Source organism: Nicotiana tabacum, chromosome 6 (assembly GCF_000715075.1).
Source record: "Nicotiana tabacum cultivar K326 chromosome 6, ASM71507v2, whole genome shotgun sequence".
NCBI classification, from domain to species: domain Eukaryota; kingdom Viridiplantae; phylum Streptophyta; class Magnoliopsida; order Solanales; family Solanaceae; genus Nicotiana; species Nicotiana tabacum.
In genome coordinates, this window is record NC_134085.1 from 205,100,860 (window position 1) to 205,172,514 (window position 71,655).

At 36.5% G+C, this 71,655-nt stretch overlaps 5 protein-coding genes across 6 annotated transcripts; 2 read left to right on the plus strand and 3 right to left on the minus strand.

The window, feature by feature from the left end:
- Positions 1–19,622: 19,622 nt before the first annotated feature.
- On the plus strand, positions 19,623–23,389 carry LOC107809632 (uncharacterized). 2 transcript variants are annotated; one of them, XM_016634291.2, is made up of 7 exons: positions 19,623–20,150; positions 20,256–20,332; positions 20,968–21,030; positions 21,114–21,215; positions 21,394–21,465; positions 22,488–22,566; positions 22,699–23,389. In XM_016634291.2, the coding sequence occupies exons 1-7, from the start codon at positions 19,754–19,756 to the stop codon at positions 23,211–23,213; spliced, it is 1,305 nt and encodes a 434-aa protein (XP_016489777.1). In that variant the 5' UTR covers positions 19,623–19,753; the 3' UTR covers positions 23,214–23,389. The 2 variants fall into 2 exon arrangements, with proteins under 2 accessions (XP_016489777.1, XP_016489779.1); XM_016634293.2 differs by having other exon boundaries at positions 19,625–20,150; positions 22,702–23,389.
- A 533-nt stretch (positions 23,390–23,922) lies between these two features.
- On the minus strand, positions 23,923–31,281 carry LOC107809634 (translocon at the outer membrane of chloroplasts 64). The gene is made up of 13 exons (XM_075256519.1): positions 30,843–31,281; positions 29,667–29,819; positions 29,304–29,428; positions 29,030–29,155; positions 28,141–28,320; positions 27,925–28,069; positions 27,343–27,511; positions 26,591–26,725; positions 26,274–26,474; positions 25,364–25,491; positions 25,232–25,283; positions 24,699–24,768; positions 23,923–24,349 (listed from the first exon to the last, which is right to left on the minus strand). The coding sequence occupies exons 1-13, from the start codon at positions 31,043–31,045 to the stop codon at positions 24,267–24,269; spliced, it is 1,770 nt and encodes a 589-aa protein (XP_075112620.1). The 5' UTR covers positions 31,046–31,281; the 3' UTR covers positions 23,923–24,266.
- A 5,183-nt stretch (positions 31,282–36,464) lies between these two features.
- On the plus strand, positions 36,465–40,667 carry LOC107761055 (zinc finger protein VAR3, chloroplastic). The gene is made up of 7 exons (XM_016579223.2): positions 36,465–36,987; positions 37,510–37,627; positions 37,832–38,175; positions 39,117–39,173; positions 39,546–39,668; positions 40,138–40,236; positions 40,312–40,667. Exons 1-7 carry the CDS (start codon positions 36,626–36,628, stop codon positions 40,427–40,429), a joined length of 1,221 nt encoding a protein of 406 aa, XP_016434709.1. The 5' UTR covers positions 36,465–36,625; the 3' UTR covers positions 40,430–40,667.
- A 295-nt stretch (positions 40,668–40,962) lies between these two features.
- On the minus strand, positions 40,963–47,403 carry LOC107761054 (ERAD-associated E3 ubiquitin-protein ligase component HRD3B). The gene is made up of 6 exons (XM_016579222.2): positions 46,489–47,403; positions 45,747–46,235; positions 45,214–45,429; positions 43,892–44,215; positions 43,430–43,672; positions 40,963–41,485 (listed from the first exon to the last, which is right to left on the minus strand). Exons 1-6 carry the CDS (start codon positions 47,026–47,028, stop codon positions 41,267–41,269), a joined length of 2,031 nt encoding a protein of 676 aa, XP_016434708.2. The 5' UTR covers positions 47,029–47,403; the 3' UTR covers positions 40,963–41,266.
- Positions 47,404–51,400: 3,997 nt separating this feature from the next.
- On the minus strand, positions 51,401–53,137 carry LOC142181540 (uncharacterized). The gene is made up of 2 exons (XM_075254457.1): positions 52,968–53,137; positions 51,401–52,527 (listed from the first exon to the last, which is right to left on the minus strand). Exon 2 carries the CDS (start codon positions 52,517–52,519, stop codon positions 51,485–51,487), a length of 1,035 nt encoding a protein of 344 aa, XP_075110558.1. The 5' UTR covers positions 52,520–52,527; positions 52,968–53,137; the 3' UTR covers positions 51,401–51,484.
- Positions 53,138–71,655: the final 18,518 nt, after the last annotated feature.

Genomic DNA, 71,655 nt, shown 5'->3' on the forward strand with positions numbered 1-71,655 from the left:
TAATAAAGCAAGTATGACCCAGTTATGTTTTTCTTTCACATTTTTTTTAAGAAAAGACCAAAAAAATGAAAATGGGAAAATCCAAAAAGATTTTGCACTTTCCCATTATTTATATTTTTTTCAAAAATATAACAAAAAAAAGGAAAAAGAAAATCCAAAAAGAGTTTACATGTCTCATCATTTTTTTAAAAAAAAAAGAGACAAAAAGAAATATTTTCTCTAAATTAGTTGTTTTTTTTAATTCTCGTCCTTATCCAATTTGCCCGAACTACGCGAACCTGATTCTCGTCTCACGGGGCGGGATACGTAGGCAACTCACATAGGGTCCGGTCTTCCTAGTGAGTCTTAGGTTTTTGACTTCGCGGGGTCTTAGCCAAATCTTGCATTTTTAGCCACATAGGTTAATTTTAGAAAAATAATCACAATCATGTCTCACATGTGTCAAACAGGAAGGGTTATTGTCTCGCATAGCGTTCTAGGCCTTTAACTTTATTTGGTCTTAATTTAATCATACAGGTGTGGGTCTACTTACCGGAGTTTGAACATGACAGACACCCCGGGAGCATCCAGTCAGGATCGCATTTAGGAGTTGCAAAAGGAGATTTTTTTTATTTTTTATGTTTTGAGTCTGTTCTTCATTTTATGTCGTCTTTTACTTTATAGTTTTGTACAGTAATATCGAGTCTTTTGTTATTATACTTTCTACTTTATATTTGAAAAGTGTGATGTAACTCAAAAATCCAAAAAAGAGGTTTCGCGTTTTATATTTCTGTTAGAGGTTTTCTTTAGAATACTAATTCTAGAAATTAAAAAAAAAATCTTTTAAGGTGGTTTTCCTTTAGTAAATTAATATCTAGAACTCAAAATTAAAATTGCTTTTATATTTCCTTTTAGTACATTAAGACTAAAAATTCAAAAAAAAAAAGGAATTTTCTTTTAGTACCTATTTAAAAGTTTTCTTTAAGCTATTAATTCCAAAAATCCAAAAAGATTTTTTTTTGAGGTTCTTCTTTGGGAAATTAATGAAAAATGAATAGAAAAAAATTCTTTTTATTTTTACTATAACTTCAGGACATTGTGCATAGAAGAAGAAAAAACATACTTTATGTTTGGTTTATCTTCAGAGTTTCTCCCTTAGGTAATCAAAACTGAAATCCAAAAATATTTTTTATCTTTTTCATTTCTTAGTTCGAAATCTTTCTTTCAAGATATCAAACGAAAATTCAAAATATTTTTCTTTGGTTCATCCTTTAGATTTCCTTCCTAAAAAAAAGAATCAAAAATATTTTTCTCTTCTAGGGGTTTTTTCTTAATAATTTCTCATCAGAGTATTCATTAAGGTAAAAGAAAAAAAGAAAAAAAATGAGAACGTTAGTGTGTTTACTTTATTCCCGATCTTCCCGAACTACGCAAAGATCTGATTCATGCGGCGTCATGATACGTAGGCAACCTACATAGGGTTCGATCGAATCATTTTTCTTTTTATTAAAAAAAGGGAAAAAGAGGTAAAATTATGGGATGTGAGAAATGAGAGGAAAGAAAAGAGCGATAAACTAGAAAAAAAAGGAAGGAAAATGAGCAAACAAAGAAGTACTAGAAAAGAAAAGAAAGGAGAAAATTGAAATGAACAAAATTGGGATGATGCCAAGTGACCTTGTGACCCTTAAAGTCATTCTAGAATCGTTAATTGTTTCTAGGTGCATTGCACGTAATGTGATATTTTTAGCTGTTAAATGCCCTAACGCTAACAGGATGTCCCCGTTTTGTTCCTTTTGCTATCTTCATTGGGCAGATTAAGGGTGGTTGGTTTGTGGTTTTTAAGTAACTCATCCATACAACACAAGGTCAAAGAGCAAGGTAGCCATGGCTAACAAAGACGGGGACACAGGGGTTGTTGTTCCATTTAAGGGAATTGTTGAATCAGAATCTGAGTTGAAAGAAGAGGTCTTAAGGTTGAAAAGACAGATGGCTGAAATATACCAAGCTTGGATTAGTAGGCATCCTCCACCATCAGTCCCCGATGCCCAACACTATGCTCCAGAACTAATTTTCAAGGTCTCGGGTCCATACTCCCACGCTCCTCATTTTGAGCCTCCCGGTGAGACTGCAAAGCTTGCTAAGACAGTGGAGCAAGATGAGATATCCAGAAAGCTGAAAGAGCTTAAGATGCCAAAGTTTAATTTGTATGATGGGCGTGGAGATCCAGTAGCCCATTTGAGAGGTTACTATAGTGAAATGAGAAGTGTTGGCGGGAAAGATGAGCTGGTGATGGCGTATTTCAGTGAGAGCCTGATTAGGGCAGCTTTGGAATGGCATACTCGTCAAGATGTCGGTAAGTGGCATAACTGGGATGACATGGCTCAAGATTTTGTGCGGCACTTTCAGTACAATATAGCATTGTCCTAGACAACTCCTCCCTATCTCAAATGGAAAAGAAACCAAGGAAAGTTTTAGGGAATTTTGGTTCATATGGAATGAACAAGTTGCTCGGGACAGTCCTCCCATTGATAGAAACGATGTTGCTGAACCCCAACGACAGGATCCAGTGGGCATTCATGCTCAATGCTTTCAGCCTCAATATCGACCCCATAGATATCCTCGTGCTCCAAATATTTCTCTCCGATGCTACTTCTCTCCATAAAATCCTCAAAGTCATACCTCACCTTCCCAGTACCCTATCCACAATGCACCACCATATGCTCTACACCCACGAGACCTACGATGGCATGCACCATTTCCGCAAATATCTTACCCGCCTCCTCAAGCATATCAACCACCTACCTGCAAAAGGTTTCAACCAAGGCCAGAGTATAAAATGAGAAGGCAACAGCAAAGAAAAAAGTCTTTCACTCCTATTGGAGAATCATATACCAGTCTGTTCCAAAGGTTGAGACAATTGGACATGTTGAAGCCGATTCAGATAAAAATGCCAAACCCTCTTCCAAAGAATTTTGATTCTTCTTGAAGGTGTGCATATTGCTCTAATGCCCCGGGGCATGACATAGAAAAGTGTTGGCATCTGAAATGAGCAGTCCAGAAGCTTATTGATGCAGGTGACATTACCGTGCAAAATCCAAATGTAGCAGATACTAGCCAAAGTCTATTGCCTGTTCATAATGATACGCATACGGTGGACATGTTTTATGTGGAAAAGGAATATGAGAACTCTTCTGAGATTCTCGAAGGGCCACTTGTCGCAAAGCTTTCAGCGCTATCACTCTTGATTCCTGAGGTTGATCCTAAGAACGAGCCGGCCAAAGAGACCCAAAAGTAATTTTCTAAGGACAATGCGATGAAAACTTGTGAAGGTTCTAGTAATGTTGATGTGAAACCCAGTGACTAGGATGTCGAGCTTGGTAATTGGAAAGACGCTCCTTTCTTGGCTAGCCAGGGAGAAGTCTTGGTGGTTTATTTTGGTGTCATTTCTGTTGTCCGGATTATTTCAGGGTTGTAATTCGGATATTGTCTTGTGACTCAAACCCTTCTATCCTTTTATTTTGCCTAGTTCCTTTGGTCGTAGTAACTCATTTAGTATTATCTAGGTTTGTTCAAGGGTTGTACCCTAGTTTATTTTGCTTGTTTTGTTGTTCAAACCCGTTCACCGTCTGTCTAATGCAATTTTCTATTTTCTATTATTTCTAGCCATTTTTGTTTAGTTCTCTTCTCCTTTTATAGTTTTTTCATGCGGGTTCTAGTGACATGACATGCACGCACAATTCTAGGCCTGGTATTAAAAGTTAGTTTAGCCACGAAGCAATGAAGAAATTTTGAAGATGATAGGGACACTTGAGGGAAATAAGTACAGATTTGGACATTTCGAGATCATTTGAAGCCTGAACCATGTGAAACTAGGGCAGAAAAGTTGGTAAGTTAACAGGGTGACAAGAATTCGTTAAATGAGAGTGCATCCCGGACAATTTGAAGCAAACAACTTTGAGTTCAAGTACATCTCAAGTTACAAGATGAAGTCAAGAAAGTTTTCTCTGAATTAATAGAGGATATCCATTGTGAAGAGGGAATCACCCAACGAGGGTTCTGTACTTGACAAGGCGCTAAGGAAAAGTGGAAGGCATATCAATGATATCAATGCCGAAGCTTCAAAAGAAATAGTATGCATGATCTTCAATTTTCATCCTCAAGTTGCATGTGTCATACTTGGTGTTCTTAGAGATTGGGAGACCCTCTTTCAACTATCCAAACACTTTATACCCTTTGGTACCCCTTTTGAGCCTGTACTGATTTCTTTGACCCCTCTCTTTTGGAATCAAGTTAAAGTCATACGGAAAAAAAAATTCCTCATAGGTTTATTTTAGAAAAGTTCGTTCCAAAAGAAAAATTCAAAAAAAAAGAAGAAAGAGAAAAATATAGATAAATAAAAAGAAAGAAAAAAGACAAGAAAAAAACAAAAAGAAAAAAAACAAAGAAAAAAGAGAAAAAAGAAAAAGAAAAAAAAAAGAAAATAGTACCAAAAAGTAGTCTTGTGAACTACGTTTGACCTGATTCTTGTCACCACAAGATACGTAGGCAGCCTTACTGTTCGGTCATACCAAATAAATATTTTCTAATCCCACGAAGTCGAAAGTGGGGCAGTCTTTCTTAGTAACTCCATCAAAAGAAAAGAAAAAAAAAAGAATCAAATTCCCTTATTTTAGAAATTGTGGCAAAGTTTTTAGAATGGGTTCCAAAAGTTGTAAATAAATTAACCCCGTTGTCTTAGTTATTTTGAGCCTTTATGATATCCTTTCTTTCTACCCCTGTCCAAAAGCCACATTACAATCCAAAAAAGACCTCCCAGATAATCTTTGAGAGTGCTGAGTTTAGACATGCCAAGAGTATATGACGTTTTACCATGGTTAATGCCATATGCAGAATCCAAGGAAATAATAAGAAAAGAACAAAATGAGAGAGTTTTATCGGTGAAAACCTTCACAGGCACCATAAGGCGATGGTGAGTTGAGAGAAAAAACAAAATGAGAGAGGCTTGATGGTGAAAACCCTCCGGGCACTACAAGTCTAATAAGGATTGTGAATCAGATTGGATAATCGGAGCATTGAAGCCCAGTTTCACGGTTTAGGGGTATAACAAGAGTTGAACATCAGACTTGCTTGACAGATTAGGCCACAGGTGCATGTCATGGTCATTAGAGTTGGTATCCACATCTGATAAGTTTCTACTTTGTAGTTTTCTTGCTAGGAATCATCTCTTTCCATTGTCCTTTACTCTATTTTTTTTACTTCCTCTTCTTGAGTCTGTTTGGTCAGAACAAGTGAGAAATGATTTCAAAATTTGCCACCAGCTTTCCAATTGCACAAAACGGGATCTGGCTAGCACATCAAAGTGGCGTAAGTCAGGAAAGAATAGCGTGCACACTGAGTTGGTAACAATCAACGTGCTTTGGGATTCATGTGAAATACAAAGTTTTGGTATATGTCAATTCATGAACAATGAAACAGATCGAGAATGTTGGGTGAACATATCAAAGGTGTTTTTTGTGATAAGGTTGACAGAGAAAGTGGTTAACCAATGACAAGCAAGGTCCTCCAAGCAAAAATCAAAGTTATCAGGGCAAGTGAAGGAGCAATAGACCTCAAGGCCAAGGCTAGTGGCATACGTTAGGGAAAAATAGTACACACACTGAGTTGGTAACAATCAACGTGCTTTGGGATTCATGTGGAATATAAAGGTTCGGTAAACGTCAATTCATGAGCAAAATGCAACAGATAGAGGATATTGGGTTTGAACAGATCAGAGATATTTTCTGTGAAAAGGGTGGCAGATAAAGTGGATAATCAATAAACAAGCAAGGTCTTTCGAGTTGAAATCAAAGTTATCATGGGAAGTGAAGGAGCAATCGCCCTCAAAGTCAAGGCCACAAACCAACTACCATATTTATAAACTCACAAGTTTTCTTTGTTTGAAACAAGGACGAAAATTGTGTCCAAATCAAAGCTTGAAAGTTTGAAGTTTTTTCAAGTGTCGTGCCCAAATTTTGTCAGCACAAAGGCGGTTTGAGAAGGGGAAAGAAAAATTTGTCCGATCTGCAGGAACCCTCCATGAGGAAAAGCATGGTTCAGGGGAAAGGAATTTATTTCATTTTGCAGAGATCCTCCAGGAAGAAAGCATGGCTCAGGCGCCCACCTAAAGAGTAAGGGAGAGCAGTTCAAGTATTGGTAATCAGGAGCCCACCTGGGGAACAAAGGGAAAGCAATGCAAGTATTGGTAATCAGGAACTCACCTGGAGAACAAAGGGAAAGCAGTTCAAGTGTTGGAAATCATGCGCCCACCTAGAGAAAAAGGGAAAGCAATTCAAGTGTTGGAAATCAAGAGCCCACCTGGAGAACAAAGGGAAAAACAATTCAAGTGTTGGTAATCAGGAGCCCACCTGGAGAACAAAGGGAGAACAAGTCAAGTGTTGGAAATCAGGAGTCCACCTGGAGAACAAAGGGAAAGAAATTCAAGTGTTGGTAATCAGGAGCCCACATGGAGAACAAAGGAAAAGCAAGTCAAGTGTTGGAAATCAGGAGCTCACCTGAAGAACAAAGGGAAAGCAGTTCAAGTGTTGGAAATCAGGTGCCCACCTGAAGAACAAAGGGAGAGCAAGTCAAGTGTTTGAAATCAGGAGCCCACCTGGAGAACAAAGGGAAAACAGTTCAAGTGTTGGAAATCAGGAGCCCACCTGGAGAACAGAGGGAAAGCAATTTAAGTGTTGGTAATCAGGAGCCCACCTGGAGAACAAAGGGAAAAGCAGTTCAAGTGTTGGAAATCAGGAGCCCACCTGGAGAACAAAGGGAAAGCAGTTCAAGTGTTGGAAATCAGGAGCCCACCTGAAGAACAAAGGGAAAGCAGTTCAAGTGTTGGAAATCAGGAGCCCATTTGCAGTTTCAGAGGAGTCAGTTCGAGTTAGAAATCAGAAGCCCACCTGGAGAACAAAGGAAAAACGAGTCAAGGGAAAAGCAGTACAAGTGTTGGAAATCAGGAGCCCACCTGGAGAACAAAGGGAAAGTAGCAACGTTCAAGGGAAGATGGTTCATGTTCAGCAATCAGGAACCTACCTGGAGAACAAAGGGAAAACGAGTCAAGGGAAAAATAGTACGAGTGTTGGAAATAAGGAGCCCACCTGGAGTACAAAGGGAAAACAGCAATGTTCAAAGGGAGACGGTTCAAGTTCAGCAATCAGGAGCCCACCTGGAGAACAAAGGGAAAATGAGTCAAGTTTCGACGGAAAAGCAGTACAATTGTTGGAAATCAGGTGCCCACCTGGAGAACAAAGGGAAGTAGTTCAATTTTTTAGGAAAAACAATTAAAGTTTTGGCAATCAGGCGCCCACCTGGAGAGCAAGGGAATACAGTTAAAGTTTTGGCAATCAGGTGCCCACCTGGAAAGCAAGGGAATACAGTTCAAGTTTTGGCAATCAGGCACCCACCTGGAGAATAAGGAAAGTAGTTCAAGTTTTAAAGGAAGATAGCACATGTTTTAAGGGAAAGCAGTTTAAGGTAACAAAGGGAGTACAATTCAAGTATTGGTAATCAGGAGCCCACCTGGAGAGCAAGGGAATACAGTTCAAATGTTGGCAATCAGGCGCCACATGGAGAATAAGAGAATTCACTTCAGAATGCAATTCAAGTCAACAACAAAAGAAGCTCGTGGCAAGAATGTGAGTCAACAGTCCAAGATGATCAACCGAAGTTAGTCACAATCCAAAGAAAAAGGAAAAAGAAGAAAAAGGGAAGTGAATCCAAATGCAGAAGCAGATGAAAGATGTGAACTGCTCAAGTCATGGTTGAAGTCACAAGCACTACATGTATGGTTTTGATCCGAAAAGCTGAAGAAGAATGAACTAGCACATGCAACTAGCAAGCGTCAAGGTTCAAATCCAAAGTCTGCATGAAGAACCATTCAAGACTTAAGATCAAGTTTCAGAAGACTTATAGATAGGAATCTTGTAACTCATAGTTGACAGGCTTAGTTAGTTTTTTTCAATTTTTGATTTTGATGTAATAACAGGACTGCGGACCAGAATCTCGATGGAATGGCACCTCGACCGGCTCTCCACCTCGGTATACTCCATCATCTCACTCACTTCTGAACTACACATGGCTTGATTCCTTTATAGCCAAGGATATGTAGGCAGCTCAAATACCAAGGCTCAGTCACATTCTCCTTCCTCTTAGTTTTTGGTCTCCTTAAATAAAGGTCGGGTCAAAAAACCTGTCTAGTCGTTCTTTGTCTGAAAACTCTTCGCGTTTCCAGTCAAAAAGGGGCAGTTGTAGACATGTGATTTTTGACCCTCCCCAAGATTTTTCATATTTTAGCACGTAAATATTTAATTTAGACCTAATATCGTTATTTCAACTAATTTTGACTCTTTTACTTTATTTTATTACAAGAAAATAAAAATTACAAAAAAATAATTTCATTAATGTTTTGTAGTCATTTTTAATCATGAAAAATACCAAAAATAATTTTGTTTTGACCGTCAGTTTTATTTTAATAGTTATTTTACTTAAGTAGGACTAATTAATAAATGAGATCGTATTTTAGTCTCGTTCGCGGGGAAAGAATAAAATTCGGGCTCAAACGACCCATTTTTAGACCTAATTTTCGGACCTAGCCCATAATTCCTATGCCCATACCCCTTAACCTAAAAAAACCTACAAATACCTAAACCCCTAGGACCTAAAATCGAACCCTGGACACATTTATAAAATCAGCCGTTTGAGACTCTAGACTAACGCCTAAGGGCTGAAGAAGACACAACCAATAATGCCTAAGACCTAAAAACCTAAGACAATGAAGAAGAAATCGTTGCCCAGCCTTCATCTCCTTCATACACATCAGATCCCTACCTAAAATCAGCCATAGTACAAAAAGGAGAACTCTCATCTCTTGAAAAGAACGAGTCCTCATCCCTAATCCTCTAATCTTATTCTTCTCCAAACAGATAGCCACAAAAGGTTACTGTGAAATAATCATATTCTCTTTGAATTTCTTTTTTTGTATAGCTATGTAAACTTACCATAGCAACATCATCTTCCCCGTTGAGCATCACTTCATTTTTTCCTTCATTATTAAAGTCATTTGCATCTCTAGAAGTTAAAAATCTCACTGCAGATTCGCTCTCCAAAAGCCACCATCTCTTTCCTTTATTCCATTAACACAACTGAGTTTTTATCATCCTGTTACCACAAGACCCAGCAGGAAACAAAAAAAAGGAAATTCTTGATCAGGGTCTGAAGTTTCGTCTGAGGTCTCAGTGCGATTCATGTGTGCCGATTTTACTTCACATCGAAGGTCCTTGTGATTTTTCCCTTTGTAAGTTGTCGAAGCTCTAATTGGAGTTGTCTTGCTGCGATTGTTGTTTGTTATGGACGAAAATTGTTGCTGAGCTTCGTGTTGCTTTTCCTTCGTTTCTTTTAAAATACAAGGTAGGTGCACTTCTAATTATCTGATTGTTGCTAGTTTCGAATGAATAAAATACTGATTTGATTTGGCTCCAGTTTTTCCATGCCATTTTGTTCAATCTGTTGGTTTGCTTTGGACAAGCAAATGAAATTTTTTATTATCATTTGAAACTATAGGAATTTGATAATTGAGAAAAGAGGACTTTAACGATTTTGATATCATTTCACGACGATTCTATTTTGATGTTAGTAGGCCTGTTCTTTTTTTTGGACTGTTATTGGCTCTTTAATGTTGTTGTGTTTCTTTTTTCACCGAGTTTCATGGAATGATGTTGCTTTACTATGTTTTATCTGTTTACCAAGTTTAATTTCCTTTAAATGAAGTAATTGAAGGTTTACTAGTAAAAATAGGTCTAATGGATAAGAATATATCCTTATGTTCTGTACGTTGTTATAGGTATATATGCAAAGTTTTTTTTTTATACATTTTGTCCCTTGGTCAAATTTGATTAGCAAGATTTGCTTGCTTTGGATGGGGCCTCTTAAATAATATGCTCAAAAGCAATTCAATCTCGATAAGGGCCCGAAGCAGTACAATAGGTCTAAACCGTCTCCTTAAATGCGAACTCGCCTTCCCCCACCTTAATTTATTTAATTTGATTCACAATAATCTCAAAGTCGTTTAGGAAATAAATCTTTGAATATCCGTAGTTTGCTTTAGGCATGCTTTTAAACTATTACAACTACGGGTACGATTCCCGTGACTTGGTTGTGATAATTAGTTTTTTTTAAGTTAGATTAAAATAGCACCTTTAGTTTGCCTTTAATATACATAAACTTTTTTAAAAAAATTGAGGTGTGCCATGCTTAAAACTCATAATACATGGCCCTCACCAATTTAGATCAAGAGCTAATCCTTTTAGAAAATAAGTCGAGGTGCGCCATACGCAAATAAAATCCATAACCTATGGCCCTCATATAAATACAAAATTAGTTTAGAAATGCCTTGAACCTTCGTAGTTTGCTTTAGGCGCGCTAATTAAATAATTGTCATAGCTACGGGTACGGTTCCCGTGACGTAGTTGTGACGCCTAATTACTAAAATCCGGGGGTACATTTATGTGACCTGACCACAATTTAATCTTTAAAAATTAAACATAGTGTAGATCGTGGGTACGGATCCCATGATATGATTCGCAATATGTAACAATATTGAATAAATGCGGTTCTTAAAAAAGAGTTTTAAAATGCACATAGGTTTCAAAGATGTTTTAAAATCAAATAAATAGGCCAATAATAACAGTTGAGTGACCGTGCTAGAATCACGGAACCCGGGAATGCCTAACACCTTCTCCCGGGTTAACAGAATTCCTTACCCGGATTTCTGTGTTCGCGGACTGTAAAACAGAGTCAATCCTTCCTCAATTCGGGATTTTAAATCGGTGACTTGGGACACCATAAATTATCCCAAGTGGCGATTTTGAATTTTAAATAAAATAATCCCGTTTCGATTGTCACTTAAATTGGAAAAAACTCTCATATGCCCCTTTTCGGGGGTAGAAAAATGAGGTGTCACAGTGCCCGACCCCACGCTTGTCATCTAGCGTGTGTGTCACCTCAATATAGCACCACGATGGGCAATCCGGGGTTTCATACCCTCAGAAAAATATTTAAATCATTACTCACCTCAATCCGGCCCAAACTCTAGCCCGCGATGCCTTTTCCCCACGATTCAGCCTCAACTCACGTCAAATCTATCCAAAATCAGAATCACGACGTTAAAATATGCTAAGAGAACGAAGCTCATGCAAAAATAATCAATTTACAACACAAATCCCAAAATTATCAAAACTCGACCTCCGGGCCCACGTCTCGGAATTCGATAAAATTCACATAAATAGATTCCTTAACTCCCCACGAGTTCATACATATCAAAAGTCCCGAAATCCTACCACAAATGGCCCCTCAAATCCTCAAGTCTAGGTCTCCAATACCAAGTCCTAGTTTCCTAATTTTAACCCTTAATTTTCATTAATTATAGTCCTAGTCTATGAAATAATACCATAGGATCGATTATTAGACTCAAAAATCTTACCTCCAGATGATATCCCTTGATTCCCTCTTCAAAATCTCCCAAAAAGCTCCAAAACCGACTTGAAATGGTGAAGAACAACTCAAACATCGCGAAGGATTTCTTTTATACCTTCTAGCCCAGGGATTCCGCACCTGCGACCAATTCCCCGCTTTTGCAGTACCACTTTTGCAGTCAATGAACCGCTTCTGCGGTTTTTCACTTAAGCCCCAGACGCCGCATCTGCGATGCACTGCCCGCACTTGCGCCATCGCAGGTGCAGCTCCTCAGCCGCTTCTACGGCTCCAGCCTTCCTAGGCCCTTTCCGCTTCTGCGACTCCTAATTCACTTTTGCAAGACCGCACCTGTGGTCCCCTAGCCACAGGTGCAGTTATGACAGCAATGGGAAAACTTCAGCTGCCACAACCCAACTCCAATCTTCTGTCAACCATCCAAAATCACCCCGAGGCCTGATAACTAGGAATTTTGATGCATTTTATACTCCTTCTTGCTTATGCTTTGATTATAAATTCAAACAACATCGAATCAACCAAAACACTTCAGATTCAAGCCTAAGTTTCCAAAATCTTCCGAATTACGCTTTTGATCAAAAAGTATACCAAACCACGTCCGAATGGCCTGAAATTTCGTACACACATCCCAAATAACACAATGGAACTACTGAAACTCCCGAAATTCTATTCTGACCCCTCTATCAAAATCTCACCTATCAACCGAAAAATGCCAAAATTTCAATTTCGCCAATTCAAGCCTAAATCTACTCTGGACCTCCAAAACACATTCTGATCACGCTCTTAAGTCTCAAATCACCCCCGAAGCTATCACAACCATCTGAACTCACACTCGAGCCCTCTAACACATAAGTCAACATCCGGTTGACTTTTCCAACTTAAGCTTCCTCAAAAGAGACTAAGTGCCTCAAACCTCACCAAAACCTCCCTGAACCCGAGCCAACCAACCCTATCACACATAGAACTGATAAACAAAGCAATAAGAAGCAGAAATTAGGAAAACGAAGTGGTAACTCATGAGACGACCGGCCGGGTCATCACAGTATGTATATAAATATTGAATGCAGTCTGAATTTTAATATTCAGTGTTTTGACTTATTATGATCTATTTAATGTTTTTATATCAACTCTACGACGACTTTATGCAATTTGTCGTATTACTTGTTACAATTTTCTTTTAGTGATAAGACATTAATTTAAAGAATGCAATATATGTACTTTTTGTTAGAAGGAATTTAATTCCGGTTTCTGGGCAAAATAAGAGATGGATATTTGTTTTATTTTTCGAATAACTCTTGAGTTATTGAGCTTGATAAATATTTTATCTCTTGTGGTACATGAATGCATGACATTGTTGTTGTATATTAATGTCTCTCCTAAACAGAACAATATTAGTCTACCTCATAAGAGAATATGTTCTTCAAAATTGAGTAAAACTTATCTGTGCACTTTTGTCTAAGTCATATTAATCTGGTTAAGATTTCAAGTTGGTCAAGGATAGACCTTAAGGTTCATTGAAAGTAGAGGCACTATCAACTTGTAGATCCCGTTTGGAAGGAAATTTGACTAAAGGTTATTTCCCTTCAAAAGGAAATAAAGCTAGTGATAAGCTAGAATGAGTCCCTTCTGATTTGTATGGTTAAATAAATATATTGGTAAGAGACAGTTTTGAGTATTTTTGTGACATTCATAAATGATTACTCAAAATATTAATGTATTTATCTGATGCACCGTAAGTCTTAATGAATTAAGTAATTCAAGATTTTAAGACTTGAAATGGAGAAGCACCAAGAAAATATATTAAGTTACTGCAATTTGATTGTAGTGGCGAGTACCTCTCTAAAGAGTTCTTTTGTTACTTATCAGAATAAAGGATTACATCTCAATTGACTACACCGTAAACTCTATAATAAAGTGGTGTAGTAGAAAGAAGAAATAAGTCTCTTTTGGACATGGATAGATTAATGACGTATTATTCAGATTTGCCTTATTTGTTTTTGGAATATTTCTTGAAAACCGCAAATTACATTCTGAATTTAGTTCATTCTAAGTTAGTACCTGGGACATCTATAGAACATTGGATTGAATGTAAGCTCAGTCTGTGGCATGTTCAGATATAGGATTGCCCCGCATATGTGCTGAAAGGAAAAGCGGATATGTAAGTTGGAACTAAGAATGGATAGGTGCATATTTATTGAATATCCAAGAAAACGATTAGAGTTTTATTTTATTGTCCTAAAGAAAATAAGGCAATTGTTAAAACAAATGCATTTTTCTAGATAAGGACTGTTTAATAAAACATGTTCCTAGAAGTAACTATTTTTACAGGAACTGAGCAAAGAAATAACTAGATGTTCAAGAACATCAAAACCCACACATCGGAATTGACGTTCCATTGCATTTAAGTAGTGGAAGAACGTTAATAGACATGATATGACTTTATCGACTGGGAGTGATGTTTGAATAGTGAACACTATAGTAAGAAGTCACTAATATTTCAATGTCGTAAGGTAATGAAGGTAATATTAATAGTACTTCGTTGTAGTGGGAGAATGCTAAAGAAAATCATAGTTCGGTGCACACTCTTGAGATAGTTTCGGTAACAGGATTCCTGAAGAATTTAATACCAAACTAGATAGTTACGACAAAGCATTACTGGACAAATATTGCATAGGATATAACTCGGCAAGATTCTTTAACAAAACCTTATTTGGTGAAGACTTTTAATAGTCATGTAAAAGAATGCCTGAGAAAGTTGTAGATGCATGGTTATGAGTCTAAGTGGGAGATTATTGGGGCATATACTATTAACCATGCATTTGGATATAGTATAGTCTAATAATTGTCATTGTTAAAAGTCTAAGTGGGAGATTGTTGGGATATATACTATTAACCATGGGTTTGGTTTAGATATAGTAGTTATTATGAAACAATTGTTTATTCAATTTTAATAAAGTTTTAAATATATCATATATTAGTTTGTGTCATTTGCTTATATAGTAGATGATTTAGTATATAGAGTTTAACTTATACACAGAAGATTAAATAATCGGTTCTTATAAGTATAAAGTTTGAGTTCACAATCTAATGATGGAATTGGACAAACCATCAGGAATGATTGTAGCACAAGATCAAATATAATTTATCTTGATTATGGGAATGGTTTAATTCCAACTTCTTGTACTAGTATATTTTGTATGTATTGAACGAACCAAGTAGAGATAAGTATTTTATACTGACTTAATAAAATAAAATCTCTAGCCATTAAATGTACTTACACTCTTAATCTTGATATAATTATTATTAGTTGTGTACATTATTATTATTTTGATTTATTAAAAGGCGAGATTCTTTCATGGGTCAATATGCCTGGTAAATTGGATAATAATAATGTACATTGGCGAAATAATAGTTAGTTGATGGAATTCATGTCTCGGTTTAGAGATTGATGATACACCTTTATGAAAGCTTATAAGTTTTCATGTGTAAACCCAGCCGGTGGATTTTGTATCCGATACATGAATTAAGTTAAGCGAAAGTCTAAAGGAAATAATCAATAAATTAAATCGTCAGTAATTTAATTTAATGATTAGTATCTGAATCTTAACATAGGGAGTTAAATAAGATTTAATGGATAAATTTCGAAATTGAATAAGGAGTGCAATTACGGATTTTTAGTGGAATAATTCGTACTTAATTATGGTGGATATTAATTTCGAAAATTAGAAATTAATTTCATAATTGGAGCCTTGTTAATTAAATTTTGTGGTCCTTATTGTGCCTAAATAATCGGAAATAAAGGAATCCTTTTTCTGGTGGAAAAGGAAACACAACAGGTTTTGAAAAAGGGTTTTAACCGTTAAAACTTATGCTATAAATACATAAAGTTTTTCACCTAGAGGAAAGAGAACAAGAGTGGCCGAATTTTTCAGCCTTTTTCCTAAAAAAATTCGCCCACACGAAATTACTATTTTCGGGTATTATTTGGGTAACACAGTAGAATACCATGGAACGTTCGGAGATTGTGATCGTGCGGGTGATGGAGATTTCATCGAATTGCTGTGGAATTGGAGTCTCACGAGATAGATGAACTTTGTTCACGCTTCAAGAGATAACCTGTGAAATCCCATTTATACTAGTTATCTAGATTACATGTAATTTGGATACTGGGATTGCTTCCGCTGCATATAATAATTCATCCATCCTTCAAGTCTAACCTTTAATTTTCAATTGTAACCATTTGAAATTATGAAAAATAGAGTTATTCAATAAATTATTATGTATGCTTATAAATATGGATCTTCCTCCCATGAGTTTTAGTTGTTGACTATAAATTTTTTATATATAATAATAAGGGTATGCATTACCTCAATTAGCCCAAATAAATATTCTAAAATAGCCTTTCGTCTAAAAATGATCTTCGTAATATTCACTTTCTTTATCTATATCGAATTTAATTAAGATATGCGAATATTTTTGTATAGTCTATTCAGTTCTCCAATTGAGTTTTTAATAATAATAAGTTTTTTCCATGATGAATGACAATTGTGTCCGCTAACATAATAACAGTACTAAGTTTCATAGGGTCCTCAATCCAAATAGATAATTATATGTCCTTCTGATCAATTTCTTGTAAGTGTAAGGTTTTTTTTTTTCAATTGGACAATTTTGTTAGTAAATATTTTATTTTTCTATCTCTAGTTAATTTTAAAAAAAATCATTTTAATTTTATTATTGTACCGCGATAAATTATAAATAGGAAGTATTACTTTTTCAAAGAGTTGATTGCGGTGCAACTGTTTGAGGAACATTCTACATCACTACTGCGAAAGCTACGATATTTCCATGCCTTCCAAAAAGAACTCCTGAAACTTCTGGAACATTCATTTCAGTTTCTCTCCCAAATACATAAATAGCAGAAAACCTCCCCGCTTCTTTCATCGTAAAACCCTACTATATCTCTTTAGCTATCAAAAGAATCTCAACAAAGTTAACAAATGGAAAGCCCATTCTATGGAAGCTATTGGTCCCAGCCGACTCGTCCTCGCTATTCCTCAAACATGAGAGGAATACCTGTGCGGCCGATACATCAAAATGCTATCGGTATTAAACCGGCAGTTCAGATTCCGGTCCATTTCGTCGGTTCGGATCCTGAGCGGTCCGTTTCAGCCTTGAAGACTCAGAAACCTAAGCCGGACCCATCCGTATTCTCCTTAAGGATTCAGACGGTATTCAGAGGCTTTTTAGTGAGAAAAAACGTGAAGAAAATCATATCAATACGAAAAGAGGTTGACGAAATTGAGCGCAAGATTTTGTGCGGCGAAATGGCGGAGTTGATTCAGAGAGACGAAAGGGAGAGGTTGCGGGTTAATGAGACGCTGATGTCTCTGCTTTTGAAATTGGATTCCGTTCGTGGGGTTGATTCCGGTGTTAGGGACTGCAGAAAGGCTGTGATTAAAAAGGTAATCTCTTTGCAAGAGAAAATTGACTTTATTGTTTCAGCATGTAATCAAATTGCAGTCAAAGAGGAGAATATATACAATGATTCCGATGAAGTCCCTAAATTGGTCAATCAGACCGAATACATCCCCCATTCCACAGGAAATCAGAACGAAAATGAAAATTCGACATATCAGAGTGAAGTTTCTGATCTATTGGAGCAGAGTGTGGAAGCAAAAAATCAAGCAGCATTGAATTGTACGAAGAAAGACGAGAAAACACAAGTAGAGGGCGAATTCGATGCAGCGCCATCAATTGAGAAGTCTGATGAGTTGCCGGAGTTAAGTGTGGAGAGAATTGAAAGAATTGATGAGGAGGAGAATGAAGCAGGGTTACACGGGGAAGATGAGAGTAGAAAAAACAGAGAGTTGATGGAGAAAATGGTGGAAAATAATGAGAAGATGATGAGAATGATGAATGAGATGTGCCAGAGAAACGAAATGCAAACGCTGATACTGAATTCGCTGGCGCAGAGGGTGGCGCAATTAGAGAAAGCTTTCCTATGTGATAGGTTGAAGGCAAAACCAAAGAAAAAGAGGCATGGTGCTTAAAAACTGCTCCAATCTTGTTTGAGAGTGTTTACAATGACTCTGTATTTCTAACGAGCAGTTAATTGTTTTTGTTTTTCTTCGTCTTCTCAGACCCATTCATATTTTAGTTATTTTAGGACGTGTACTTGCATAAAACACAGATATTGGAATGTATAGATTATTACCGCAATTCATTGTATTATGCTGGACTTTCGCCTTGTGATTCTTTGGTTTAGTTACTCGAACTAAAATGGTAATTTTCCCGTAGCACTAAAACGTCATCATCGTATGTGTCATTCTTATTCGGCTTATCCTCTTATGAGGTTAGCTACATCTCTCTTATATGTATGGGAGGCATGGAAGTTGTGACTTGAACCTCTCTTGGACCAAAAATCATATTTATTTATTTTCTTAGATTTTTGAATTTTTTTAGTAGAATATTTGTTTTGCTTTAACAAGCCCGAAAGTTATGTCTCTTCATATCAATTAATGAAAGAAATAGTAAATTTAATAGTTGTTACCATTAACAAATACAATTGTGCACTAATTATTATTTTAGTAAAGATTACACACTAGTCTGATCGAAAAATACAGGGACCGTTGTATCCATATCACGCTGTAACGGCATGCACCTCGATCACGGTCGAGGTCATGCATTTAAAACGTCTGAGAGGCGAATTAAATATTACGACATTTTAAGGGTTCAGCCCCGTAATATAGTCGAATGGCTTAAGTACTACGGTTAATGACCATTGGGTAAGGGAGAAGACCTAGTATATAAACTAAGTGAGAAGAAGAAGCAAGGGGGCGGAAAAAATCAAAAGACACACACGTTTCCTGAAAAGAAGAGAAATCTTCATCTCTCTCCACCATGAAGAAGAAAGAAGGAAGGAAGTTCAGATCCTCAATATAAATTGTTAATATAATCATATCAAATGTAAGGTGTTCTACCTTGCAAAATATCTGTGACTTTTTTACATCTTCTTAATTTGCTTGATATTATGAAAATTATCATCCTCTTCTTATACGATGGGATTCGACCAGTGTTATAGCTAAATCTTATGTGTGATATGCTTACTTACTCTCGTCTTATATCTGCGGTCTAGAGTAAATTATCGTTGATTATGATTTGCCCAAAGTCTTTTTATTTAATTAGTTTAACAAAAAGCTCAACACTTTTTGTTCAAACACAGGTTTCCAACAATGACTCTCTCTCTCTCTCTCTCTTTACAAAAGGTATGTGTGTCATATCATATGCACCCATATTATCCATTAAAAATGGGTTAGATAATAAACTTTTTAAAAATGGGTCAAATATGGATAAGAACCAAAAATCCATTTAGAAAAGAAATAATCAATGGATAACTAATGATTTTAACTTTTACATTTGTAAAGCCTTAAATTGGGGATTCCTCAAGTTTGAGAAACTAGGAATTCTCTCAAAAGTGATCATATTCAAGAAGTCATGGATAATATGGATATCTATATTATCTGTCAGTCAACTTATTTTTTATTCATATTAAATATGGTTCGGGTCGAATATTTTATCCATTTTTACATTGCCCGTTTTAACCCAATCCATATTTGACCCAACCTGCCTGTTTGTCACCCCTAGGTGCTATTTTTACTACAGGAAGAAATTCAAAAATAGCCAGAATCACAAGTGATCATTCAAAAATAGCCACAATTTCAAAAGCAATCGAAAATTAGCCACTTTTAGTGTAAAGATAAATCTGAACGAAAATACTGTTCAAAATTCGAAAAAATACTCCAGTATAATATACCGGTCCAGCGTAATATACTGGAGATTGGAGCATCGGTGCTCCAATCTCCAATATATTATACTGGAACTTTCCGCGTGTTGGAGTTCCAACATAATATGCTGGAAGTTTATACACAAGTGCACCGATCTTCAGTATATTATGCTGGAACTTTCTGTGTTGCAGCAAAATAATGACTATTTTTCGATGACTTTACAAATGCTGGCTATTTTTGAATGATCAGTCCGAAAACTGGCTAGCCCGTGCTATTTTTATTACATATCTCTATCTATAGTTTGAGTTGCAACCGTCATAGTTATTGGGCTGGCCTTCACGCGATCATAGGCCAAGTCCACGGGATAAGACTAACAGTGGGCGTGGGAGTCCAGCTCCACAAAATCCATCCCCCTTAGTCTCTGGCCTCTACTGATTTTCCCTCCAAAAGCTTGTACTGCAAGGATGGAGCCATGGGAAGCGTTGGATGTAGACGATTCCGACCTCCATTCTCTCCTCCGCCCTTGTAAGCGTCTCCACCATAACTCTAATCTCTCCACCTCCACTTCAAATTCTCCGCCGCTTCTGCCGCCGTCTTCTCAATCTTCCGAATCCTCACAATCACAAGCTTCTCAACATCAGTTACAGTCGCCGCCTCAACGCCTCATTCCCGGACCGGCAGGTTCCGTACAATATGCAATGATTCAACGAACTTACGATCGTCAATCTCATAGTCTCATGACCTCTCAAGGTGACAATCTGATACCTACGCAAGAGTACATTAGGAGAGCCGTCGAAAATTCTTCCAACTTCGACTATGATTTCAAATCCAATCTATGGCGTCGTGCCCTTAAATCTGTTGGTATGTATATTAGGGATTTGAGCTTTTGTTTATTGGTACTATTATCATTTCGTTTTTTTTTGGTAAATTTTTTCATGGATTAGGTGTACATGTATGTTTATTCAGATACGGAGAACGGAATAATTCCTCGCACGCCTTTGAGCTCTGTCAATAAATGCCTAAAAGCTTCTAGGGTTGATCAGGTATTTTAACTTTTTCCCTACTCTATTCATGGATAAAGGCATCACTAGGAAATGAAGGTAATTGTTCCATTTGACTACGATGTTAAACCATCCAATTATTGGTCTCAATTGGAGGCGGCATATGTTTAATTTTTATATTTTGAAATATATAATTTAGGAGTACTAACTTAGAAAATTTATAGTAAAAGGTAATATGAGCTGTAGTCTTCTATAACTTAAGTATTTAGAAAGATGTATAGAAATGATAGTCAAAGAAAAACTTATCTGATCCTCCAAATAATAATAGTGCCATATCACTTGAGAAAAGAGCGAGTATTAAAAAAATGAAAACAGCAAATGTCTTTTACTGAGAGAAATGGGACCATAGTTGAAGTAGTAGGTCCCGGATTGTACAATTTCTGATAGTCTTTATGAAATTTTAATTCAAGTAATTTTACTCTTCGATGCATACATATATGACCATCTACTTGTATAACATATTTTTCCTATTGCCTTTCTTAGTAGTAAGAATATATGATGAGATAAAAGCTAATATCCCCATAACGAGTGCAAAAGGCCTTTTGGCTTCTATTAGTCAGTATTGTGACCTCTGTTTTCGTGATAGCCTAATTCATAGCAATTATTGCTTTTGTTAGGTTGTGGCGGTTGTTAAGTCTTGCACACATAATGGTCTTGGCGGTCTGATGGTGACTTTGAAGGTACAGTTCTTTCGAGCACAATGCTGATAACACTGGAAGGAGTTTGCCAAAGTTGCAACTGATTTAATTAGTTCCAAATTTAGGATCCTACAGGTTCAATTGGTGCTAGCATTCATCACAAAGTACTTAGCGAGAGTCAGTATGGAAAGGACATTTGCATTGGCTCAGTTTTGATACTACAAAAGGTATATTACTCGAAGACCCAACCTCTTGGCTCCATTCAAGAGTCAAAAACTCAACCTCTTGGTTGGAGGTGTAGGCTCCACTTGTCTTCTCCATGTTAATTTAAAAAGCATATTGAACATAATGTGCGATATATCCACATTTGACTTGAAAACTGTTTACCTAATTTTGGAATTCCAGGTTGCTGTGTTTTGCCCTTCAACTTCAAGTTCATCGTATTATCTTAACATAACACTCGGGAATCTGACAGAGGTGCACATGCTTAGCCTACTATTTTGTAAAAGCAATTCTTACATCATGCATAGCTATCACTAAGACTGCAATCTTTCACGAACAAAAACATATAAATGTGAAATTTGTTTTCATTTGTTTCTTGAAGTTATATGTCTGCAATTAGCTGAACCAGCTTCCCCCCAATCATGTACTGATTTGTAGTTCCATGTCAGAAGTTGTGTTTTAGGGATGAAAAACCAGGTTCCATTGGGAATGCCTTCCATGTGTTCGTAAAGCTCAACTATAAGCACCAGCTATAAATCCTGTATGTTGACACGTAAATGATCATAGGCTTGGTTCATTTCATTTTATGAAACAAAAATTGCTAGAGAAAGTGTTATCTATGTGCTTTCATCAGGTCCTCATTTAGGCAAAATTTATTGATCGCCCTCCACCACATATTATATGGATAAGGTTTTGTGTTTCAGTTCAAGTTAAACAAAAAACGGAAACTATATCTTTTCACTGTCAATTGACCTCATTTCTTCTTAATGCAACTTGCATAGTAAATGTAAAAAGTTGGTGGAAGTCGTGCTGAGGACTATCAGATCAATGGTAGTATCACCGGTTATTTGTTCATGATCTCCATACTTCTGTGTGCCTAAATAGTCTGCATAAGCGGTTATGTTACTTTGCCCTGTGATGGACGCGGTTGCCTGAGGCATTATTCTGCCAAATATGAATATCCCCCTTCACCCCGAGTAATAACATTTTCTACTGTACTCCCCCCCCCCCCCTCCCCAAAAAAAAAAAAAATCCCTCTTCACTTGCCCTTATGACTATCAGATGAAGACTTCTGTAAGTTGGTATTCTTTCTCTTGTATTTTCTAATCTGGTATTGTATGGTGAGTACTTAGCAGTTAGCCTCTTATGCACACTCACTAGGTACCACATAAGGTTCATAATCATAATCTTGTATCATGATTGACTTATAAAAAACTTGTGTCATGATTGATAAAGCTTTGAGTACCTATTAAGAGCTTCAAGTTCCATACCTTTAGGTTTTCTGCAAGGAAAGTCCCCCTCCATCAATGCACAGCAAAGCAGCATATGAAGTCAACCATAGTGATCCTGAAATTGGTGAGGGTTGATATTTCTTTTTATTGTACTATGTCATATTAGGAGGATTTTCTTTTGACAGTAGCACTATCAATGGAATATGAGAAAGGCTTCTAGTATTTCACCTGGCTAATGATTTTCATATAAACTTAGCAGCTTCAGCCTCTGCTAGAAAAGCTTGTGCACTGCAGAATATTTCCATCCCAGATAAAGAAACAACTGAAGAAATCATAGATGATAGGACCACAGAATGCATGTCTGCAGGTGGAAGTTTGCATAAGGAGATTCAAATGGACAAGGAAAATCTAGTTCCAAGTAGCTACATTTGCAACAAAATTAGAGCCTTTGAGGAGACATCCATTGTAGACAAAGAATGTCACAATCAGATACAAAGTGCTGCCAAAGAATTTGAAGGAACAGACAGAAACAGAGGGATTCTCCACAAAAACAATAATCAGCAAATGGGAGAGAATTTTCCGGGTTCCCTCTCTCCGGGGAACAAAAGAGCTGGTTCAATAAAGAACCGCTTTGATCCAGAAATTCAGATAGTTGATGAAGTTAAGGATTACAAACAGCCAATTGTGTCGAAGGTGCCACAGCTTCAGTGGACAGATGAACAGCTTGACGAACTGTTTGCCTGCGAGGATGATGAATGTTCTTTACTCTAAATTTTTTTGTTCACTTTGGTTTAGTTTCCAGTTAACGCTGAAAGAAATCCCTTATATTCGTGTAAAGTGTGATCAAATCCTTTCTACTTTGATATCCCCATTCCTGCATCATTTTAATCACCAGTTTTCAAGCTTTCTGGAATGTTTAATAAAGTCCTTTATACTATTTTGACGTCCATATATCATCAGTCTCCATCATAATCATTACTAGTATTATTTCGGTGGTAAATCCGGTCTCAAAGATATTCGACGAAACATTGAATCTAGTAGTGATTTAACTGCTGGGGGAGCTTCAGTGATACAAAAAAGAACCGGCTGCCCAGAATTAGTAAGCTACGGGGTCGTCAATGTTGGTGGTTCACTGTCCTTTATAATAGTGATTAGTTAGCCTACATCAAGCCTTATATAGTGCCAGTCACAAATGCACATCCACACGTTTCTGCAGAGCTTCACAACGGTAAGCATGAAATAAAGCGTGTTTTTCTTTAAGCTGAATAAATGTAGCCTAGAGAGCTCAGCAAGGCTCACGTCCTATAACCATTCATTTTGCAACACCCGACTGAACACTTTTATTTTCTGAAGACCTCGTTCTTCTATCCAAAATCCCAAAAGGTGGATTTTTTCCGGCACATTAAACACAATATATGAACTAGAAGTTCTTCGAATGAGAGGATAACTTATGCTTCCCATGCATAACCCCAGGAGTACCTTTATTAGGACTTCCGCCCTTCAGAATAATATTCATTTCAATAATATAATTTGGTTATGTCAAAAAGATAGCTCGAGAGGTACAATTTGAATGCAAAATAATCTAAACAAAATTGCACTAGACTCGCAATCGCTAGTATATTATAAACTAAAGCCACCAAACTATGCCGAGATCAAGGGGTTGCTCCTCATCTTCAAATTACTCAGTAAAAGAAAGAATTTCATCGCAAGCCTTCAATTCCTCGTATTTTCAATCTTTCAATTCTTCATATTCCTGCTGAGATCACCCGCTTTGACACAAAGGGTTCAGCAACAAGCAGCTAAAGCCGTTTACCTTCTAAAGACCTATGGAAACAATTTCTTCAGTCTGTCAGCAGACTGAGATGCTCTTTTGTTGGTTGGCTCAAGAACCAGTGCGTATCTGAAATCTGCACAAGGAAACTAGAGAATGTAAGAGAACAATGCAAAGTATATTTCAAAAGTTTTAGGATGGACAGGTCATTTATGAGTTCCGGTCATCAGTTACGCAAGCACCTCGATCTCCAAAGATTGGGTACAATTTCTATCAAACCAACTAAATCTTTTAGCACATGTTTTTCTTCTTCAGTTTCCAACTAAAGTGCATCAAGTATATAGTCCAAGTTGAAGTGGCAGTTGACAGTCCATCTTAGAGTACTTCTCTTCACAGCATTCTAAATGTGGAAGCATGTGGCTCAGGTGATTCAACCGTAAAGTTTACTTATGAAGGAATTAACAGCTTAAGTTATTGAGACTCACCTTCAAGTGCCTCTTTACAGTAGCCCAGCATTTCCCGTGCTGTGCCCCTTCTTAAGTAAGCTTTCACATTCTGTGGGGAAAGAAAGAGAAAGAATGCTCTCCTCAGAAAAGCATAAGAAACGTGATCACGATATAAAGCAAATGGAATCACAAGCTTAAAAAGGGAGATATATTTATATGGTACTACCAGCTTTAGCTAGTTGACCCTTTCCTATAAAATGCACACACACAAGTCCACTAATAAACCTCTCAATGCAGTACCCAAACTCTTCCTCTGAAATCCCCCAAAAACCCACAATACATAAGCCAAAAAGCCAACCAGTTATTAACTTTGTCTCTACCTCACAACATCCTGTTCCAGGATCACTAAAGCAACAGAATTTCTAAAAAGAATTATAACACTCAATCACATGATATGCTGAAGAAATAAAGGCCACATAAGAAAACAAATAGAGGTTTACTAGGTTAAAATGGATTAGACTGAAACATATACTAGCTAAACACGCAGGAGTTGGTGAGGTAGGAAAGCGCACCTTCTTATCAAGATCAATAGCTTTACTACAATCTGCTTCAGCCTGGATGAAACTGGATGGAGATTTGAATTAGAGAATAAGCATTTGACAAGCACGGGTATAGAAAAAGGGGGAAATGGATAAAAGAATTACTTTCGCATCTCCAAATAAGCTGCAGCCCTGTTGCTAAAGTATGTGGCAGTATTATCATTGAGTTTGATAGCCTCTGTGTAGAAGCCAATGGCTTTCTGCCACTGTTTATCTTTGTAGGCTTGATTACCCTGTGAAAAAGCCATATAGTATAAGGACCAAATCTTATATTAAGGGAGCTCCCAAATAACCAACAAAATGACAGAACAAAGCAATACTGAAGGTGCATTAGCAGAATAGCCAGCTTGTCACTTTCACTAAACAACTATAACTTTCTCGCTCCTGAGCTCTAGTGCTTTTCCAAATTTTGTCAATCAAGCTCTGACTGCTGGGCTCGGAATTGTTCCAGCTTATATCACAGAACTCTCACTATTAGGCTTATGACTCCATATTATAATTTTTCAAAGCCTGCCAGGGCTGAAGAAACTTGGTCACATCACCTTATTCCTTTCAAGAAGTCTGTTAGATAGGATACATAGCACTACTTTGCTAATGTTCCTCTAGTTGAGGTTGGCAATTAAGTGGTAGGATGAACCATGTAACTGACATAGGGTGCTAATGGGACTTTTGATCCGCCTAGAAATGTTTGTCCTGGCGAACAGTTTCAGTTCTGAAATTGAAAGAAAAAAATCTATGGGCATCATGCAAATGCAAATCACTTTCTATAAGTATCAAGCATATTGTACACCATAAAAGGCCTGATGTCTAAAAAGTGGGAGGGTTCAGGACAAATGCAAGAAGCGACAAGCTCCAATAAAAACGTCATACAAAGAACAAGAGAATTGATCCCTGGCACATTTAGTAAGTAGAGCAGATAAAGCCAACCAATGGTTATAGCTAACGACCACTCTACATTTAATAAATTGACAGCAATGTCCCTCTAAAGATCCACAGCAGGTTATCCTTCGTTTACCTTTTCTTTAGCCATTTCAGCAGATGCTTCCTTACTGATGGCATTACCAGATGTTGATGATTTTGTGGCCACTTCTGCCTGTTCCTGGAGTGGCGCATACATGCTCTGAATAGTGTCGAGCAAAAATCGGTCACCCCCCTGCCTCGCCACGAAAGACACAGAAGTTGGGCATTTATCATGAAATCCCATTGGTACGCAGACCTACGGCAGGGAAGCACATAGCATTAGATAAGTCTGATTCAACACTCAACTGTACCCAAGGCCAATTTAAATTTGTGGGTTTGGGGTACAGAAGCACAAGAGAGAAAGCCATTCACCTGACAGCCACCTGACATGCTAGCTATGCTTGAAAATGAGCATGACCTAATCTGGTAGTCCTCAGACTGAATCTCCTTTGCACCAATCTTCGGAGGAGGTTCAGAAACTGTGGGGATAACCAAAATTCCATCATCCTATTGAAACAATGAATTTCAGCAAGAGTGAGATGACAGCATGAGACAGGAGATATCAAGATATTATTTACGGCAAGATTACTTCAACATAACGTTAGTAGAGAAATAAAAGCAGCAAGATCTGAGAACTTTATCCAATGAGCTGAGGTTGAGCATTAGACAGGTAAATGACAGACTCTACCATATAAAACATGTATTTAAGACATGCAATGTTCAATCTTTTATTCTCAAGTAAAATTTCATCAAACAAAAAACCACATGAAGCAGTAACAGCATATATGTATTTACCATGAAATCCCTTATGCAAAGGAAACAAGCAACATTAGAAATTTTAACCAATCAATGGCCACAAGGGGGTCTTAATTGTTATCAAACTTTAACAGTTTCATGTGATAAAGTACTAGCTGAAATTCATAATCCACATGGACAAGCAATTTTCAAAGGTTTGGTCCTCCAAATAAAGGGGTAGGCTGAGAAAAAATCAGGCAATCCCATTATAAGAACTAACTTTAACTAAACAAATACTAATAATACTTACTCAAGGGGTGGGTTGGAAAGAATCCAGGCAACCCATTATAAGAAGCAAAATTAACTAAATGAAAACCAATACTACTTACTTTCAATAGATCATTTAGAGCTGAACGCAATTCGTTCCTAACTGCATGACAGTTTTCAATATTTGTATCTGTGATCTCCGGTCCTCCTTGAATTTGTGTGGAAATAACAGGGTCCAGATTGGGCTTTGCAGCATTGATCCACTCCAGATGATTTTGTTTGAACTCGTGTCTGCACAAACCATAAAAACCAATTTTAGAAAGGCATTGCAAAAAAACATCATTATCACCATAATACGCAACGAATTACCCCATTCAAAGAACATCAGGTAGGATCATTTATGTGTAAGCGTAACATGTGAATGCTTTAAAAATAGTTGAGGAATAGTAGGACAGAACATTAGAATTTTCTTCTCATCACAGATCAGAGTGTGTACTGGAACCCATACACCACCCTCTTCAAGCAAGTCATCAAAAGAGCAGGTGACCCAAATATATATGCTTTAATAACATAGCAAAAACTAGCACAAAATAGATTAGAAAGGTTCAACTACTTTTGCAAGCTTCCATCAGATAATGTGCCCCAAATTTCGGACCAGTAATAAGTGCATCTAGTGATCTCTGCTGCATCAAGCTAAATCTCACCTCTTAAGTATATGCATAAAATATGCTAGCAAGTTTGTTGATGAAGATTTTCTTTCAGTATTGGACTTTTTGCTAGCAAACTGTTTTAAGCTTGGAATTTTTGAGTTTAGATAGGCTTCCAGATTCTCATGCCTTATGATTTGTCCTGCAAGAGGTGATTCTCAGAAGGTGTGTGAAAAAGTTTATCATAAGAAAGCACAAACTACAAACACATACTTCCAAACAGCTTTTCCACAGCTTTGATCACCGCTTGACTGACACGACCACCAGAATTTACTGACTGAAAGCAATCATCTGCTATCACAACATTCCTTGGATTACGCTGACTAGCAAATGGAACCTGCAACAGGACATGCCCGACACGGCGCAATATGCTGGGATCTCTAGCGAACCATCCTGCAGTTGGTCCAAATTCACTATAGCTAAACACAGAATACCAGACACAGCCTTGACATTCAACTTAGTTATTTTGTAAATTCATATATACCTAAATTAAAATCAAGACTTCAACGATAGCAAATATAAAACATGACCATAAAGAGCAATTTTGACATGGTAAGCTACATCTATCCCACCCTAGTTTCCCAAAAAAAATATCCCACCCTCAACCCTCTTCCCCAGGAGTCAACAGTGGCCCTTCCCATACTACTCTTTTGGTGTCTTGAACCCCCAACCTCAAGGCTGGAGGTGGGGCTGCTTTTTACTCGAGCTAAAGAGCAACTTATGGTAAGAAAAGTATAAGACCAAGTTGCTGGAAATCTTTGTCTGCATTCTCACTCAATTTTTTTCCTTTAAAAGGTCTTTGCCTGCATTGTCATTCAAATTCAATTATCTTCAGCTAAGAAAATCAGCTACGGTGTCCCTTGGGTATGAAAAAATCCACAATTGAGTACATGATGTGCTGAGTCATCTTAAGTTGGAATAAAATAAGTTCCGTGGTGAAAAGGCTAAAACTCTTGGTATCAGCTCTGCAATACCAAGATGTCATGCTCACAAGACTTTCTCGGGGGAAAAAGTGAAGTTGAAAGACGTGAAAATGAATAGAAGATGCCATTCACTGAAGCATTTATAGCACATCTCAAGTGATTATATCGACAACACATACCAACAGTGTCAAGACTAGCTGAAACTGGAATTATGCCAGTGTGAGCAACAGTTCCATGAGATGGCCGAAACCCTAAAACTCCACAGTATGCAGCAGGTACTCTCACACCTCCAACAGCATCGGTTCCTGGATAACAAATTGTACTGTACTCAGACGAGCCTACCAGTAATTAGTCTATATTCATTTCCTATAAACATGACGTGTTATGATGCACGCTCAATCAAACAAACAAAATGGCAACAGATTGACATAGTTTGAGATATAAAAGACGCACCCAAGGAAAAATCAACAAATTTTGCAGCCACAGCAACAGCAGCCCCACTAGATGATCCTCCCGGAATCCGTGCAGGAGCAGCAGGATTTGTTGGAGTATCGTAATGTATATGTTCTCCACTAATACTGCACAGTAAATATGACAGAATAATCAACAACACGAGAAGGACTATAAAGTGCAGCAGAAATATGTGTGACACAAAACAAATTGGAAACGTAACACTAACCAAGAAAATAACAAATAACTAGCACTTATGCTCATACTTACAAATTTCAAATTTCAAATTCAGGATCCAACATACTGTGCCTGCTAATCTTAGAAAAAAGAGGCAAACTTTAACAAGTGAAAAGTTCAGGAACAAACCCAAATGCCATGTCATCTACAACAGTTCTTCCGGTGCATGTGGCTCCTCCTTCAACAAGTGCAGAAACAACTGGAGACGTCTGACTAGCAGGTTCGTGAGTCCTTGACCACTCTGGGTTTCCAAACCCTGTCACAAATCCATTGATATCGAATCTGGGCAATCAAAAAATATGACTTCAGTAGTTCCAATATATATGAATTCAGGAGATTGGAAAGAACTGTTTCCCAAAAATAAACAAATCAACTTCAAATAGAAGTCCAACGGGAATTTGACAAGTAAAAAACAAGTGGGACCAAAAAGTGCAGCAAGAAAGAGAATCCTACAGCATGTGTGGCAAACTCTCCCGATAGAATGTAGCATTATAGAAACCTATCCCTAAATTCGACAAAGCCTCTATGAAGCTCTCCATCCCAATATATAGAAGTTCGCTTCAGTCATCAAGGGCACCTACGCAAACCTAATACTCAAGCAAGACTCTTGATACAGTTGCAAAATCAAACAACAACTGCCTTTGGTGCTTATGGACAGAAAGGAATCAAAGATGCTTTGATGGCATCTCAACTGCTAGATACCTACTCAAGGCTAGATGTTTGGTCACTCTTTTTAGTTGGGTTAAACTCTCCCCTATGTATAACTCTGACCAATTTATGGAATTTATCAGTTCTCTAGTCTTATGATAGATTTTTTGTTGCTCTCTTCTTAGGAGCTGATATCTTCTTTTATTTTGTAATATGTGCATCCACTCGATGCTTTTGTCAATAATACACCACTTACTTCATCAAAAAAAAAAAAAAAATCAAACAACAACTGCGTCTCACTCTCAAATTATGAAATAGTTGAATTCTGGCTTTTTAAATCCTCTTTATTCATTCTGACATATTTGAACACACTTGGAACAGACAAAATGGATCATTTATTATGACGCCGGAGTCTGAGCCAGCTTGCTGTTGCACCTCGACTATTCCACCGGTCAGCTGCTACCTCACACTAGATAAAAAAATAAATCTTTTTTTTTTTGGGGGGGGAGGGGATGTGGGGGTGGGGGTGGGGGTGGGGGTGGGGGTCGCGTTTTACAACAACTTCAATAAGAAAAAAGAAACAGTAACAAGAACAAAAAACTTATGTTCCCAAATCTTTCTCAGAGCATATATATGGGTAAGATTAAAGGAGCTTACACATCGGAGATGGCGAAAGAGAGGCCAGTGAGTGGATGAGGAGCTTTAGGAGGAGGTGGCTGAGGCGGTGGCAGAAGCTGAAGCCGTTCAACAAAGGCTCCAAAGTCAGCTTTAACAGCTTTCTTAAGCTTTCTGGTCATTATGAGTATTCCAGCTAATCCTAATCCCAACAATACCCACAAATTTGCTGCCTGCGACGCCATTTTATTCACCGCGAAAACTCAACTGTTGTATTTGCTCCAAAGATTGATTTTCTATAGCGACGCAATCCCGTAAAATGATAATACCAGTTTGTGTGTGAGTTTGGGGTTTGTTTTTTAATACTTTCTTGGATTGTTTTCCTTTTTTGGGGGGGTGGGGTGGGGGTGGGGGTTGAGGATAGAACAGTGGAAACCTAGATAGAAGGTTACAGCATTCTGAGCTGGGAATTCAAGTAGTTGAATTGGGATGTGAATCTTATTTGGTAAAAGGTAGGAATTTTCCGCCAATTTTGCAAGACGCCCCCGTAATATTTTGACTGTTTTAAATAAGCCTCGCATCTTTGGAATTACTAAACTATTTCAGGAAATTGTTTAGACATTCTAATTGTGGCTCTATCCAAATTAGTCAGACCTTTTATTTATGTCATTAGTAACCATATTTATAATACTAATATTTATTAATAATAATAATATTTATTTACATGAAGGAACAATAAAATTTAATTAATAAGAAAATTTATTTACAATACTATAACAATCATCTAAATGTCGAAAAATATTATTATATTAGCATAATACGTGATTCAAAATGAAAAGATATCATAAGAACTTACATAAATGGTCAATTTTAGTCATGTTAAGTAATTAATTATGTATTGTAGTTTGTATCTAATGTGATGGTATCTTACCGAACACTTCTTTATATATGGTATTTTTTTGTATATGTTTCCTTCTAATACTTTGGTTACTCTGCCATAACCAGAACTATTGTTGTCGATGTTGATATCTTTCTTGAAAGTGCAACATATAGTTATTTGTGTAAGAAAACATATTGTGGTAAAAATAGTTCAATATTTAGGATGTTTGTCCTTGTGCTTTATTTATTATAACTACAAAACATAAACATACTGCAAATTTATTTTCACGTAAATTTAAAAGGATATTCTTTAATTTCAAAAAATAAAAGTTGAATTCGGGGATAAACACATACTTAGAAGCACATTGACCAATATCATAAGTTCTGCATGTATGACGTTATATTGTCAAAACTTCTATATACCATATGTGTACTATTACATAAGCTATTCAGCGAATCTAAGTTTTCAGTAGCATAACGGGCATAGTTTTCTTCAAAACTAATATATATGCAATGGAAGATCAATTTTAACTTAGTCTAACACATATGTGGTGACACTAACATACATAAAAAATAATAAAGTTGATGACATACATATACAATAGAAGGTCATTTGGTATTAAAGTATTTAAGTATTTTTTTTTGGTAGTAACTGTTGGTATCATCTTTTATTGAGTCAAAACTAAAAAATATTTTGTTTTTACCATAAAACTTAGCAATCAACATTTTATTTAGTTGATCAACATATTCGATTCTACTAGCTAAGATAACTCATTGATTTCTATCATGTAATTTGCACAAATTGTGTTTTAATCTAATGATGAAAATATTTTCCTTATTAAATACACTACTATTACCATGAGGTTGATAACCAAGTGCTCTAGAAGAACCGAATCATCTTTTATTGTATGCTCTTCTTCGTTTCTAACACGAAGCAAGAAGTCACTGAATGTTGGATCTATTCTTATTTTTATATTTTCTGTCATTTGAATATTTTTTATTTGAGGTCATAAGTATAATTTTGGCATGCTACCTTTTATAGTTTTTGCTTTGATCAATTTTGGAACTACTGATCGTACTCGACAGTACTCATCTCCCAAACTATTACTTTTCCACCAAATGGTTCATTGATATATAATATATCTCTAAAACTCTTGGCGATTATTTTGATCATTTGACGCTTAGCCAAAAGAGCTTCATCCCATATTATCACTTTTGTTTTTTCTTATAAATCTAGCACCATTGCTCTGATTTGATATACCTGTGATGGTTATTTCAGTTATTTGAAGAGCTATATCAAATGTAAAGTGAGTTGTATGACCTCGTAATAAAATCGTTGATGGTACACCACTTGTTCTTATTACTAATAGTATCATGCCTCTTGACTTGACATTTGCAAGTAATGAATAACATATGAATATTATTTCAATTCTGTCGGAGGTATCTACAAAAATCTCGCTATGCCAAAGTCGATTTTTATAATACAGCTTGAAAGTTTATTCTTGTTCAGGATTTAGTTTTGACTATACTTCCTCAAACACTTGTATGGCCTTATTAATATTATACTAATCTTTTTTCCTTGTGATCTATTTTTTTTATAATCTCTAACACTCTTTTTATGGAATAAATTTATATACCCTAATTTATTTATTTTTAACTTGAAAAATAATTTTACTCATATGATAAATTTAAAAAATAATTTATTTGGATTCTCTTGCTAAATAATTAATTGAAAGATTTGATTATTTAGTTTTAACTTAAAATATAATTTATTTTTTGTTGATTTAGATTCTTAATATTAGTTCATCTCATCTTTGAATATTTAACCGTGATTATAATTTTATCCACCATAAATTTTATTTCTAAAGAGTAAACATATCGATGACATTCTACTTTTAGATCTTTATGTTTACAAAATCATTAGTGGCATTGGCTCTTACCAATCATTTTCTTTCTTTTCTCACACATTTATATTCTTAAAAATTTTCTTAGTTGTTCTTTATCAATTTTGTATATTTTTCTATATTACATGAAAAGCTAATAATAAAAAATATTACTTGAGTAGGAAAACAATTCAAATATAATATAATAATATATTATCGTGAGAATTATTTCTCAATTTCAACGCTTTATGCGGTCCGTTTAGCATTTTTTTTTTTTTGGTATTGAATATTATAAAGTGGTAATGTATTACCAACATGGAGGATTCTTATGAAATTGATTTTTATTAAACCTTCATACGTATTTTTAATAAGAATTCAATTTACAAGATTGTATTAATTTTAAAAGTTTAAATATTAAAAAAAATTAACGCACAGTTATATCATTTCCTTATAAGTACTTCTGTTTAATATTTTAGGGCTATTTTGATCTATCAATATTATATTTGTGCTTTTATAATAATATAGGCTCTCCTATTTCTAAATGGATTTGGACAATATAATACGTTTTCAAATTAAATTAGTAATAGAAAATTTTTAAGAAGTATATCCTAAAAATAATAGGATTACAAGGCTAATATCTATGCCCAAAAAAAATTATACTAATAGGGTTCCTAAAGGTAATCATGTAGGATTCCTAATTATGTCCTAAAACTAATACGATTACAATGTTAATGTCTAGAATTTGCTTAATATTAAAAGGTTATTTTGTAATCCAGTATTTTATTCATATTTTTATAATAATATAGATTTCAAAAAACTATTCAAACAAAATTGTTTTTTCACTTAGGGCATTACTATCAAAAAATAACAAGAAAAATAAGTGCATTATTAATTAATTATTATATTAACTTTATATAAAAATTTATGATGATATTTTAGTTATTAGTATTTATTTCAGTCACTACTTTGAATGAAATATGCTACACCTCATGAATTTAATCAATTTTGGTAAAATAATTAAATATTTTTATTAAAGTTAAATTTTTGAGGATAAATGGATAATTTACACAAAGTACTCGCAGGAAACCCCCAAAAAATTGTTTATACGTTTACTTATGAAACTTTCTTAATATAATAAACTTTTACAATATTACTTGGTACGATGACGAAAGTTATTTTTCGATAAACTCTTTTCAATGAGAAAATTATTTTCTAAGGTAAAAGTGACTTCCATTACTCCGGAATGTATTTTCTTACAACTATCTTAACTTTTAATTTGGTATTACTTGCTCCAACTAACATCCAAACACTATTATTAATCTTTAATACTTCAAATTTTATCAAATATTGTTTGATTTGCTAATTATTAGTAGTCTTCAATATTTTTTGAAAATAGTTTCACACACTAGTTAAAAATCCAAAAATAGTGAAAAAAGCCTTTTTGGACGTTTGGACATAAGAATTGTAAAATTTTGAAGAAAAAAAATTAAGTAAAAATGATATTTGAAAATTAGAGTTGTGTTTGGACAAGAATATAATTTTGGATTGTTTTGAATTTTTGTGGGTGATTTGAGTGAAAATTTTAAAAATAATCTTTTGGAGTTTTTAAAATTTTTGAAAAATTCCAAAATTCATCTTCAACTAAAAATTAAAAATTTTATGGCCAAATACTGTTTTCGAAAAAAGCAAATTTTTTTCAAAAATGCGATATTTTTATGGTCAATCGGTTTTCTTTTTTACTTAATAAAAATAAGAGGGACGAAGGTGGTTATCCAATGAATTTTCTCGGACTGCATATGTAAATGATTTTTTTTTGTTTTTTCATTCCCTTAATTTTTCTCATGGAAAAAGGTCAAATATATCCTTGTACTATTGAAAATAGTTCACATGTATCTTCCGTGATACTTTACGTTTAAATCTATCCCTGTCGTTAGCAAAGTAAACAAAAATACCTCTCACTAACAATTGTCCATAGTGGCACGGGACCCATCAATTGTCAAGTCTAGGTGTACTCCATGTCATTATTTTTTACAATATTTTTTAAAACAAATGACTTAACATACCCCTTCATTAATTAAAGTCTTCTTCTCCTTTAAAGACTGCCACTGCCAGCATTATTCTTTAGATTTCAGCCTACTTTTAGAGGAGTTTCGAAACTAAACCAAACTCTATTTTTGCAAACGCGTCTGTTTTCAAAAACCCGGATTATGTAATAGGTGAGTCTCGTAGGTGGACGTATCGAACCGAAATAAGATCTCAGATTGTCTCACAAATGTATTTATCTCTAATGGGGATCTCATCGCCAAGCTTGCCCCCAAAGAAAAAAAACCCAAAAAGAACTTCAAATTTTTTCTTTGGCGCATTTAAATTCTGATCTTCATCAATTTTCACACAATCTTGGCAGGCTGAAAACGGTGAAAACCAACAATTTGTTTGCCCATTCACTTTTTGGGTTTTTTTCTTTGGGGGCAAGCTTGGCGATGAGATCTCCATCAGGGATAGACACATTTGTGGGATGTAGATTGCACATTTCGAGTTTTTAAAGAAAAGACGCGTTTGCAAAATGGAGTTTGGTTTCGTTTCGAAACTCCTTTAAGAATAGGCTGAAATCTAAAGAATAATGCTAGCAATGGTAGACTTTAGAGGAAGAAGATTTTAATTAAGGAAGAGGTAGGTTTAGTTATTTGTTTTAAAATATATCATAAAAAAAATAATGACATGGACTCCACCTAGGCTTAAAAGTTGGTGAATGTTGTGCCACTATGGACAACTATTAGTAATAGGGGTATTTGTGTTTACTTTACTAACGACGGGGGTAGATTTGAACGGAAATTATTAGGGAGGGTAAATGTTAACCATTTTTAATAGTACAAGGGTATTTTGCCCCTTTTTCCATTTTCTCATTTACTGGTAATGCCGGCAACGAAAATTATCAACAAAAAAAAAAAAGGTGATCTTTGAACATCAAAACCCTATCAAAAACCCTGCACTTTCTTCAACCTCAGCTTCCATGGTTTTCTAACGAAACCTAAATCTCAAACAGTGCATTTTTATACTGTAAAAATGTCAGCTTCTAGATTGTTCTTTCTACTCGGTGCCTCTATTGTCCGAAACCATAATAAGCCTACAAACACCTTTACTCCATTCAGCCCAATTCGCTTCATAAAGCCATTGGCTTCGCCTGTTGTACGGTTCCGCAGGTACAATTGTACCTCAGCTACACTTGAGACCAATACAATCGAACCAGTGGTCAATACTAGAAATCATCCGTGGCCTGAATGGGTAGCTTTCGTGGACCGTTTGAAAAGCAAAGGATACGTCACTGAAAGTAAGAGTGAAGATGGTGATGCGAGTATTTATACGGATATGACTCTGTTAAAAGATGCTTGTCTTAACTTCTCTCGCGACCGTTCCGACATTTTTAAGTAAGAAAGTTCTGCTTTTTACAGTTTAGCTGTTGCAGTGCACATTGCTTGTCAATGAAATTAAGTAAAATGGGAAAGAAAGAGCTGGTGTTACAGTCTTAAAACGTTTCCGTTTGCAATTTAAGACACTCATTGGCTCAAAGATTGAAACTTTCCTCAAGGATAAAATGATGTAGTTTTTTTGATAAGTTAAATTGATAATCTACTTAATGTCTGTTATACTTTAGATTTGTGGCCGTTGGAATAATAATGGGAATCCTTTTTATGCATCCTTGGTTTCAATTTTCAAATTTAGAAGAGGCTAAAACAAAACACAAAAAGGATAATGATGATAATATTAATAATAAAGTAAAGTAAATGAAATTAACACATTTGACTTGGAAATTGTCTGTATTGGTTGTCAGAAACTTTCTAAATGTTTGCATCTCGAGGAAAGACAGAGACTACAATATCTGACTGAGATTGTGTATTGCAATTCCCACCTCAACTGAAATTTGAAAGCATATGTGTATTACTTTGCAGAAAGTTGTCCAACCAAGATATGCAGACAGTTGTGGAAAAGGGCTGCCCAAATCTATTCAGGAAGGTCGTTAACTCGGGGAAAAGGCTAAGGCTGCATCTAAACCTTGATGAAGGAGAGGTGAGTTGCCTTTCAAATTTTTAAAATTCATTGTTTCTTAATTTCTCCGGACCCCACTTGTCGGATTACACTTGGTTTGTTGTTGTTGTTGTAGTATTGTTTCTTAGTTTCTATTCAGGACGAGTTATATTGATTGCAGTTCAAGTGTCATCTTCTTTCAGTGAGCTTGTTCTTTGAGGGTTTATGTAAGGAACTTACTTGCAGGTATGCGGTGCTTGCATTCTCCGTGGATCATGTGATAGGGCTTACTTGATATTGAAGGATGATGAGGGTGTTGCACGTACAGTAGATATTGTGCGAGTCTTGCTTATCTATGCCTTAGATCCTGCCGTTATCTCAAGCGGAGCAATGTCTCCTGGTAGAGAGCTTATTGAAGTATCTTCAAGAAAATTGCTCTCAGAGTTGGTTGAATTAAGCGAGACGCCTTTTGATCCTGAGCATCCAAGACCTGCTCCCAAGGACTCTCCACAAAAAAAACAGTCTCTTCGTTCAAGAAAGGATGGTCGGGAAGATGTTCAAATGAAAAGAAGAGATTCAATTGGTCTTGAGTAAGTCTTCTTGAAGGTTATTATGATTTTTTCCTTAAAAGGAAAATACTGTAGTTCTTGCAGAGTAAAATGGAATACTGTAACTTATGTGCCTTGATATCAATACCGTTCAAGTTCCATTGATATAACATAACTTGTACGTCCTTTATCCTGGACTACAAAAGTCTAAGCAGGAAAACATTAATTCTATTTAAACTTGATTAACCATTCACACATTGTTGAAATTTTGCACTAATATGTATTAAAAGACTAATTATTAACTTATGGTGGTTAGCTTTTTATATGATAATTATACCCGAAGGAAAAACCTAACCCTCCAGTAGAACTTCTTAATGCTTTTACCATTAACTTCTCCTCAATCCATAAGCTCCAATCTTATCAAGTTTTTTAGAAAATGTATTGGCCATTATGTTCTACTATATCTATATCAAACTTCGGATGTTCGTGGTTTAACTGTTAACTAATAAACTCTAAGCTAACTTAGGATAAGGGATAGTAAGTTGAGAAAGTTAGGACCACATTGGTGTGAAGTGTGGACATGATGGTTATTGTTACTATTGTGGGGGTCAAATGGTTTTGTGGCCCATTACAAACTTGTTTTTAGTTTTATGACCCCATCTCTTTTTTTATACATGGGAGATTTGCGTTTACACATAAGAGATCTAAAAAAGATATTTTCTTAATTTCAACATTGTAAAAAACCATGGAGGCCTAAAACCTCCTATTTTATTGTGGTCAGTGGCTGCTCATACTGATTTATTCAAGCGAATAATTGTACTTCTTGTAAGAGGTTATTTATAGATTTCACCTTTCCTATTTTAAGATTTTTCTTGTTGCTTATAAGTTGAAATGCATTGGGATGAGATAATCATTTTTCAACAGTATTAGATTCTAAAATCAAAAATTTGATACTCACTGGAATGTACCATGCTTCTCTGTAGGGGAGATAAAAAACATTCTAATGTCGATATGAAGCAAGGAGATTGGATCTGTTCGCAGTAAGTTCTCAGTTACTTTGCCATGTGTGTTTGTGTTTTACCTGTATGTTTGATATGCACTCAATAATTCTGTCTAAGTATTATTGGAGGACTTCACAATGAAGCTTTCCATCCAATGAGTGGTCTAGACTCTGATTGGATTGTCAGAGTGCCCAGTTTCTTTTTCCTTCTTATTAGATTCGGTAACCTTTTCAAAAACCGCACAACCAAAACCTCTATCACTGCCAATCCCTGGGGTAACAGTGGGTCCCCCCCCCCGGGTGATTTGAACCCCCAACTGGAGCAACCCTCCCTCGTCCTCTTTTTTCTTCCTTTTGATGTCACTTCCTAGTGCTCACATTCTGGGCTTGTCCTAACATTGACTTGCTGCAGATGCGACTTTATGAACTTCTCCCGCAATGCACAATGCCTGAGATGCAAAGCAGAAGGACCTAGTCAAGATGCTCGTGTGTCAAAGGTTCAAGAAATGAAAACTGGAGATTGGACTTGCCCACAGTATGTTGTTACGTCATATAATTTACCAGCTACTAAATATTCCATAGGTTTCCTTTTCTTCTTAATGAAAACTAAATATCACGCAGTTTATCCAAAAAAATATACTGCTGTTATGAAGCAGATCTATTCTTAAAACCTCACTTGGCAAATTATATTGTTTCATAGTTTATGAGTCAACTGTGGATATCATTGGCCTACTATAAATATTACCGACTTACTCTCTGTATAAACTGATATCAGTTCGCTATAAACATGCTGAGTGTACCCTTCTGCAATATCACATTGTTCGCTTATGATGAGAAAATACTCGTCCTTTTTATTAATCTAAGAACAATATTAGGATGTTGTTGAACTGATCTCGTTATTGTAGCCTTTATGGCTCCTTCCAACTCGTTTCCCTTTTCCTTTTCACTGGTGTGGGTTCTCAATTCTCTTCTTTCTTCTTTTCTCTTTTTTTGGGTCTTTGTAGATGTGCCTTCATGAATTTTGCTAGCAATACCAAATGCTTACGCTGCCCAGAGCTGCGCCCAAAGAGACTGCTGAATCCGGGAGAGTGGGAATGCCCCTCGTGAGTAACTTTTCTTTGATGCTGCATGGGTGGGTTTGTGGATTCTACTCATCATACTTTTGGATTCTTGTACAGATGCGACTTCTTGAACTACAGAAGAAACATGGTCTGCAAGAAGTGTGATTGTGAACGTCCCAGGGATGCAAAGAAGCAGTCAAAATACGAGCAGCAACTTTGGACAAAGCCTTACTAACGTAGTTTAAGATCAGCTCATACAATTGATCAAGGATATCATTACAACAAATATGGTTGACTTACTTTTTTGGTTCTTCGGGCGAGTGGATATGAAAATGCGAATAACATATATATATATGCTTGCATTTTTCCCTCTCTATGTTACTTCAGCAACTGTGAGATGTTTGTGAATTCTTTTGCTATTTTGTCCTGTGTAATAACTTGTAATTATAACATTACGTAGAATCTTAACAGTGTTCACTTTTGTCTTCGCTTGATGATTAATAGAAGAGAAATGCATGGGGTTAGCTTATAAACTTTTTTGTTAAAAGAAAATGAGAATTCCTTAGAGGAAATATTCAAGTGAAAACAATAGAAACAGAATCATGTAAGTACTTTCTGTGCTAGTCGAAACTTCTTAATTTAAACTTGGTACATGAAACAGGAGATGGTAACTTTATTTAGGAAATTTAACTGCTAAAGTGTAAAACACACAATTTCTCACCTAATTGGTTAATTAGATAGTAAGCAATAGATCAAGTAGTAGTTAAGTGGGAGAGAAACGGAGAAGTCAAATTTTTTATTGCACTTTATGTTAGAACCTCCATTAAATGAGCTGCAAAGACAGAAGTATTGAAATCTATACTACAAATGAACAAAAGCAAAATCAAGTCGTGACAATCTTCCACTATATCCTATTAGTCGGTGTGTATGACAAATATATAACATTGCCCAAAACAAAGGGCGGCTCTCTATGACCAAAGCGAGAAAAAATTTCTACGCATCTTTCTGCCAAAGAATTTAACTCATTCCATGTGGAGAAAAAAACCGAGAATCGAGTCTCTCTGGAAACAGCTTAATTGGCTACAGGCACACCTAGCTCACCAAGTTGATGAGGGAAAGCAACCTCTCCAGCAGCAGCGACATGCCTGCGCTGCCGCTCACGAAGGTAAAGCACTGTTAGAAGGCATACAAATAGGGTAAGAATTGTTGCATTTCCTTCCTCCATTATGACATCCTCCACCCATGCTTCCACTTTGGGATAAAATTCTGGTAACGAATCAATTATGTGAACCTACATGAAAAGAAAGCGCCAATAAGGGGGCCATATCAATATCACTAACTTGTTTCAAGTGAAAATGATAATGATATTGCTATATATTTTTCTACTATTTCTTTCTCTCAAACTTTGACATCAGTTACTACAGCCTCTCCACTGTGCAAAGTAAGCGACCCAAAAAATTTTAGGAAGAGAAAGGTAGAATAGAATGTGCACAAGTACCACTGAATTTCTACATCAGTTAAATCTGTTTATTGCTACATGTAATCAAGGAAATAAGATGATCAGCATTCCTCCTTGGTCCAAGCAAAGATTTGCCTGCAAGCTGAGCAGCCCAACTAAAGAAAGCAACCACCCCCCGGCCCCGCCCCGCACAACAAGACCAAGAGAAAAACCCTTTCCGCTCCATCTAACATCATTAAACAGTCTAGAGACACGAGAAAGTTGAAATAAAACTATTCCTTTGACCTTACTGTTATTACATACTACGATACTAGGAGAGCACAGAAGTCACGCTCGGCTGATGATGGACTATACTCAGCTCATTTAGTTAATTTGATCTCAATTTCTTCAAGGCAATGCCTTTGTAGTCTTGGTTTTTATGGGTCTCTTTCTAACTATATTTCCTAAGTCCCTAATCCTAGCAAAAATTACAACTCTGTCTAGCGGCATATCATGTCTCTTTGTAATACCACAACCTTGAGGATATCTCTCACATTGCCATCCCTCTGCTCACAATCTCCCACAACTTCCACCATGGCCGGCTCTACTGTTATCACAAGTAAGGCTTGTGCCTTAGGCCCCAAATTTGGGAGGCCCCATTTTTTTACAAATAATAGTTTTATAGCTATTTAAAAAATAATAATATTTAGTATTTTTAATACAAAAAGTAAAAAAATTCATATAAAGAAAATAAAACTTTTTAGATAGATAAATAAAGTAACCATTTTACTTACTAAAAATAGGTAGAATTGTTTTCTCAACGTTTCAATTTAAGTTGATTTGACAATTTAACCTTTTACTCTTTTACTAGAAAACGTGTAAAAAATTTACTTTTCTTCCTTAATTTGTTCAAGTTAACTTTTCTTTTCCCTAATCTCTTCATATTTCAAAAAACCCTATATTTTTTCTGTCTTTCTCTTTGATATTCTTATTCGTCCCCTTTCTCCAATCCAAGATTCCATTACTCATCTTCTTTCTCCAAGATTTCATTAGTTCAAGTGTTCAATAGTCTTTTAAAAGTTTAGGCCTCACATTAAACTTACTTTAGGCCACACATGTGCTTGAGCCGCCCCTGACTTCCACTAAATCATCCAGATTTAACACTGCCTGCTAATTATGATAACCTTTAGGCTTTGACATGGAAACAGTACTCTGAAGCATTTTATGATCCCATGGAAGCCTCGAGTATGTAAAACTAGAGTATTGTACCATGCTTTCACAAAACTAGCACGTTTACTCCTCCAATCGCGTGCTTGTAAACTACAACAAGTAGGCTCCTTCTTACCCTACAGTGTTCAGGGTTTGCATTGTGCTTTGTCTTCTCCACTCTCAAAATTCTCCTCCTGAATTCCCATTGGTCCATCCATACTCTACACACATGCAGAACCCAAATATGGTGATTATTAGAACCACCATTCCACAGTAAGCAAATGTGGAACTCTAGGTTTTTCTGTACTAGCAAATCCAATTATCTTCTGCAAATGCCAAAGGCAAAGTCCCTCAGACAATCAGAGAAGCCTCATATCTCTGTACCAAATTACTGGTGATCCCTTTAGGATATTTCTGATTAGTGTTCTCTCTTTGTCACAGTTTTGACTAGGGAAACAAGAGATCATCCAACGAATGTATGAGCTCAAAGGGGCTAAATGTACTGAAATACAAAATGAACAAAAAAGTATCTGTGTGCCCTGTGTGCATGTATTGTATGCGAGTAAAAGAAATAGAGGAAATATTTACCAAAAAACTATTGGCGTGGTTTTTCCTAATCCACAAGCTTGCAAGGGCCAATGTTACAGGCAATTTTGCAGCATTATCAATTTCTAGTGCCTGATCGTAGTAGCGTTTGGCAAGATGAAGATCAAAAGGTAGTCCTTGGCCATGCTCATGCATGTAACCAAGATTGAACATAGCTTGAGCATTAGATTGGGATTTGGCGTGCATATAAGCCTCAGCTGCACGTTCATAGTCCCGCTCAGTACCCTATTAAAAGAAACAGATGATTAGTCTTCCAGCACTTCATTCATGTGCAAGTCAAGCCAACGAAAGAGGAGAGTATGAAAAAGATAAATTAAGGTTACTGCTACTGAATGTAAACTAACATACCCGACCAGAGTAACATGCGAAGAGCTTAGAATAAGATAAACAACTTCAGGCTACTGCTAATGAATGTAAACTGCTAATAAATGTAAACTAACATACCCGACCATAGTAATATGCGTCTCCAATAAGCAATGCAGCATGTTCATTACCCTGCTCAGAAGCTTGCCACCACAAGGCATGAGCGCGTTGATGCCTCTCTTCATCACTGCAAACTCCAGATTCTCCCAAACACATGCTTCTTTCTCCATATTTGTCAAGGATCCATGCAGCATTACTTTGCGCAATCTCATAGCCTAACTCTGCCATTCGCGAATACAAAAGGAAAGCCTTGCCCACATCTCCTCTCAAATATGACTCTAGTGCCCATCTAGACAAAGAACTCCATGGTCCACGTTCCGCAACTAGTTTGTACAAGGCAGTTGCCTGAAAAAATGGAGGGCAGGTTTAAAGGGGGGAGGACCACAAAATGGCAAACAGAAAAAGAAAATACATCCTTTAAGGCTATTTATATGCTATTTAAGAAGACAATAGCACTTCTTAGAATTTGACACTGTAAACATAAAAGTTTCAGCAACTATAATATCATGCTTCTCTCCTTTTTCTCAGATTAAGGAGAGTAGCTCTGAAAGCTATGCGCCGCTGCACCTCTATAGAATCTATCTACGACTCTACACAGCGCTAACTCCTCTTTACCCAAAAACATGTAGAAAAGATATGACTTGAATATTATCACTACACCACCTAGTAGAGAACAATTACTCAGCCGATTCCATTTCATATAATGGTTTCGATTAGGCATAGAGTTTGAGACGTTACCTTAATTTATTTATTTTTGATAAGTAAAAAAATTAGGTTACCTAAGATGTTGCTTTAATTGTTTGTTATATTTGTAGTACTAGAAGAATATATCAAGCAATAAATAGTTAGTTTTATAGAGAAAGTCTCACATCAATGTTTAGATGCTAAAGAGTTAAATGAATTTCAATTCTTAGAACTTGTCACAGTTGTACAGAATAACATTAATAATATATTGGTGTCAAATAATTTGGAATGTCTCAAAATGAAAAGTGACATATAAATTGGATCGGAGAGGATATATTTCCATTCCACTCTATCAATTATTCAAGTCAAAATATTATGATGAACGCATGGCTACGAGACCTAGTTAGGAATTAAAAGCCACTTTTTAAATAAGGTCACCAAGAAACAACTAGCCACCAAACCCTTAGCAAACACGTCCTTTTTTGGGGATAAGTGTTGTAAAGCAAACAAGTCTTGTATGGTGTTGCAGTTCAGGCAACGTATAGGAAAGATAAACCAACAACCAAGTTCATTCATGAGAAAGTAGAACATAAGATACTGATATAAGGTCGATAATCCCAGTAAATGTATGCGTATATGACTAACTGTATTTGACTCACCAGAGGAACATTTTTCTTATAACCCACACCAGTTTGGAACATTTTCGCCAGTTGATAAAATGCTTTTGGTTGACCGGCATCAAAAGCCGCTGAAAGATATTTGAATGCTAATTTCACATCCCTCTTCACCCCAATTCCTTTAAGAAACATGACTCCGAGGTTGTAGAATCCACCAGCCTCTCCATTTTCTGCAGCCTTCTCGAAATACTCTTTTGCCTGCAAGAGTGAGCTACCAGTGAGTCAACTGAATCCTAGACATCTTTTTCTATGCAGGCTACACTAAGAATCTAATGAATGAAACTTAAACATAAAAATCAGTAATCGGTGATCATATATGAGTGTTAAGCACATGAAAATGAGCAGACCGTTGAACTAACAACAATATAGTGTGAAAGATAAAGGCAATCCCATGGATAGAAAAAAGGAGATCCAAATTACCCTATTGTTTATAAGGGGGAACCAACGACCAAAAGTAGGAAAAATCTCTCGGCATTTAGTTGTCCAAAAATAGCAAAGAAAGAATAGAATTTTACCTTAGTGTTGTTCTTTTCCACTCCGTATCCTTTGACATGGAGATAGCCTAAACCATTGTAAGCAGAAAAAAGTTGTTGTTTGGATGCAAGAGTAAGCCACTCTAATGCCTTGGTAAAGTTCCTTTGAATTCCAGCTCCTCTTGCATAAATCTCCCCAAGAAGTTCCATAGATCTTGCCTCACCCTTCTCCACTGCCTTCAGAAACCACGATAATGCCTTGGTGTGATCGCGCCTTACTCCCCTTAAACCAAAGTAGTAGAATATCCCAATTTTGTACATTGCACCAGCGTTCCCTTTTTGAGCCTGGTATTCCAAAATCTGGAAGTCCTCATCTTCCTCCCCTCGTGACTTCCTCAAGGCTTCCTTATTTTCTTCTGCTCCACTGTGTATCCTCACCGGTTCAATCACAGGTGAGTCCTTCGATATCAGGAAACTGTTAATGGCTACCTCTGCCAATTCAGCATACAACTTTACAGCTTTATCGTGCATCTGTGATCAAACAAACAGTCAACATATATGAGAAATGATAAATCTTTTCTTTTCACTGCAACAGAAATGATACATTTTCTATATTTAGAAAATTTTTTCCTTTAAACTTCTCATTTTACAAATGACTTATAGCCAGACTACAAATTTCAAAATTCTCTATTTCTTTCTTGAACTGTATGCCGAGTCAATGTGCAACGCATAAATTGAGATGGAGGGAGTATGTAAATGCAAAGTTGAGGAATAAAAAACTCACTTCTTGGCGAGAATAAGTGTAAGCAAGTGCCATTTTGGATTGCATATTGCCGCCTTCAGCAGCAAAATGGTGGTATAGAAAAGACTTAGCTTTATTCCTCTCTCTTCCAATTCCCATTCCGTACAAAAACCCTAAAATCGACTGCGCGTGGGGGTGGCCAGCTGATGCAGCCGCTTCGATCTCAGACGCCGCCTCCTCCATCGCCCTTTCATCGCCTCTGCTTGACGCCTTAACTATCTTACTCACCGTTTTATAATACGACCCTTCATCTCCAAGGTTATCGTGAGGCGCAACAGCGGGCTCGAAAATCGGGCTCCATGAGCCCGGATCGAGCACGTAATCGGGCTTTGCTTCGGAGTCAATGAAATCGTCGAATCCAGTATCTGACGTGTCATCGCCGAGATTTGTAGAATCACCGGCTGCTTCTGCGAGGTCGTCTTGAGAGAGGACGAGCACTAATTGACGGCCGAGTGTAGAAATTGGGAGAAGTGCGAGAAGTAGGAGAGCAAAGCTTAACCTTCGGATTCTTCGATTTCTCATCTCCTTTATTGAGTTTATTTCTTAATATTTGAGGTCGGAGATGTTCGCCGGCGGTCGTTAGTTGGATTCCGGTGAAGTAGTTGAGGAAGACGGGAACATACATAGCTCTTATCGTGTGTTTTGTTTGCCACGTCAGCGGTCGTCACGTACACCACTAATAACCTGCCACGTCATTGGAGTCTTGCAAAAGAAATAAGATAGTGAAAACTCAATAAAATATGGCTCAACTTAGCTGGAGTTAAGAATAAAATTAGAGCTTCGTGCTGATAACGTGTTATGAAATATAACCCAAAATAACAATATAGAACAAGCAAAAACAAACTAAGAGATATAGAGAGAAAGAGAGGAAGAGAGATTCTTATTTCTTCTTCAATTGTGTATTTTTCCTATCTATTACAAGGCCTTTATATAGGCATAAAAAGTGAAGAAAATATGTCATGGAATATGTCATTGAACATACAAATTATGTCATTGAATATGTCATTAAGCATTTTAGCTAAAGATCATGGAAGAAGAGTAGACATCCACCATAATGTGATATTCATCATAACACTCCCCCTTGGATGTCAATAGATAATGTGCCTTGTTAAAAACTCTCTAAAAAAATATTGGGATGTACATAATTATTTATGATATGCATTGCTTGCTGCTTCATTAAAAACCTTACCAGGAAAACCCAGTGGGACAAAACCTTGACTAAGGAAAAGAGTGCAGCGTATAGTTACTCCCCCTGATGAAAAATCTCTTAATGTCTCGAAGACGACGCATTCCAATCTTATATATCAACTTTTCAAATATTGAGGTTGGTAATGCCTTAGTGAACAGATCAGCCAAATTATCACTTGAACGAACTTGTTGTACATCTATTTCACCATTCTTCTGAAGATCATGAGTGAAAAAGAATTTTGGTGAAATGTGTTTTGTTCTATCTCCTTTGATATATCCTCCTTTCAATTGAGCTATGCATGCAGCATTGTCTTCATACAATATTGTTGGAATATTCTCTTTCGAAGAAAAACCACATGTTTGCTGAATGTGTTGAGTTATAGATCTTAACCAAACGCATTCTCGACTTGCTTCGTGAATGGCTATTATCTCTGCATGATTTGAAGAAGTAGCAACCATAGTTTGTTTTGTCGAACGCCATGATATGGCTGTACCTCCACTTGTAAATAAATAGCCTGTCTGAGATCGACCTTTGTGTGGATCAGACAAATATCCTGCATCTGCATAACCAATCAATGATGGCTTGGATTCGTTTGAATAAAATAAACCCATATCAATGGTCCCTTGGAGGTATCTGAATATATGTTTAATACCATTCCAGTGTCTTTGTGTTGGCGAAGTACTAAATCTTGCCAATAAACTTACTGAGAAAGCTATATCTGGTCGGGAATTATTGGCAAGATACATTAATGCCCCAATTGCACTAAGATATGGTACTTCGGCACCAAGAAGCTCTTCATCATTTTCATGAGGTCGGAATGGATCTTTCTTTATATCAAGTGATCTCACAACCATTGGGGTACTCAATGGATGTGCTTTATCCATATAGAATCGCTTTAAAATCTTTTCGGTATATGTTGATTGATGGACAAATATTCCATCTTTCATATACTCAATTTGTAGACCAAGACAAAATTTTGTCTTTCCAAGATCTTTCATTTCAAATTCTTTCTTCAAACAGTCTACTGTTTTTGGAAGCTCCTCAGGAGTTCCAATGATATTTAAATCATCAACATACACAGCGATTATAACAAATTCAGATCCAGACCTTTTTATAAAGACACAAGGACAAATTGGATCATTCTTGTACCCTTCTTTCAACAGGTATTCACTCAGGCGATTGTACCACATACGACCTGATTGTTTCAATCCGTATAAAGATTTCTGAAACTTTATTGAACAAGTTTCTCGAAAACTTTTATATGCTTCTGGCACTTTAAATCCCTCAGGTACTTTCATAAAAATTTCGTTGTCTAATGATCCATACAAATAGGCTGTAACAACATCCATTAGATGCATATCAAGTTTTTCTTGCACTGCCATATTTATGAGATACCTGAAGGTGATAGTATCCACTACAGGAGAATATGTCTCCATATAATCAATTCCAGGCCTTTGGGAAAACCCTTGTGCCACAAGTCGTGCTTTATATCTAACGACTTCATTTTTATCATTTCGTTTCCGCACAAAAACTCATTTATACCCTACTGGCTTTATGCCTTCAGGTGTTCGAACTATGGGTCCGAAGACTTCACGTTTTCCAAGTGAAGTTAACTCTGCCTGGATAGCGTCTTTCCATTTTGGCCAATCATTTCTCTGTCTACATTCATTGACAGATTTTGGTTCAAGATCCTCATCTTGTTGCATTATTTCAACAGCAACATTATAAGCAAAAATGTTATCGATAACAACATTATTTTGGTTCCATCTTTTCCCGGTTGAGACGTAACTTATTGATATCTCTTCATTTTCATTATTTTCAGGTACCTGGACCTCCCCTAAGGTCTTATCATTTGTTACGTCTTGGGGCTCTTCTTGATCCACTGCCTCCGTGTTATGTTCACTTTGATCATTTGCTCCTTTTCTTCTTCGAGGATTTTTATCTTTAGAACCGATTGGTCTACCACGTTTCAAGCATGGCTTAGACTCATTTGCTTTAATTAATTGTCCTGCCGGGATATCAACTCGAATTGGTGCATTAGCAGCTGGAATATGTGACTTGGTCACCCTTGGTAGGTCAGTGAATGCATCTGGCAATTGATTTGCAATATTTTGCAAATGAATAATCTTTTGAACCTCTTGTTCACATTGATTTGTTCGAGTATCTAAATGAGACAGTGATAATGCATTCCAATCTATATTCTTTTTCAGCTGCTTATTTTCTCCCCCTAATGTTGGATATACTGATTCATCAAAATGACAATCAGAAAATCTTGCCGTAAATAAATCTCCAGTCATCGGCTCTAGATATTTTATAATTGAAGGAGATTCATATCCAACATATATCCCCAACCTTCTTTGAGGACCCATCTTTGTGAGTTGTGGTGGAGCAATTGGAACATATATCGCACAACCAAAGATCCTAAGATGGGAAATATTTGGCTCCTGACCAAAAGCCAATTGCAATGGGGAGACTTTATGATAACTTGTGGGCCTTATCCGCACAAGTGATGCTGCGTGCAAAATAGCATGACCCCATACTGAAATGGGAAGTTTTGTTCTCATAAGCATTGGTCTAGCAATTAATTGGAGGCGTTTGATCAATGATTCTGCTAGACCATTTTGTGTATGAACATGAGCAACCAGATGCTCAATGGTTATCCCAGTTGAAATACAATAATCATTAAAGGCTTGGGATGTAAACTCACCAGCATTATCAAGACGGATTGTCTTAATTACATAATCTGGAAACTGTGCTCTTAGCTTTATTATTTGAGCCAACAATCTCGCAAATGCCATATTGCGAGTTGATAGTAAGCACACATGTGACCATCTTGTAGAACATGTTGTAGATGCATCTATCAAAACCATATAATATTTGAATGGTCCACATGGAGGGTGAATGAGCCCACATATATCACCTTGTATACGTTCCAGAAATGCAGGGGATTCCATCCTAACTTTATGGTCTAATAATTAATTTTCCTTGAGAACATGCAGCACAAGAGAATTCCTTAAATTAAAAAATTTCCTGATTCTTCATTGCATGTCCATGTGAATTTTTAATTATTTTACGCATCATATTAGAACCAGGATGGCCCAACCGGTCATGCCAAATAATAAAATTATCTTGATTAGTAAACTTCTTGTTTACTACGGCATGTGTTTCAATCCTGCTAATACTTGTGTAGTATAAGCCGGAGGAAAAAGCGGGTAACATTTCAAGCACATATTTCTTACCGGACGTTATTGTAGTAATATAAAGATATTCAATCTTTTCATCATTTGTAGTCTCAATATGATAGCCATTTTGGCGAATATCTTTGAAACTTAATAAGTTTCTTTGAGATTTACTACAATATAGTGCTTCATCAATAGCCAAATTTGTTCCTCCTGGTAGTAATAAATTGGCTCTTCCAGAACCTTCAATTAATCTTGTACTACCGGATATTGTATTAACATTCGCTTCTTTCATTACCAAATAAGAGAAATATCTCTTATCTTTTAAAATAGTGTGTGTTGTAGCACTATCCAAAAGACATATATCATCTTTATTAATCTTGAGTCCAACTGAAGACTGTGGAATTTTCATATTCTTCATAAAAAAGACAAATAATACATCATAAGAAATATGAAAGACAAGCAAAAAAAACATTAAGAAATACATTAGAAATATAGAAACTAGCAATACATGATGTATTAGGAAAATACACTCAAGAAAAAATAAACTAGTTGCAAACATAAACATAACAACTTTTATAACTTCATTCCCAGTAAGATGATTCATTCTTCAGTCAATATCCTCAAAGAAGTCTCCAACTTCTAAATGAGTAATATTTGTTAGGCCTTCAAAATCATCATCTTTATATGCAGGATGTGTCTTAGAATCATATTTATTTGAGGGACCTGCTTCATCATTATTATTTTGAAAGGTCAAGTGTGCCTCCACATTATTTTCTTTTTTCTTGAGGGAGGCTTGATAAAGTTTGACAAAATGTTCTGGCGTACGACAAATGCGCGCCCAATGACCTCTCATACCACATCGGTGACACATACTAGCTTTACCTTTTGAATGATTAATTTGAGAACCCTTATTGTTCTCCAATTTATTTCCACCATAATGACGATAATTGTTTCGCCCCCTGCCACGTCCACGTTTATGACCATGTCCACGACCACGGTAATTATTTTGTTTTCTTTCAAACTTATCATATGTTGCTATAGCATTTACTTCCGGAAATGGAGCTGACCCAGTAGGACGGGCTTCATGATTTTTCATTAATAGAGTATTATTCTGCTCAGCCACAAGTAGGCATGTGATTAACTCAGAATATTTCTTAAAACCTTTTTCACGGTATTGTTGTTGTAGCACCACATTTGAAGCGTGAAAAGTAGAAAATATTTTTTCCAATAAGTCCTCATCTGTGATAGTGTCTCCACATAATTTTAATAGAGAACTTACTTTAAAGATAGCAGAATTATACTCACTTACAGTTTTAAAGTCTTGCAACCTTAAATGTATCCACTCATACCGAGCTTTTGGTAATACCGTAAGTTTTAGGTGGTCATATCGATCCTTCAAATTAATCCATAATTCAAGTGGATCTTTTACTGTTAAATATTCAGTTTTTAACCCTTCATGTAAATGATGGCGAAGGAAAATCATGGCTTTCGCTTTATCCTGATTTGATGCTTCATTTCCTTGTATAATCGTATTTCCAAGACCTTTAGCGTCGAGGTGAATTTCAGCATCAAGGACCCATGATAAATAGTTCTTCCCGGTGATGTCAAGTGCCACAAATTCAAGTTTTGATAAATTTGACATAGTGAAAACTATCATAAAAGATGAATAAGTTAGAGAAATAATTATAATAATAAACAATTAATGAAACAAATCGATTAAGGTAAAACAAATGAAAATAAAGCTATATCATGTTAGCAATCTACTATTTCATTTTATTCATGCCATAAAATAGAAACTATATATTATTTCATTTCACTTTATATTATTGATATATATATATATATAGAATTTAACGTTTTATTAGTTGCAGTGACTAGATAATGTATACACTACATACATAATGCATACATTGTTTTTTAATGGTATTGTGTCAGGTGTGAAAAACAACATGATAAACAAAAATATGAAAAAGGGAACAACAACATGAATGATGTAAATTATCAAAAATTGCAAAGAAAAATTTAGGTTGTAAGAATTAAGCATATGATATATGTACTGCCATAAATAAAATGATTATAATGATACATACCTCAATAAAATATGGCTCAACTTAGCTGGAGTTAAGAATAAAATTAGAGCTTCGTGCTGATAACGTGTTATGAAATATAACCCAAAATAACAATATAGAACAAGCAAAAACAAACTAAGAGATATAGAGAGAAAGAGAGGAAGAGAGATTCTTATTTCTTCTTCAATTGTGTATTTTTCCTATCTATTACAAGGCCTTTATATAAGCATAAAAAATGAAGAAAATATGTCATGGAATATGTCATTGAACATACAAATTATGTCATTGAATATGTCATTAAGCATTTTAGCTAAAGATCATGGAAGAAGAGTAGACATCCACCATAATGTGATATTCATCATAACAGTTAGTACATTATTATTAAGAATTAAAATCTATTTGCTAAATCAATTGAAGATAATTCAATAGTAACTTTTTTTTCGTTGGTTTAAGTATTACCGAATTAGACAAACAATCACATCACATTGACTTGAGACACCGTCAAATGCGTTATTTCGGTTCTAATTACAAAGTTAATGTAATTAATAATGATAGAGTAATAACAGTATTAAATTATTACTAAATTACTAATAAAATTGAATTGGAATATAATCACTATCAGTATATTAATCTTTCAATATTTCTTAACTTTTAATTGTTAAGTATAGATTTGGATTAAATAGCTTAACTTATAAATTAACTAATGAATATATTCATTCTTGATTTAACTCGAGTCAACTTATCTACCTATATCTATCTATCTATCCATCTATCTATCTATCTATTTGTACTATATTAAAAGCATGAAACTCGTTAGCAAATATCGTTCGTCCTTTTTACCCTTTAAAACTAAAGTTAAGACTAGACAAAATAGTCTTTTAATTATTATCCTAATATTTAGGATTATTTATTTAATAATTTCCTAATATTTAAAAATAGTCATTTAATTATTTTCCTAATATTATATATTAGATATTTTCTTATTCGAATTATTTAAAATTTTGGAATCAAGAAAGAGTTTAGTTATATAAATTATTTCGTTTAAAATTTATTACTTCTAAGATTTAAGCAATAATTCTAAGCTAAATATTAAAACACGATTTTAACTTAGATGTTCTTGTAGGCATATAAATTTTATTAAAATTAAATCCATGAAATAATTTGGACTATATTTTAAATTCAAGATATATTGGTCCAAATAAATATATGGGCTAATATAATTGAATTAATTATATAAGTCCAATATATATGTATTAAATAAATAAGTCTTAATGCATTGGGCTAGCCCATTTAATTGGGCTAAAGTGATGAGCCCACTTCATTAAGCCCAATATGTCATCTTTCTAGAGGGCCAGTTTGGTGCCACGTGTCAAATGACGTGGCGCGCCAAGTCAAGCGGAAGAACCAATAGGACCATGCCACGTGTCAAAATGACAAGGCATGCCTAGTCACACTGAAAGGCCAATGAAATCGCGCCACATGTGCAAGTGACATGTTTTGGCCAATCAAATGCGGTCATGTCACACTTCAATTTGATTGGTCGAAAAGAGTTTGTTCTTATCACAACTCCTCCCTTCCACAACTATAAATGGGGGTCTTCATAACTCAGAAAAGACACCAGAAGTTATAACAAGAAACAAGAGAGAGCTCGTGGATCAAACACCGCAAATTTCTCTACAAGTTTCAGTCTTCAAGCAATCAAATTCAAACTCAAGAACGAAGAACAAATCAAGTTCAAGCTCAAGAACAAAGAACAAATCAAGGTTAAGTTCAAGCAATCAAGCTCAAGCTCAAGAACAAGATCATCGTTCGTGGCAACAAATTCAAATTCAAGATCAAACTCAAAGGCCCTGTATTTATTTACTATTGGAAAAGAAGAATCAGAGGAATCATAGAGATTGTAACACTCAGATATTTGAGGTAAAATATTATGATTGTTGCGATATTTTTGGTCTTGATTTTATTTTCTCGGCGTAAATTTATTGTCTACAGTTCTCTTACCAAATATTAGAAAGTTTGACCCTTCTACTTAAATGTCGTACCAATTAAAACTCTAAGGACTAGAATAAATTAAAAATAATTTCATCTTAAAGAATTTATCTAATGACAAGTAAGAAAAGGTGGTCATACTTTGCAACAGAGAGGAATATTAGTTCTTAATATAATATTGTGTTTTCTATTATATTTTATTTTGATTAAACTAAGTAACATAATGTCTTAATCATTAAATACAAACAACTAATATATTATTCTTAATTTCTTAATGGTTATACAAAGTTAATTCAAGATATTATCATAGTTGAAAAGCTGTGTATAATGATATATTTTTCAATTATTATCTTGCTTCCATATTAAATTAAAATTAAGAAATACAATTATTGAGGAATAACTAGGTTTACTTACTTATTTTCCTCGGTAAAAGATAAGAATAATTGGGGTCATTTACTTATTTTTCTATATTAAGAACATTTAAATTAATAAGACTTTATTTATTAATTTTCTTCTCACTCGAACTAGGTAGGAAATTATTCTACTTTAAAGTTTAAAATCATTTAAGATTACCTTACTAGAATACTTTTCTTTAATTAAGATATAACTATAAAATTATGACAAATATTAGTATTAAATTTATGATTGTGACAAAGCCATTCAAGTGATAAAAGAGAACATAAATCAACAACATTATTCATGAATTAAGCGAGATCCAATGAGTTGAACTCAGGTATTGTATCACCAAAATATTGCTAACAAATACTTTTTAATTAATTAATAACGAACGCAAAGCACAACACAAAATTAATGTTGGCTAGCCAAAGATAGTATAGTTAAATTATCGTCTCCACATGGATTGAATTTAAACAATGCTCTAGTACTTGCTTATTAACTGCTATTCAGGGTGATAAAAACTTAATTTTGAATGATGACGAACTACAATTAACTACTAAAGTAAAGCAATTGACAATTGACTGCAAAGAACTAGAGATTAGCAGAGTTAGTTTCTTATCAATGTGAGAAATAATAATTTTGACGTGATAGGTACAAGATTGCTATTATGGATATGATACTGTTATATTTCACTCTTGAAATTCTATCGATTCTCACGAATTCAATATGTGATTAGCTTGTACTTTCGATTTAGACTCCTCTCTCGATTAAATCCAAATCTTTCAAATAAACTAGTGTGAGGTGCAGTGAAACTTGCTAGAATCTATTGGTAAGACTAATCTAAGAGAAACCTCTCGCGAATATTTCTCAATCTTAATTTAAATGGTAACTCAAAAAGCTCTCTGGATTACTTCAAAGAATTCCCAAAATAAATTAAGGCATACACTACAATAATATTCAATAAGATGTTCCTCTTTCGATTAAACACTATAAAGAATAAAATCACAACTAATATTAAAGCTCATCCAATAAATTCAAACAATTAAAAAATAGTCAAATCCATAAAAACCAAGTCATCAAATCATGTCAAACCCTAAGGTAAACTACTCCATAGATATGGAGAAAGTCATCACAAATATAATTAAAGAGTAAAAAAAAGTATCAATTTAACGTTACAATCCAAACTCTCGTATTGAATTGATGAAAAGATGATGAAATCTTGTATCGTGTAGCCTTCAATGCTCTCCAAAAGCTTCCAAGGTCAAAAGTCCTCTAAATATCATATTTTTTGGTGTATTTATACCATGTAGAAACGGGTTCGGACGAAACTATCCTTTCCAAGCCGAAGTAGGAGAAATACTCTATAAAATTTGCACAGAACGGCAAAGCATCGTGCAAGTAGCGCCGCAAGGTGCCATGCGTATGGGGCGAAGCTTAGTAAGTTGCCGATTGCCATCGGTTGTTGTGGGTTGTGTCTGGCACCGCTCATGGCAGCTGATGGCTTTTGACAACGAACGGCGGAGCATCGTGCAAGTAGCGCCGCAAGGTGCTGTGCACATGGAACGAAGCTCAGTACATGTCGATTGCCATCGGTGTTGCGGGCAACATTGCTCGTGGCGGCTGATGGCTTTTGGCAACAGAACGGCAAAGCATCGTGCAAGTAGCGCCGCAAGGTGCCATGCACATGGGGCGAAGCTTAGTAAGTTGCCTATTGCCATCGGTTGTTGTGGGTAGTGTTTGTAAACAGAAAGTTTAGAAAGTTAATTTTTACACTCTGCAGGAATTTTGCACTAGCACTCTGTGCCTCCGGCGCATGGCACGGCGCAGTACTGCATTTTTCAAAGTAATCTTTTTTCTCACTTTTTGACTTCTAGATTGGTCCTCGATCTCCGAATGTGATCCCGATTTAGTTTCTTGGACTTTTACTTAGACTTCAAAGCTCCAAATTGTTCGATTTTACTCAAGATTATCTTATTAATTCGGAGTCACTTCCTGCAAGGCAGGATACACATAATAAGTGCAATATATTAATATTCAAATTGTGACTAAAATACGAGTTTCTAACCTACCATCAGTTAACTCAAAAAATTACCTTAAACTATGTATGAAGATAAAAATAAATATTTTAAACACTATTATAATGACCTATATGAATACACATCAAAATCTACATGAAAAAAATTATATACTTACTGATATGAATACACGAGCAAAGCTCGTACCCTAAAACTAGTTCATTTTAATTGCATCCAAATCTGTAATTTTTTAGATGTCCCTCCTAGGCGTCGGTAGGAGAAAATAATAAAGTTGTAGCTATGTTATACGAATGTTTTTTTTTTTCAAAAATATCAGATTTTTATTGAAAGTTTTCATTAGTGTGTAGTTTCCATCAACATCTAAAAATATCCAATATGAATATCTGAAATTAGATATACATACATCTGGAATTAACTGATATTCGAGAGATGTCGTCAACTTAAATTGTATTTTAAATACAATTTTTGAATCTCATTTTAAAATACAACTTATAAATAGTATTTTTGAAATGAAATTTATAAATCGTGTTCTGAATTGCAATTATGAAATGCAACTAATGTTTATTTTATACCATTTTTATGAATTAGTTATTCCTAAATGACGTAATAATTAAATGATCAATTATTATTTCAGAAAAGGCACCAATTGTTCCATTCAAAAGATGATATATTTTTACATTTGAAACTATTACTTTTGCATTTCCCACTTTACCGTTAAACTTTTATATTCACACAAATATTATAACATGTCTAGTACCAAAAGCTTCAAACAATTTATACTTCGAACTATTTCACATATATACAGAAGGAGTATGCATTTTGCTATTTGCAAAATTCACAAAATATTGTAATAATAAATGGTCAATTATTAGCTTCCTACTTTTTGATAAATAAATGTACCTCAAAAGAGAAATAAAATGATATTTCTATCTTTACCCATCATATTTTTGATTTATGTGGTTTCTTGTTAGCATCAGAAAATGTACTATGGTTGTCAATTTACAAAGTGAATTTCATAAATACAACTTATAAAAAATCCATTTTAGACAGAAACGTCATAAATGGCATTTGATCGTAAACCGCACAAACGTGATATAGTAGTTATAAATACCACAATGTTACCTTTCTCAAGAAAAATTTCCTAGCAAGGCAGAAAAGATGCTCTCTTCTCTCCCCCACTCCTTCTATTTTCTTACTGTTCCATTAGCTCCACAGATTCCTCCAACTCCATTCAAATGATATCTAACAATGATCTTCCTGATCATTTACCTATTCAGCTTGATATACCACCTCAAAATCTCTCTAAATCCACCTTCCTTACAACCCTCTTAACCCCTTCACCAAACGACCTCCTGCCCCCAGATCCCTAACCTATCCTGTTGGACATTGATCTTAATGATGAATCAGATAATCCATGCATATAATACAGATAATTTCATCCCTCTCACGGCCACTGACAAAGCTCGCTTGTATTCACCATGGAAGTGTTCCCTTATCGTTAAACTATTTGGCAAACTCACACGTCATCAACTACTTAAAAATAAACTTCAAACTCTACACGGAACCTATCAATCTCATCGACTTGGGGCATGCTTTTTTCCTAATCAAATTTGTCAACAAAGATAACATGTTTCATGTTCTCCACGATGGTCCATGGTTTATTCTAGGTTATTTTCTTACAGTGCATCGATGGGAGCCAAAGTTTGTAGCGTCCACTGCACAGCTTGCCTACTCCGCAATATGGGCATGTCTACCTGAATTACCTACGGAGTATATATTACCATCTTGAACTCCTAAAATTAGTGGGAAATAAGCTTGGCCAACTACTAAAAGTTGACACCTGCACCTCCACTACAACCAGAGGCCGTTATGTCCGTATTTGCATTGAAATTCCGCTCGCCAAACCACTGAAAACTCATGTATATATTGTCACACATAAGCAAATTGTCGTGTATGAGGGATTGAACATACTCTGCCTCCGCTATGGGCGCTTTGGTCATAACACCAAAGCCTGTCCTTTTCACAATTGGACAGCTGAAACTCCTACCCCCTCTTCGCCATTGCCTCCCTTCACTGCAGCCAACACTGTCCTTCCCCCACAGACTACAACTTGAAAGAATAAAAAAGAGCTGATGTAGATTAATTTTCACTGTCTCTTTACATTCACTACCATGGCTTGTATATATATCTACCTCCTATACATATACAAAGTGTATGTATAATATTCCTAGACAATGTATATTGTTTACTATGTGATCCCATACTCACTTTAGTGTATTTGCACTAATACAAATGTGAGCATGTGCTCACTCATGTGCTTGGCACTTAACAAATGAAGGGCCCAGATGAGTCAGAGACTCTTTTAATCTAACGGTCAAGGTTAGATTGCAGGAGTCTGTGTGGATGCTTCTTTTGTTTCAACATCAGCATCTGCTTCGATGCTTCTTCTTCTTCTGGGAGCTTCATCCGCAGCATCTGCTGCGATGCTTCTTCTTCTTCTTCTTGGACAACAGCTTCTTCTGTTTCAACATCCCCCCTCAAGGTGGAGGGGAGAGAATGGACCCCCAGCTTGGATAAAATGCTCCGATGAGAACCCCCAGATAAGGGTTTGGTAAATAGATCGGCGAGCTGAGATTCGGACGGAACAAAAGAGAGAGATATCAAACCGGACAGAAATTGTTGACGAACGAAGTGACAATCCAACTCCACATGTTTGGTTCGTTCATGAAAAACTGGGTTACGAGCTATGTGGATGGCGGCTTGGCTATCCGAGTGAACAGGCACTGGCAAAGTGGGTGAAGCTGATAGATCTGCAAGCAATCGGACTAACCAAGTGATTTCTGCGGTCACCCTTCGCATAGATCTGTATTCCGCCTCTGCGGAGGACATAGAGACGGAGATTTGTTTCTTCGATTTCCAAGAGATTGGAGCTCCACCAAGGGTGATGAAGAAGCCACTAACAGATCGGCGAGAATCTCTACAAGCCGCCCAGTCTGCATCACAAAAGGCGAGTAGATCAAAAGACGGATGTGCATTAAGAAAAATCCCTTGAGAAGGGTCGGTGCGCAAATAGCGAAGAACACGCAAAGCTACAGAATAGTGGGACATGCAAGGACGTTGCATATACTGGCTCAAACAAAGGACAGCGAAAGAGAGGTCCGGCCTAGTATTTGTTAAGTAGTTGAGCTTTCCAACAAGATGGCGATAGATGGTAGGATCAGGCATAGGCTCTCCCATATCAGCTTGCAATTTAGAGTAAGGGTCGAGAGGTGAAGATACAGCAGGACCTGTGCAGTCAAATTCAGCCAAAAGTTCCAAGGTAAATTGCCTTTGCCCTACTATAAAACCATGCTTTTCTCTGAGAATTTCCATACCCAAGAAATGATGAATGTGCCCAAGATGTTTTACTTTGAATTCTGAGTGTAGAAAATCTGCAAGTTGTGCGATTTCTGTGGTGTCATTACCTGTGAGGAGTATATCGTCCACATATACAACTAATATGGAAATTAAATCACCTGATCGCTTAAAGAACAGTGAATAGTCATTTAAAGAGCTGGAGTAACCTTTGTAATTCAGAGCCCCAGCTAACCTAGCATACCATTGCCTCGACGCTTGCTTTAAACCATAGAGTGATTTCCTTAGTCGACAAACAAGATTAGGTTGAGAAGGAGTCAAGCCTGCTGGGAATTTCATATAGACCTCTTCTTGCAAATCCCCATGCAAGAAAGCATTATTAACATCGAGTTGTGACACATTCCACCCCTTCTTGATAGCCACAGCCAAAAGACACCTGATAGTAGTCATCTTTACCACAGGTGAAAAGGTTTCTGAATAATCTATCCCTTCCCTCTGAATGTCCCCCCTCACCACCAACCTAGCCTTTAGCCTTTCAATTGTACCATCTGAGTTATGCTTAACCTTGTACACCCATTTACAAGGTAAAGCTTTCTTCCCTGGTGGTAAGGATACAACATCCCAAGTGTTATTTATCTCAAGTGCTGAAATTTCAGCATCCATAGCCCTTTTCCAACCTGGATGGGTAGAGGCTTGTAAATAACTGCTAGGTTCTGATGTGGTAGAAATAGATTTAAGGAGATGCTGGTTGTCTATAGAAAGAGCATGGAAGGAAAAGACATTTGGCTTGAGAGGTTTGGATAGACAGGAACTAAGGTCGGATAGATAGATGCTATTGCAAATATAATCATTTAAGTAGGCTGGTTTCTGAGTTACCCTGTCAGACTTTCTGACTGATGGAGGTGGAATTGGAATAGGTGTGCTGATTGATGAAGGAGAAAATGTTCTGGACAGAATGGGTGAGTGAGGAGAACATGGAGTAGAAGCAGAATCTGAAGGGGTCAGGTTGATGTTGGTTGAAGTAGAGGGACCAGGACATGTAGCAGAACTGCTAGGTGAGGAGTGGGTAGAGGAGTGGTTAGGTATCCCAGAAGAGTGTTCTGTTGAGTTTTGGGGTAAGGTATCTGGTGGGATTATGTCTTGAGGAAAGAAAGGGAAATCAGATGTGAGAGGTGAGTGTGAAAAAGGGAATTGATCTTCATGAAACCTAACATCTCTAGATATAAACACCTTCTTAGTGACAAGGTCCAGAACCTTGTAACCTTTCTGATGTTGTGCATATCCCAGGAACACACAACCTTTTGCCCTAGGCTCAAACTTCCCTCTGTTGTTAGACAAAGTTGAGACATAGCACAAACAACCAAAGCTCTTGAGAGATTCATAGCTAGGTTGTGTACCAAGCAATACCTCATAGGGTGTTAATCCATTTAGAACCTTAGAGGGGATTCTATTGATCAGATATGTAGCTGTCAACACACATTCTCCCCAGTATTGGAGAGGCACCTTAGAGTGAAATAAAAGTGCCCTTGCTACTTCCAAAAGATGTCTATGCTTCCTCTCAACTACTCCATTCTGTTGAGGGGTAGAAACACAAGAGGTTTCATGTATAATCCCTTCTGATTCAAGAAAACTTGCTTCTAGTGAACCTTTTCCTAGTTCCATGGCATTATCAGACATGATCTTCTTAATTTTCAAGTTAAACTGTCTCTCTGTCATGCACATAAATGATTTCAAGACTGAAAAAGCATTCCCCTTAGAACTTAAGAGAAAAGTCCAGGTGGCCCTACTATAGTCATCCACAATAGTCAAGAAATACCTATAACCATTATAAGTCACAGTCTTGAATGGCCCCCATGTGTCAATATGAATCAAATCAAAAATAGCAGAACTCTTAATATGACTCAAGGGGAAAGGCAGTCTGGTTTGCCTAGCTTGAGGGCAGATGTGACACACACAATCAAACTTAGAGGGAAATTTAATAAAATGCAGATTTCTCATTACTGAAAAGGGCAAATGCCCTAGCCTAACATGCCATTGCCTTACAGTAGCAGTAGCAATAGCAGGTAAAGGTACTGAAAAGGAAACAGGGGTAGAAATGACACTGGAATTTCTTCCTTTTGGAATGGAAACTACATTTTTTCTAAGAAGAGAGACAGACTCTTTACTAGCTGGCTGAAAAAGGTACAATCCATCTCTAACTTCACCAAAAGCTTGTCTCTTCCCCACTAAAGGGACCTGCAACATACACCCATTAGAAGTTAGATTCAAAGAACAACTGAATTGAAGACATAACTTATGAACAGATAATAAGTTATACTTGAAAGAAGGTACATGAAGCACTCTATGAAGAACCATATCAGGCTGAATAGACACACTTCCTATATGTGTAACACATAACTGGAATGAATTAGGTAAGCTAATGTGCAAAGGTGCAGGAAGATGAGTAAGAGATAGGAAAGAGCTAGCATCAAAACACATATGTTCAGAGGCCCCTGAGTCAATTATCCATGTTTTAGTGTTGAAAACAGCAAGACAAGTTCCTGTGTGTTGGAGTATGGTACCAGCTACAGCATTAGCATTGATTTCTGATGTTGTTGCTGCTGCACTTTCAATCTGGACTTGCTTGATTATGTTTACTAATTCTGACACTTGCTCCTTACTGAAAAACTGGTTCTGACTGCTGATGTTTCCTTCACTACTTGTTTCCTGTGTTGTCACCACTGCATTTCCCTTTATAGTAGGCTGATTTGTTGATTTTGTGAATTGAAAATCATCTGGGAATCCTATTAGTCTGTAGCAATCTTCCCTTACATGCCCTGTTCTCATACAATGACCACAACTCACATTAGGATTGTATTTCGCCTTCCTTTTGAACTTTTGTTGCATGTTCTGAAAGTTCCCCTGTTTCTGAGGAGTTCCCCATGATTTCTGAATATTGTTTCTTTGATTAAACTTCCCTTGAGCTCCTACCATAAAAGATGCACCATCTGTTGGATATTGTGGGCTAACAAACATTTCCCTCTGACTTTCATCTTGCAGGAGGATGGAATAGGCATGATCCATACTTGGAAGAGGGCTTATCATGAGAATATTGCCTCTTGCAGGTGCATACACATCATTCAGTCCCATTAGAAATTGGATGACTCTCTGATCCTCCAGGAACTTGGCTACTTTCTTCTTCCCTTCACACACACAGGTACAAGTGCACCTTAAATGTGAGTTCAGGGAATCTAACTCATCCCATAATTTTTTCAGAGTTGTGAAGTATGCTGCAATATTGCTATTTCCCTGAACTGTCTTAGCAACTTCCTTTTGTAGGTGATAGAGTTTGGCTCCATTGGATTGTCCAAACCTATGCTCAAGACTACTCCAAAGTTCTTTTGCAGATTTGGAATAGATTACACTGTCTCCTATCTCTTTAGTTAGAGAATTTAAAAGCCATGAGGTTACCATGTCATTGCACCTACTCCATTGTGCATGATCCTTTGAATCCAAGGCAGGTTCATCACAAATCCCATTGATGAATGCCAGCTTGTTTTTGGCTGATAATGCAATGAGTATTGACCTTCTCCATCCTGGGAATCCTCTTCCATCAAAAGGTGAGGTCACAAGAGTCATCCCGGGAGCATCTGAAGAGTGAAGAAAATAGGGATGGTTGGTGTCATGACTGACTACTTGACTGGTTGATGTTACTGAAGAATCTGTTCCAGTCATGGTGATAGAGCAAGTTGAGTTCAAGGAGGAAAATTAGAAGATGAAGTTGAAGGATAGAGCAGAGGTCTGCTCTGATACCATGAAAGAATAAAAAAGAGCTGATGTAGATTAATTTTCACTGTCTCTTTACATTCACTACCATGGCTTGTATATACATCTACCTCCTATACATATACAAAGTGTATGTATAATATTCCTAGACAAGGTATATTGTTTACTATGTGATCCCATACTCACTTTAGTGTATTTGCACTAATACAAATGTGAGCATGTGCTCACTCATGTGCTTGGCACTTAACAAATGAAGGGCCCAGATGAGTCAGAGACTCTTTTAATCTAACGGTCAAGGTTAGATTGCAGGAGTCTGTGTGGATGCTTCTTTTGTTTCAACATCAGCATCTGCTTCGATGCTTCTTCTTCTTCTGGGAGCTTCATCCGCATCATCTGCTGCGATGCTTCTTCTTCTTCTTCTTGGACAACAGCTTCTTCTGTTTCAACACAACTCTTGAAACCCCATGGCAAACAGTTAAGTTTTCCACAAAGTGGCGAACTCGTAACAGCCCTCAGCCTCATCGCTCACCACCTTCATCGGTGCAACGTGCTTCTCCAATAGAACTCTCACACAATGCTATCAACACTGATACTTCAGCACAAAAAGGGACCCCAGGCATGTCCTTCACCTCTATACCTCCCCAAAACGCCCCCTCCATTCCTCGCTTCTTTAATTCCTCCACCCTCTCCTTAATTAATTCTAATGAAGAGTTACCTAAAACTAATAAACTACATCACCTTACTCTTAATCCCCATCTTTACCATTCAACTGTGTTCCTAAATTAGATAACCCCATAAACCCTAGCCCATTCCCCATAATTACTCCTACCCCTCTTACTGCCTCAAACCCAACCCAAACGACTCAATCAATGGTAGTCCAAGCCCACTCCCCCACTTTCGCCCCTAACACTTCTTAAATTGGGCCGTTACTCTCCATTGTTCCCTCTGTCCAGCCCAGCTACTACAAGGCCCAAACAATGATTCACTGCCTCCCCCTCACAGTTTTCCATCCCACCCCTCTCGAAACCAATTACGATCAACCACATTTGTCCTTACACAACCAAATAGCTGCTTCACTCTAGTAAAAGCAAAAATTATTGAGTCATGCCCTACTTCTCCCTATAACACTCCACCGTCCCCTCCTATATGTCCAGATAATCTCCACCTCAGCCCTTTACCTGTTGACTCACCTAACAAGCCCACCCTTTTTTCCTGCCACTCAGACCCTACGGTCCAATTAGCCCCTTATTCCCCAGACACATTTCCTCTTTATAGTCATACCACTACGTTATTATCTCTCCATGCAACATCCTCTTTCCCCCTAAACTCCAACGACCACACTGCCAGACCTCCCTCACAACCATTTCCCTTCCCATCATCTCCATTCCATCTTCTCTACGACCTAACGGACAACACACCACCTCCGTACCCCCCGCCACCATACCCAACGATATATGTGATCCAAAGTAACTCGGAACTCCCACCCCAACCATGGCTATAGGGCCTATCCGGCCAAGCTCTTCTATATTGCCTCACACTCAACGACCAGGAAATCATTTTAGTTCTCCAGAACTCCTCTTATCTAGCCGAAGTTGTATCGGAGGGAATGAGACTCGGGATGGATGCTTTTGTCCAGTCCCATTGGTCACTGAACTCCCCATCTCCACACACTCTCCTCCCGATTCTAGAAATTCCGTTCTACCACCCATCACTCCTAGGTCCGATTTACCATCCATGGAACAACCAACAAACCATACACTCAGTGGCGGATTCAGGATTTTGAGTTCGTGGGTGCTCAACTTTTCTTGACGTGTAGTTGCTACCAATCACATAGTTTAAGTGCATAACTATTTGAACATGATAGTAAAAAGAGTTAATAAAAAACTACTGGAGAGAATTTTATTTTTTTTGATGGATTTTGCCACTCTAAAGGAACTATTTATTTTTAGAAGAGGTCGAACTGTAGAGTTTCTTTCTTTCTTTGTTATAGAGAATTACTAAGTAAAATACAAAAGGAAGTTTTTTTTTAAAAAAGGGAAAGGTAAAATAGAATTCGGGGACTACGTCTGGAAAGAAAATAAATAAAGTAATAGTATTGGATAAAAAATGTACCTATTGGATAAATTTTTTAAAAAGTGACGAAAGATAGTAAAATTGAGCCTTCTATGAGTAGAAATTCCGTTCTACCACCCATCACTCCTAGGTCCGATTTTCCATCCATGGAACAACCAACAAACCATACACCCAGTGACGGATCTAAGATTTTGAGTTCGTGGGTGCTCAACTTTTCTTGACGTGCAGTTGCTACCAATCACATAGTTTAAGTGCATAACTATTTGAACATGATAGTCAAAAAAGTTAATAAAAAACTCGTATTAATATTATAGACGCGTGTAACGAAAAATGCAACTGGCGAGAATTTTATTTTTTTTGATGGATATTGCCACTCTAAAGGAACTATTTATTTTTAGAAGAGGTCGAACTGTGGAGTTTCTTTCTTTCTTTCTTTGTTATAGAGAATTACTAAGTAAAATACAAAAGGAATTTTTTTTTAAAAAAGGGAAAGGTAAAATAGAATTCGGGGACTACTTCTGGAAAGAAAATAAATAAAGTAATAGTATTGGATAAAAAATGTACCTATTGGATAAATTTTTTAAAAAGTGACAAAAGATAGTAAAATTGAGCCTCCTCCCGATTCTAGAAATTCCGTTCTACCACCCATCACTCCTAGGTCCGATTTTCCATCCATGGAACAACCAACAAACCATACACCCAGTGGCGGATCCAGGATTTTGAGTTCGTGGGTGCTCAACTTTTCTTGACGTGCAGTTGCTACCAATCACATAGTTTAAGTGCATAACTATTTGAACATGGTAGTCAAAAAAGTTAATAAAAAACTCGTATTAATATTATAGACGCGTGTAACGAAAAATGCAACTGGCGAGAATTTTATTTTTTTTGATGGATTTTGCCACTCTAAAGGAACTACTTATTTTTAGAAGAGGTCGAACTGTGAAGTTTCTTTCTTTCTTTGTTATAGAGAATTACTAAGTAAAATACAAAGGATTTTTTTTTTAAAAAAAGGGAAAGGTAAAATAGAATTCGGGGACTACGTCTGGAAAGAAAATAAATAAAGTAATAATATTGGATAAAAAATGTACCTATTGGATAAATTTTTTAAAAAGTGACGAAAGATAGTAAAATTGAGCCTTCTATGAGTAGGATTCGAACTCCCACCCTCTCACACTACTAAAGCAGCAACTAGCCTTGCTTGACCAAAGCACCTATCAACCTTTTTGTTCTTTGGGTGCTTCCTAGTTTAATATATCAAATGCCTCAAATTTTCTATAGAGCTATACATACAATGCGATAAAGTTAGTGGGTGCTGAAGCACCCAACTTCAATACTTAGATCTGCCCATGCATACACCTCTCAATGGAACTTACACTCCCCTCCAACAGCCCCACGAGCTCTCTCTATTACCCCTACAACCCCCTCCCCCCTCAACCATTTCCCACCGAACTCGATGCAACATCGCTACAGTAAGACCTAGCAGCTACTCTACTAGAACTGAGAGAAACGAGACCCTCCCATGCAACTCTAAACACTTTCCGCAACTTCGTTTTAAAGGAGCAATGTGCAAAAAAAATTCAGCTCAAGTGCCTGCCAAACCTCACAAAGTGTTCCATCATTGTTCGTCCATCCCAAAACCCTAAACTAGGCAAGTACACCATAGTGATAATCCCAACCCTACGTCAAGAATGTCCTCCCTCATCGGACACACAACTTGCTTTGATTCCCATGGAGAATCCCCCGAACCTACTGACTGACTCTGATGACTCTTCTCACACCACTGCTAATATGAATTTCATGCTTTGGAATTGTAGAGGTGCCCATAACAGTGACTTTCGTCGCAATTTCCGTTCACTTCTTGATAAGCATGCTCCTACTTTAATTGTACTCTTTGAAACACACATGCAAAACCACAATGTTTTAAAAGATGATTTTGGTTTTACATACTTCTATGCGGTTCCGATAGTTGGTTAATCAGGTGGTATTGTTATGCTTTGGCATGACCATCTCCTATCTATTAAAAATGTAGCTATGACTGAACAAGAAATCCACGTCATGATCCAGGTACATCTTAACACTCCAAAGTGGTTGTGAGCACGTGATTTTTGCCCTATGAGAACTACTCCCAAAAAAAAAACGCGTTGCATGTGCCCTTAGGATTTTTATTTTTACAATTAGGAATTAATTAACCATAGTTTGGTTTTAAAATATAGAAAATCACAAAAAATACATATTTTTTGTATTTTTGCATTTAGTGTCCAAATGCCCGATTTTGTTCGTAATTAATATTTTATTTTGGTGCGATATTTATTGTTAAAGGTCAATTAATATTTTCTAAGTTAATTTTGTTTTTACAATTTATTTTAGGAATTTTGGTATTTAGGAATGAAAAGGAAAATGAAAGAAAAGAAAAAAAGAGTGAAAATCGGATTGGACCATTATTTTGGACCAAAAAATCAGGCCCAAATCACCCATTTACCAGGTCCAGTTGGCCTGGCCAGAGACGTCTTAAAACGACGTCGTTTGGTCATTCTTAATCAAAGCCGTTAGATTAAATCGATCCAACGGCTGAGATTCAATCTCCCTTACCCGTTCCCAAACTCGACCCATTACCCGGATCCAGCCAACCCCCCACCTAAACCAAACGATGTCGTTTCCTATCAGTAAAATGATCCAGGCCGTTGATCATGATTGATCCAACGGCCAAGATCAAACGCCCCTTCCCGTATATAACCCTAATCCCTTACCCCACGCCCCAAACCAAACCCCCCTCACCCCATCGTCTTTCTCAAGCTCAAAGACGGACCAGACCCAAACCCTAGCCGCCATTGTTACACCTTCGCCTGAAACCCGGCGGCAACAACGCCGCCGGTCACCAAATTAACACCCCTAAGCCGTATGACCACCCTCGTTACAGATCCGCTAACCGTTTGCCTCGAATGAACCTCCATCTTCTCGAATCTTCAATCGAAGATTCGAGCAGAACCTAAATCTACCCCAACCAGTCCCAAACTCACACCGGACATCTCCCTGACCTCCCTCGTCACCAAACCACCGTTGGTTTGGTTCGAATCAGACCAAAACCGTTCGAACCCCCAAGAACCCTAGAAAACCAAAGGTTGAAATCTGTCCAAATTAAAGGATGATTTGGGGTCTAATCGACCTTAGTCGAAGTGTTCTTAGTTGAGAACACTCGATTAAGGTCCGTTCGACCTCAAAGAGTCTGAGTCAGAGTCCAAGTTAGGGTCGTCCAGTTTCCGAGTTCTTGAGGTATTTTTCCTTTCCTGTTTGTTCCATTTTGTATTTGTTTATATCTGTTTATTTGTTTAGTTTAGTTTTATTGATTTTTCAATTTGTCTTTTGTCGATTGATTCTGTCCTTCTTCAAAGACCTTTTATTTGGTCGAATTTTTTCTGGTCATGGTCGAGTATATAATAAACTATATAATCGATTCGAATGAGCTCCGTCGATTAGTTAAGTTTTATTATAAATCCCTGTTTCTATCAATGCGACTCGAACCACCTGTGTGCCTGTTCGATTCTGATTATTTGCTATTGATTGTATGTGTTGCAATTCATGTAGTCGATTGGATAAGTGTCGTCGATTAGTTTTACATGCTTGAATATTAGAATAACCTGATAATAATTGGATTCATACTGCTTCAATTCTGATTGAATCATTATTTGAATTTGGTTGTGAATTGGTTATAGCTGTAGTACTTTAGTGATCAAAGTTCTACCATCAGATTAAGAGGTTTAGGGCAGGGCAGTAATACACAGGGGTTATGGGGGTAATTTTGGGATTTAACAGGTCTGCAAGTGGACTAACTTAAGGGTCTGTTCAGTGGATAATAGATACCATTAGTTTAATATCAATGGGGAACATAACATGATAGTGTGGGAGTTAATAGGAATATTATAATAACCCATAGTTTTGATTGAAACAATGGGGAACAAGGCATGCAAGTGTGGGGAGCAAAATAACTTCAAACAAGAAGACATTAAGTAATGGGATTCAAAGGGGGATGGGCAGTTAGAATTTGATGGTTTCAAGGCAGAGATAACAGGCCTGTTTTTGGGTTATAAATAGGGTCATTCAAGACAGAAAAGGGGCTGGTTTTTTTTGGAGAGGAAAAATCAGTTTTCTTTCAGTTTTTTCAGAGAGTCTAGGCTGGATTTTGACATCAGAAATTCAGAGTTTAACAGTGAAATACAAGCTGAGTTTTTGCCCTAAAGAGTTCAATAGGTTGAGAGCTAAATACTGAAAAAGTGAGGTCTTCTTTACTACTGAAAATCAGAATCAGTTTGTTACTATTTAATTGAGGTTCTGAGTGTCTTTATTTGAGAATTTGAAGAACAGAAATCAGAAAATCTACTCTATTGTCTCATTTCTGAATACATTCTATTCCTGTCTGTGAATTGCTTGGTATTTTCTAGTTTCACTCCTGGGTTTTGGACTGCTTGTGCTGGGTGTTATTTTTGCTGTGTGTTCTGGGCTGAACTGGTTGTGTTCGTGGCTGTTTGAACTCTAAATCTGTTGTTTGCTACTACTGACTGCTCCTTCTTCATTGTTGTAAATCCCAGGTACACGCCTCAAAACTACCTTGATGTAGCTGTTGAAATAGAAATGAGATCAGCATGCTCATGTTCTCTTTGTGTCGTACACTGATGGCTAGATAAATGTTAGTTAGTGTGTATATTGTTTGAGGCAAATCAGATTTGATGTGTAATAACCTGGACTTTGAGCGATATTGGACTGTTAAATTTGAATTAGAATTTGTTCATTCTGAATAGTAGTTTTAGGGTAGTGTATCTTGAATTCATGTGATAATTATTCATTACCGCTTAAGATTGGCTTTGAAACCAGAATATAGATCATGACAATGTTAAAATTGAACCAAGTAATTGATTTAGTAAGTGCAGCACTTTAGTTTTGACACCAGTGATTTGGGCATAAGATCAGGGAATATGCACTTAAATTGGTGAAGTGTGTTTTATAGCTCAACTCAGTCGTTAATCACTCTATTGCCTTCGAAATATTGTGGTAATACATTAGTTAGGCATAACCCAAGCTTAAAATTGGAATCAAAATGACCA

Coding starts and splice junctions, on each gene's coding strand:
- LOC107809632 (XM_016634291.2), top strand. CDS start 19,754: ATGGAGCCATGGGAAGCGTTGGATGTAGACGATTCCGACCTCCATTCT. Junction 21,466..22,487: donor CACTCGGGAATCTGACAGAG/GTGCACATGCTT, acceptor CCATACCTTTAG/GTTTTCTGCAAGGAAAGTCC. Junction 22,567..22,698: donor CCATAGTGATCCTGAAATTG/GTGAGGGTTGAT, acceptor ATATAAACTTAG/CAGCTTCAGCCTCTGCTAGA.
- LOC107809634 (XM_075256519.1), bottom strand. CDS start 31,045: ATGGCGTCGCAGGCAGCAAATTTGTGGGTATTGTTGGGATTAGGATTA. Junction 28,070..28,140: donor TGTGGAAAAGCTGTTTGGAA/GTATGTGTTTGT, acceptor CACCTCTTGCAG/GACAAATCATAAGGCATGAG. Junction 25,492..26,273: donor CTGAAATGGCTAAAGAAAAG/GTAAACGAAGGA, acceptor GCTTTTTCACAG/GGTAATCAAGCCTACAAAGA.
- LOC107761055 (XM_016579223.2), top strand. CDS start 36,626: ATGTCAGCTTCTAGATTGTTCTTTCTACTCGGTGCCTCTATTGTCCGA. Junction 36,988..37,509: donor GACCGTTCCGACATTTTTAA/GTAAGAAAGTTC, acceptor ATTACTTTGCAG/AAAGTTGTCCAACCAAGATA. Junction 40,237..40,311: donor GGAGAGTGGGAATGCCCCTC/GTGAGTAACTTT, acceptor ATTCTTGTACAG/ATGCGACTTCTTGAACTACA.
- LOC107761054 (XM_016579222.2), bottom strand. CDS start 47,028: ATGAGAAATCGAAGAATCCGAAGGTTAAGCTTTGCTCTCCTACTTCTC. Junction 46,236..46,488: donor ACACTTATTCTCGCCAAGAA/GTGAGTTTTTTA, acceptor GTTTGATCACAG/ATGCACGATAAAGCTGTAAA. Junction 45,430..45,746: donor TGGAAAAGAACAACACTAAG/GTAAAATTCTAT, acceptor TCACTCTTGCAG/GCAAAAGAGTATTTCGAGAA.
- LOC142181540 (XM_075254457.1), bottom strand. CDS start 52,519: ATGTCAAATTTATCAAAACTTGAATTTGTGGCACTTGACATCACCGGG.